A 66,999-nucleotide genomic window follows, 5' to 3' on the forward strand; every position below is an offset into this window, starting at 1 on the left:
AGAAGAGAGGCCCAGGAAGGTGACTACTGCATGAATTGCAAAGTTCTCTGTTAGGAAGATCATTTCTATTAATGAAATATGTCCTTTGCTTACCCTGAAGCCTACAGTTTTAAATAATTTCCTAGGAAAGCAGATTGATATAGCCAACTAGAGTCTGCAAGATATTTAAAACTAGGTTTCCAAGATTAAGATTTTAAGTTTATATTGCCTGGTCCCAGGGCATATATTTATTTAACATTTCAGATTATATAAAAAATCCCATACAGATTATAAATTAAGGAAATGCAGAGTAATTTCTGTATGTATACAAAGACTGAAATCTGAAATAGCTTTGTGTTCAATGAGAGTCCTGAAGGTCATTTAGTTTTTCAGAATCTGTAAAGCTTTTCCCAAACCATGCCATTAGCTCTCCTGTGGTACTACACATTAGAGCTAATAACGCAGTTACAACTTATGTAGTTAAACAGTGACATTGCTTACTTCCTCCAGAAGTTCTTCTTTTTAGACATACAGTCATCTTCATTGTACAGTTGTATGGATTCACATTGCTGCAGCCAAAGTAAAATTATCAATATAAATTCTCTGTCTTAGTAAATGCCAGATTTTCTATCAATTAACCAAATACTGAATTTCATTAAAGCTCTAACCTATTTTAAAAGAGTATGTAGTGTTTCCAGGCAAAGACTCAGGTTCTTTTTTTCTTTTTTTAAGTGACTTAAAGAACAAAGGTTTTTTGTTTTTGTTTTTTTGTGGTGCGCGGGCCTCTCACTGTTGTGGCCTCTCCCATTGCGGAGCACAGGCTCCGGACGCGCAGGCTCAGCGGCCATGGTTCACGGGCCCAGCCGCTCCGCGGCATGTGGGATCTTCCCGGACCGGGGCACGAACCCGTGTCCCCTGCATCGGCAGGCGGACTCTCAAGAACTGCGCCACCAGGGAAGCCCGGTTTCTTTTTGGTTGTTGTTTCCTTTTGTTCTCTTCTTGTTTGTTTTGCCATCTTTTGCCTTGTGAAATGTGTATAAATTCTCTTTCTCTAAAAACTAAAACAGTTATATTTTAATATTCTAGCTACAAATAATAAATCTTATGGGATTCCTGGTAGATGAAGTAAACCTTTATACTACAGAGGAGGAGAAGGAGAAGGAAGGGGAAGAAGAGGAGGAGGACGAAGAGGAAGAAGAAGAAGGAGGAAAAGGAGAATATGTGGCCACCATATTCATGGGTGGCCTTGAAAGATATTTTGGATGAAAATCTTCTCAAGGGGAAGATCAACAAGGAGTGTACCTGCTCATCTAGTTTGTGTGAGAAGTGGCCAAAAGTGAGACTATGTAGAGGTTCCTAGGCAGTAACCAAACAGATGAACTTCTGGTCAGGACATTGGAAAGGACCAAAAGTTCAGAAATAAGAAGGTATGGGGTAGAGGTATATGTCTGGACATATGGAATGGACAGAAAGTATAAATACTTTGTAGCAATTTTAATGCCCATCAAAAAACATGCACCACAGAAAAGGTCCTGGATAACTAAGTACACAAAATTACTTGACCAACAGATATTAGCTAATCTCATTATCAGCAACTTCAGACTTAGCATAAAGGGTATATTAAAGGAATGGTCACAGTGGCATAGATGGAGGTTATGGATGTCTCAAGCGCATGGACTCACTTACCAAGCCCTATGTAGCTACTTCTGCTTCTGAACATGTAACTTGTTCAGTAACAGAGACCAACTCTGTGCATCTGATTGTTGAAAACAAGTCTCCATGTGTTTCTCATACGTTTGAAGGCTTTACCAGCAGAGGCACTGGCCACTTTTGTTCAGGACTATCTTTTCAAGGATGTTTATAGTGAATAGACTTTGAAGACAGAGGTCGTGTCTTCCCCTGGAGTTAAGGGGCAGGTTTGTTTACTATCCACTGTTATAGTGATAGCACCTCCTTCTGGGGAAAAGATACAAACCTACTTCCCATTATAAAATATCTGGGTTCCCTAAGGTTGGGGTTCCTGTCCTGTCCAACTCACTGCATGTGTATTCCTCTTCACAAACCCCTTTTGGGAAATGGGGCTGGAGCAAAGATGATGATACTCTCACTACTGCTGTTGCTGTACATAATAAAGGGCCTGTTTTCTCTGATTCAGGAGTCTCATGTCTTCTGGCAAAATCTATGAAACTATGGCAGGCTAATGTAGTTTGTAAATAGAGTAAAATCTCAACTCTTTCACAGTTCTTGACAACAATATGTCACTATTACTTGAGGAGACCAATAGACCAGTTGGAACATGTTGACTACGTTGGCCCCTTCCATTCTAGAAAGGCCAACAGTCCTTGCCTCTTAGAGGAATAGATGCCTACTCTGGGTATGGATTTGCCATTGTTACCTGCTTAGTTTCAGTGAGCACCAATATTTCAGGGTTTATGGATTTCATATGGCATAGCATCAGATCAGGTAACCTACTTTGTGGTGAAAGAGGTATGAGAGTGGGCCCATGACTGTAGAATCCAATAATTATATCACATACCAAACCATCCAGAAGCAGCCAACCTCACAGAATGCTGGGACAGCTTTAAAGGCTCAGTTTCAGCACCAGTTCAGAGGCAATTCTCTGAAAGTATGGCATGCCACACTTTGGTATGTATTAAATTAGAGGCCTCAGTATGGCGTTTTGTCCCCAATAGAAAAATACAAAGATTTGAGGACCAGAAGGTAGAAGTAAGAGTGACCATATATAGCATCTCTCCCAAATACCCAATGGGTATTTTGTGCTTCCCATCCTACAGCTCTGGGCTGTGCAGAAATGGAGCTCTTGAAAGCCAAAAGGATTATACTGTTATCAAGGTCATCAACAAAAATTCCATTATATTATAAGCTACAGCTGCCACCAAGACGCCTTGTCCACCAGGACTCCTCGTGTCCAGAGACCAGCCAGCAGACAAAAATAGAAATTTCCATGCTAACAAGGGTAACTGACTCTGAGTGGCAGGAACTGGTGAGGCTGCTTTTACACAATGGGGGCAAGAAGGAACACATGTGGAACCCAACTTATCCACTTGGGTACCTCCTAGTACTCCCTTGCTCCACTGAACAGATATATGCAGCAACTCAGGCCTGATAAGGGCATGATCATCAAGCATTCAGACCCTCAGGACACCACCAAGTAAGTAATCAAGATATGCTGAGGGGATAGCTGAGGGCTTTAGAATGGATCATATAGGTGGAAAAAGATGAGAACCAATGAGATCAACCACCATGACCAAGGCTCTAGTTCACCCTATAAATTTCTCTTTTAAGTTTCCCCTCAGGAAGACAGATCCATGGGAACCATGGAGGAGCTCCTCCCCAAATAAGTGTGGAGAAGTAAATCTGTGTAGAGCAAGTGCTAAACTGTGGCAGCCATGAAAATGGACCATTCAAATATCTTGCTGAATGAAATGTAATTGATTGGTGGCCCAATCTGTTACATTAGGAATCCACCAACATGACTGTGCTGAGACCACACTTCCCACATGCTGCTTCTAGCCAAAGACTGAACACACAAGGAACTCCTCTGATGGAAAACTTTGGCTCAAAACCTCCCATTGCCTTAGCTGAAATTTTCTTCAAACTGCAGTGCAAGACCCTCCTTCCTTCCTTCTCTCCTTCACAGAATTCAGAACTACGTTAGAGTCAGAAGGCTTTCCCCACCTTCTCCAGCCCCTTTTCATTTGTCCCTCACAGATGTTTTCTTCAGTATAGTTCTTGCACATCTAACCCCATCTTGCCTTCTGTCCTTAGAGGACCCAAACGAACACAGACGCATCATTAATAAGTACATCCAGAATAAAAGACTTTATATTAAGTAAGCCACTATGAATAGTGTCAACAGTGACCTCCATTAGCTCTGCTAGATGTAATCATCAGGAATGCTGTGAATATGCGTCAGAAATAGAAGCTGAGTACTCTACCTTACAGCAATTCTATAACTCAAAAGTGACACTGTATTGCAATTTTCTTGAGGTCAGAGCCAAGATTAAACTTTCTGTGATCAAGAAGAACTGTCCTCAAACACTCTTTTTGAATGTTGAATGAATTTGGAGATTACCATTTGTGGTAGACTTGATAACATTTCTTAATTAATTTGACCTAAAATTACAAGGCAAAACTATAAGTACTGATATCAGTACTTATACGCAAAATTTACACTGCAGGAGTGTCATTTGGATGACAACTAATATTGTTTGAACCATAAGTAAGGTCAAGCTGCTTTATACACCACCTAGGTTGTCAAAAGTTAAGATAAAAAGAAATACCTCCACTACCACACAATTTTGAAAGAGATATACTTTTCAAGCTCAACCTAAGTTCTAATAGTTCCAGGTTCAAAGGAAATTTCCATGTTTCAAAATTCATTTAGCTACGTAAGTGAGGAGCTTCCACCTAACCTGCAACTGAAAAGGAATAATCTGAAATGTAATGACATACTAAAAGGCAAATGTCTAGAGAAGAATCTAACGGAATTCTATAAGTGCCTTTCATGTGCTCAAGGATTAATATCAGTATTTGGCAGAATTTAGCTCTGTGAAAAGATATTTTCAAAGATAAAATAATAAAATCTCATTACTGATCAGCATTGTGATGAATACTTGCAATTGATTTTGATGATGGGAAACACTGACTTGGAACACAATTAGTGAATATTATTCCTAAAGGAGAATTCCACTTTTCTGATTAATATGCTTATATTACCAAAAATTGTCTTCAATTATTATGTTTTGAATGTCATCAATGGAATCCTGATTTCTCACTTGTTATTTAATGTCCTCTATAATAGTCTCAATTTTGCCTCTTGGCCCACAAAGCCTAAAGTATTTATTAGCTGATCCTTTCCAGTGTAGGTTATGAGTATGAAAGGTTCAAAAACAGAAACCGTATGCAAAGCCTTGATTGTTTTTCCTTGCATTTGATATTAATTAAATATACTCTATTTTCCAGAGTGTTATTTGAGAACAATTCTCTGATGCCTTCAAATACAAACATGTTTGCAGCAAAGCAGATATGTGAGGGGAAAATGTCGATGAGGAATTTTGAATGATGCCATTTAGATTTTCACAACCCAGTTTCCTTAATCTTATACTGCCTGAAGTCATCATTTGTGGCTTGACATAAGACAAAATTATTTGAAATTGTTCAACATGCTCCATTATAGTAGTATTCTTAATGATATCAGATGCACTATTAATCTAATTTGTAAATTGTACTGGTACCTAAAATGTTTTACCTGTATTTAAGTTTCAAAATACAAGAATATACCAATAACTGTGATCTAGGGTAAAATATATGACTATGCAGAAATTATATGTTTGGGCAGTGCAGGAAGCTATTTACAGATTCTACCTGCCTTACTCTGTGGTCATCCCCTGTGGCATACCCAGATATTTTCATAAGCTGGCAAGAAAAACACTGGGAGTGAGATAAATATGCAGTTTATACTCAACAGAAAATGTAATGAAAATATTAAATGTACTTGTGCTCACATTAATAATCTTTAAGATTCAATGTTAAAACTATAGTGCCACTAATAATGAAGTTTTTTAAAAATATGCACACCCAAAATAAAGCTTTAAATGAAAAATAATGAATATTAGTTATATTACTCTTCAGAATGGAATTTCAAGAGTGTTATTAAAATTATAAAACAAATTAGACCCAGTTTGTTAATGCTTTTTTTAAAAAACTATTTTAGAAGATAAATGCTTTGTTAGAATTCATTCATCTCAAACTTATTCCTTCCGCATGCTAATTAATAGAACAGGATCATGGTTTTGTTAATTAAAATACGATACCTCAGGGAATTGAAATTAATTTTGAAGTCCTAATAGATACTCTCATATCAATAAATCTCCCAGATGTTTTGTTAGCATTATATGAAAGTGGATAAAGGCACTCTTAGCTTGACTTTGGAGAAAGTGAGAGGGAATTATCCATTTTAGCTAATCACAATGCATGAGGTAGATTAATGTAGTTTTTCATTAAGATTAATCTCCATGGATATGTTAGAAATTTCAGAATAAGCTTTCAAACACTATATATCTAAGTCTTTTGTTCAAATGAGATTCAGTTTAATAGTTACTGAAAGCTGTAACCATCTGGCAGATGTTTTCTGGCCTATGTGAAATGAGTTGAGGGGCTCATTTCTGTTTCCAATGAACACATGTCCAGGTCACCAGAAATACCACCACAATTTGCACCCTAATTAGCAATCTCAAGCGTGTTGTGGGCTGCATGGTAATGGAACATGGGCTACTCTCCAAATTTGGAAATGAATCTATTCAGATACAAATAGAAATGCCCTTGTAGGGTCAGCATCAAGAGAGCTTGCGTTTCTGTGTAGTGTAAATTTCAAAAACAAAAGATTGGGGTTTTTTTCTGGCTTTAGGTATTCATTTGACATTTTATCTGAAAAATTCTTCTTTTTCACTAGCAATTTTTTGATATAATATAGAGTAAAGCATATGTCATTATGGTTCTTAACATTTTGAGGAAAACAGACCCTTCTGAGAATCTGATAAAAGCTACAAGAGCTTACCCCATAAAATTAATTGATGGATATATACCAACATTTATATACAACGTCAAAGACTTTACAGAATAATGTTATCCTAAGATAAGGGAAAGATCTTAGAAACTATGACCAAGATTTTCACAGTGATGTGTAGACTAAATTCAATAAAGAAGTTTCTTCATTACAATAATAGGCCCAATAAAAATACATGGTAAGAATTTTTAAATAAAAAGATTCGATACAATTGTCACTTCTTTCATATGCTAGTTGGAATGGTACCCCCCAAATTCCAACATCTTCTTAGGTTGGTAGTTCTCTAACGTCTGAGGCTATATTTCTATAAATATATTTGTTTGGTCCTATAGGCTATACATTAACTACAAGTCACTGCCTTTTACATGAGGCCTTCCATTTTGTTTATAACTATCAAATACCTGCTCTAAAAGATTAAATGCAATGTCCTTGACCTGTGAGAAGAATAATTACACAAGTATGAAAATGAAATTCAGGAGAGAAAACAAGAATTTTCTTTGTACATCAAATTTATATAATATTAAGGCGGGTATACGCCACTTGAAAAAATCTGTTCGTTTAAGTCAACTAATCTGTATTGAGTTAGAAAGAGACATAAACAGGATAGAAGGGGTTGCTGTCCTTTTAACACAATGAGTGAGAGATGAACATGTGGAAACAAGCAGCTCTAGTACAGCATGGGATAAGCCATGGGGGGGAGCAACAAGATGGGACAGTAGTTCTTAAGAGGTAAACCTGGGTGATGCTCAGGGTCGCTGGACCTAGAGCTCCTGGAGGGCCACATGTGTGTTTTGTTTGATTCTAATTCTTATGTCCAGCGTGATGACTGGCCAGCAGAAAGTCACGTAATAGAGATTTTGTGTTGAAAATTCAATTTGTCATGGAGTTGATGATGGTGGTGGTGGTGTGTACGTACAACTTATAAAACATCAGAGCTTTTTGAACAATCAATATGTATAGTTATTTATACATGTTTTACAAAATGTGTTATACAAATCGAAAGATTAGGACAAATATTATGAATTTGAGAGTTGATAGAAATTAGAGTGCACATGTAGATCAGATTGTTCAGGGAGAGAGTATAGAATGAAACACAAAAAAAAAGGACCAAGGATGCAGCATAGGTAACACCAAAATTAGAAGTTAGGTAAATGCAAGAAGGCCCTCAGGGTCATAAAAGCAAAACCAGGAAGAAATAATATCAAATAAGTCAAAGAAGGAAAGTGTTTTGAAACAAGCAAAAACCAGATTGCGCTTGTCTAGGTAGAGAATGGCGGGTAGTGGGTGGGGAGAAGAAGCTGAGAAGGCAAATAATGATGTTTATTTCAGGAAGCTTTTATTCAAACAAAGGAGACAAAGACTCTGGCATTGCAACTGACACAGACACCAATGAGAGAAATATGCTCCAGATTTTCCTTCATGTGACACATGGATTCCTGCCCAAAGGATTTCACACAGATTTAAGAACTCTCTGCCAGGAAGGGGAGGTCAAATAAACATTACAGTGAATTATGAGAAATGGTTTCTGGAATCACCTTTCCTCTAGGTTTATCTGCCCTAATTACTTGTAAAATGTGCCTGAGGCTAAGGAAATGAAGCACCTGAGACCTGGAGACTTTTTGCAACTCTGTAGCACTGTCATTCTTTTTTTTTTTTTTTTTAACTTTAATTAGCCTTCTGAGGAGCAACTTAGAAAGGCCAATGTACCATTTCTCAGATAATTCCTGGTTATAAAGAATATAAAATATGAGGGGAAAAATTAAACACAGATGACATAGAAGCCCTTAACTCGATTTCCTTATTTACAAATACTTGCAGCCAAATACAACTACAATGTTCACTTTCCTTCCTTGCCATTGTTTTGTTTATTTCTACTTCACTTAAATAATTGGTTTTGTTCTGTGACTTCTCTTGTGCAGTAATGCATGCGAATATAAATGAATTAAATCAGCCAAAGAATAAAATTAGATGATAACGTGTGATTCCTTCCCTCTGCGTTTTTTGCTAAATAGAACAATTTTTAAAACTGAAAACTCTCAAATTTAGCTTTTCCCCTTTGTTTACTTTAAACTAATAGAGGGTCTAATCCTCTCCTTTCTTCTGGCACACTAACCAAAGGGACAAGGTGGGCCTCTGTGAGATCCCCTATGGCCTCCTACTTTGTAATCTCATTTTAGTTACAAACTCAAGAAAACGCTGTTTTGGAAATCCTGCCATTTGGGAAAACATGAATGGAACTTGAGAGCAGAGCATTATGCTAAGTGAAATAAGCCAGACAGAGAAAGGGAAATTCTGTATGATATCACTTAGATGTGGAACTTGAAAAACCTGAATTCATAAAAACAGAAAGTATCATGGTGGTTACCAAGGGATGGGGGTAGGGTGAGGGGGAGAACTGGGGAGATGCTGTTTAAGTGTACAAACTTGGAAATAGTAGATAAATAAGTCCTGGAGAGCTAATGTACCGTATAATGATTATAGTTAACAATACTGTATTATAATATTCAAAGTTGCTAAGAAACTAGATCTTAGTTGTCCCCACTGCAAAAATAGAAATGATATTTGTGTGACATGAAAGAGGTATTAGCTAAGGCTTTGCTGGTAATCAGACTGCAATATATACACATATCAAATCATCATTTTATATACCTTAAACTTGCACAAAGCTTTATGTCAATTATATTACAATTTAAAAACATTTAATAAAGATGATTATTTGAGGAAATAAAACGGTTTGGAACTCTTTTTCCCTCACTCTTTCTTTAAGCTCTTGGTGACAGAGTGACTTAAGGCTTTCTGTGTAACTGGATAGGCAGAGTTCACACTTCCACCTACCCGGGCAAAATTACAGATCCCTTCTAGACCCAGCAGAGGCATAAAAAGGCAAATATTCATACAATAACTGGACAGGTTACGGTTGCTTATTAATTCAGTAAATAGCTCAGTAAATACCGTTCTCTTGGTAAATGTAACAGGGTGATCACAGAGACCCAAAAGAATCGACAAATGCCAGCTCTTAAGGAGGATGAAACGAATCTTTAGTCTGGGAGGTGGGTCACGTTCTACTCTTTCTCACTTTCACTTTCCTAAAGAACTGTTTGTATCTGATCGCATGTTTGTTTAATGAAGTGTCTGGCTTTAAATGAGTTAATGAACCTTTGTTTGCAGAGCAAACTAGGCAATGCTGGTTCTTACGTGAATAGCAAGCTGACCATTGCTTCATTTCTCCTTAATTGTAATATCGTTTGAAAGCTTTATGCCACTAATATATTAGAAGTGATTTTGAGAGAATATTAAGATAATTAATATTAAGAAAATTTTGAAAGCAGATTAAATCAAAGCTCCTCTGTTTGGGGCTTCCCTGGTGGCTCAGTGGTTGAGAGTCCGCCTGCCTATGTAGGGGACACGGGTTCGTGCCCCGGTCCGGGAAGATCCCACATGCCGCGGAGCGGCTGGGCCCGTGAGCCATGGCCGCTGAGCCTGCGCCGGAGCCTGTGCTCCGCAGCGGGAGAGGCCACAGCAGTGAGAGGCCCAAGTACAGCAAAAAAAAAAAAAAAAAAGCTGCTCTGTTTGAAAGGCGAGAAGAGGAGTCCAAAGTCTCTCTGCCCAGCCTCACATACACCCCTGGCTGCACTCTGCATCCCACACCCTGCCCCTCACACTCAGAAGCCCCTGAGGCCTGCTCTTGGAATGTGAGGATTTCCCGAGACATAGTCAGAAATTCATTGATCTAGACTATTACCTTCTCACATTCCTTTCCTCTCCTAACTTTGGTTATTTTATGACTCATAATCACCTTCAACTGTAGAGCAATCAAAGAACAACTGGAACCGAATTTTGTGAAAAACATACACAGCACTTGTAAAACAGAGAGAAAATTACTCGCCTTATCAATTTACTGTGATTAACTAAATTAAATTAAATATATTTAATTTCTCTCATAGCATCTGATACAAAGATAATAAGGGTATAAAAATTAATAAATAAAAACCTCAGTTAAATAGAGGGGCAGCTCTCATGCTCTTCCATGATAGCAGAGCCCAGCAGGAAGAAGAAAGACTCCCTCTTCTTGCCCGGCAAGAAGCTTAGTCAGTGAGAGACAGTCACAAATCAGAGTATGAAAAGCCATGGACTGTTTGTTTACTGTAGCCCTCCCAACTTCCTTTTCCCTCTATAATAGAGCTGTCCTCTCCATTCATGCTAGGGACTTACTTCCACATGGCTCACCATAGTTGCAGACCCCAAACTGCAATTCTTTGCTGATCCTGAATAAACTCTTTTTCTGCTGGAAAAATAACTGGTAGTCTATTTGTTTTAGGTGAACAAGACCATGTGAATTTCCTTCCTTCCCCTTACCTCCTTCAAGTATTCCCTTTTTCAAATGAACCAAGGACTCTAGTGATGCCCTAGATTTTTTAAAAGAAGAAATTTTATTTAAAGTCATGATTTCTGCAGTGAAAATCATTTTCTCTGTGTGTTTCTCCAAACAGGGGAATAAGTATTCTAAATAAGGGCTATAGAAAATGGAATTCAAAGGAATTCTCTGATGGTGGACCTGAAGCATCTTGATGGGGACAGCTCCCACCTGTTGAATTCCATCAGTGTGTCCTTAGTGATGCAATGAAATTTAAACTCATAGTAGCTCCCTTTTAGGGGTTAGTGTTGCATTATTAACAAAAGATACCAATACTGGCGTCTTTTTACTCAAACAGAAGGCAGCAACCCATGGCTTAGCAGGTGGTACAGTGCACAGTGTTGCCATATCTAATGAAGGCCATACATATTATAGATATGGCAGATTTGTATATTGATTACAACAATTTTTCTAACAGATGAGAGTAAAATCCCAGTTCTAACAAAATCACAAAAGGGTCTCAAGGTAGGGGTTTCATGGCAGGTATTTCCCTTTTGTCCCTAAAAATCCATTCTCTATCCATCTCCACTTATCCCTACCTTGCTCTCTACTCAGAAAAACTGATTTGTTTGTTCTACAAAACAGAAGCCCCTGTCTTCTTGTTGGAGTTTAGCCAGAGACGAGCCGGGAGATGGGAAGGTCAAGGGAGGGAGAAATCAGAGTAGCTATATTCCTTTTACATACCTCTCATGTCAGCCAACCCCACCCACCTCTGTCTTTCTGGGTTCTTGTTGTAAGTCACACACTTGTCCCTTTGGGGCTGACTAGTAGACTGAGGGGTATTCGTCCTAGGTCACCACACCTACAAATTTAGAAATAATGGCTTTGTAAATAAATAAATAAATAAATATTTCTGATCTTGTTCTATTTTGAAAGTGCTTCTGTTTCCTCTTGGTACCCTGACCGCTGGGGGTCCCTTCCTCATTCATATACAAGCAGTGCATGTATTGGCCCTTCTTTGTGCTCATGCTCCAAATTCAGGGCCTTGGGTCCACTGATATGTGCCTCTGTACTTTCTCCCTAAGAGAGAAAAGGAAATAAAGGGAAAATCTCAGAAGAAGAGAAATGTTTATGGGGAAAAGGACCCTCCTAGAGAATCTAGGGCATACGCTTATGTTCAAATTCAATTTGGAGAGATAAAAAAATTCGTACACATTCCTTTTTACTGTGAAAAACACCATTCCAAAATTCAGAACAACAAAAATCTCGATTTGCTATTTATTTAAAATGCTTAGTGCTTAAAACATAAATGTCAAACCATATAAAAGTTTTAAACTATGAGTCTTATAAACTAACTTCCAACTCCTGGTTCCACTTTCTTTTAAACAATTTACATTTTTTTCAAGATGGATATCAGAAGATATGCTTAAAATATTCTAAAAACATTCAAATATCTAAATATTAATAAGAAACTATCTATAAAATTATTCTAAAATATGCTTATGCTTTAGCTTCCTGATTTATACGTTTAAATAGTACCTCTTGAGTCAACAATATTAGGTTAGCTATTTAATAAAATCACACTTGGTTTCACCAAACATTATACGGATAAATGTATACAATTGCTTTTATGTTCAAGGTTTCTAAAATTTACCTTCTGTTATTTATCTATAACCATATTCTCTGTGTTTTATCCATAGGTTGATTATACAAACTGACCAATAATAGCATTTATCATATGGCATACAATACTGCAGAATCAAGTTATATGGGGGAAAAATGGATACAAGTAACCTTTAGCTGCTAAATATGTGCCAAAGGGAAAATATTCTCAGCATCAAGGTCAAATTAATTTTCTTTTCAGATACTCAATGAATTGCTCAAAACATTGTCACGTGACTGTGCTTGTTCCTCCATCTTGAACCATAAATCCAGTTATATATAATTTTAAATGAGAATTAAAAATAATCATACTCAAATCCATAAATTATGTACAAATACAGTATTATTTATGTTCAACTTTCAATAGATTTATTAATCCTAAGAAAAATTGTTAATGAAAGTGAGATCATAGCTTCAGGAAGGTTACCTTGGTAACAGTTTGGCTTGGTTTCCATGGTTACAAAGAGTACAGCTGAGAGGCTCAAAGAATCACAATTTCCTTTGATTGGTAGAGTCTCAAAAATGATGATTTGGAAAGTGACAGGGGATTAAAAAAAAAAAAGAAAAAGGTTTCCCTCATGAGGAAAGAGACATTAGTGTCATAATAGCACACTGATGCTCAGACACAAGACAGGCCTTTGAAATTTAATGAAATCTCCCTTCGCCTCTTCATAAAAAAATTGGACAGACTATCTCAATTTATAACAGCATGAATCTGCAAACCCAAATTCCTGCTCCTGATTAACTGGTCAAAATATGTTAGATGGTTTATGAAGAACTTTTGAAATATTAGTTTAAAAATTTACTAATTGACTTAAAAATGTAAATGATTCAAAAGACTAAAATAAATATTTTTGATTTCTCTTATTGTTTTCTGGGTTTGAGTAGGAAAAAATAATATGGTGTAATAGAAGTATAGTGAGTGATAAGGGCATTAAGAAATCAGAGTCAGGGATATCTCTGTAGCTAGTTGCATGTACTTAAGCATATCATTTTATTTGCATTTATCAGTACTTACTATCAAAATTAACACAGAAACTGAAAACTATCTAAGCTACTCGTTGGAAAAATACTATAATACATGATTTTAAGATCTCTTTCTGTGCCTTGAGTCCTTTGATTTTAAAATATTTCCTCCCAGTTGAAAAGCACACTGAAGAGATGTGTGGGCAGGCTAGGAAAAATGTGGACAAAAGCTCTAGACACTTAGCCCCTCCCTACTGTGTCAGAGCCTCATAAGAAGAAGAAAAAATGTCTAAGACTCTTCATTTAGATTTTCCCAGCAGGAAGGATGTTTAAAGGAAAGACAGAATGAACAATCTTTCCCAGAGTTAATTGTCTCCAGCCGGAAGGCAAAGCAGTCAAAGACAAAGAACTTAAAAAGCAAGGCAGATCCACTGAGAGAGGAACGAAGCCCATAGAAATGGATGCACTAAAGGCCATGGGTCTAGACACCTTGACTGCGGTCTCCTAGTCCCCTTTACCAGGCAATTCCCCAACCCCTCAAACTCTAACCCCCCAGTTTGTAGACTAGTCATTCTGGAAATTCTGTGGGCAAAAGCAACAGTTTCCAATTGTGTTTCTGTTCCCCTGCTTGGTGAGAATGTGGAAATGGCAGCTGGAAGAAGTGACAAAAGAACTACCCAGCCAAACCTTGCCAGAAGCAGAGGAGGGCTCCAGGATCCCACTTGACTTTGGATACAAGGGTATCCACCAAACAGAAGCAGGATACACAGCCAACTTAGGACATTGAAATGGATATAAAATCTTTCACAACAAATGGAAAAAGGAGTACAGAGATCAAATCTTGCAAATAAGATAACACAGAGTCCAGGTTGAATTCTACTCTTGATTTTCATGGTCTTGGGCTACATAATAGTAATAGATTGTTAAAAAACAAGATGTTAAACTGGAGCTCTGTGAATTATATATCAGTCCAGAAAAGAAAATCATGGAGGATTTATCCACACTACCTCAAATAGATTAGAAGATCCTGGCAGAGCTGGATGAAAGATAAAACATTTTAATACTGCAGAGATGCTATTAGAAGGAAAAAGGAAGGGAAGAATGAGAGAAGAGAGAATGAAAGAAAGGGAAGAAGGAAAAAAAGAATTTGGCTGAAAGGGAAGTTGGATGAAATGATGGCATACAAAAGTGAAGTAAAAAATTAACTCCCGAAGGAAAAATTATCTAAGAAAATAAATAAAAATTTCTTACTGTTCCTTGACAAAAAATAATATAAAGAAAACACAAACCCAAAATACTAAGTTTACAGTGTTAAAGTAGCTGCATAAAATGCAAATGCAGAACTAAGGACCAAGTTGAAGGGGCAAAAATAGCATTACAGAACTAAGAAATAATCTGAAAATAACAGGTACTTCCAGTAACTAGATTATACTAGATAATATAGGTAAAATGCATAACATAAAAGATAATATAGGAAACTCTTGAGATAATAATGTGAATGCAGATGAACAAAGTTATGAAAGCACTTAGAAAAAAAAATAGTAGATACAGAGCAGGTAATAACAATGAAACCTAGGATAACCCTTGAAGTAGAGAGCACAACTAAAGGAACAGAGAAAAATACTTTTAAGAGAAAAATTCTTTTAAAAGAAAATTTTTCTTATATAAGAATAAATGGATGCATGGATCAAAAGATTATGTGTTTCTTTTTCTTTCTTTCTTTCTCTCTCTTTTTTTTTTTTGGCCACACCACGTGGCTTGCGGGATCTTAGTTCCCCCACCCAGGCCTTCAGCGGTGAAAGCGTGGAGTCCTAACCACTGGACTGCCAGGGAATTCCCAAGATTATGTGTTTCTAAAAGAAACGGTGGCGCAGTGGTTAAGAGTCCACCTGCTAATGCAGGGGACACGGGTTCAATCCCTGGTCCAGGAAGATCCCACATGCCGCGGAGCCACTAAGCCCGCACACAACAACTATTGAAGCCCGCGTGCCTAGAGCCCATGCTCCGCAACAAGAGAAGCCACCGAAATGAGAGAAGCCTGCGCACTGCCACGAAGAGTAGCCCCCACTTGCCTCAACTAGAAAAAAAAAAAAGTACTAAAAAAAAAGGGTTACAATACAATTAGCTTCTAACATGGTAGTCAACTTCTTGAACTTCAAGGCTAAAGAAAGTATTCTTCATTCATCTAGGTAAGGAAAGTAAGTCACTTATAAAGTGGGAAATGTCGTTGTCCTCAGACCACCACATAAATATTGAAAAAGCCATAGGAGCAGAGTCTACAAAGTTCAAAGAGGAAATCAAGTATAATCCAGGAATGTTATACACAGCCAATCTGTCAAGCAAGTGTAAAGACAACAGAAAGAAATTTTCAGATATGCATGGTTTCAGGAAACACGAGCCCACAAGCCCTTTTTGAAAACACAACATCATGACAAACGTAGCCCTAAATAATATACTGATCTTGTGGTAAAGAGCTAATGTTAAACATTGAAAACTTTATGTATAGAACTAAGAGCAAACATTAAGATATGGTATAGAAGATAACTTTAGACTTTATTACATACATGTGATCAATATATAAGTTTAGGCTTTATTGAATAGAAAAAGAATCTATAAATTTCAAGCCAAGAAGCTGAAGAAAGGGGGGTTGTATAGGAATATTAAACGGGGTGATTAAGATAGACTGCATATAAAAGGTGAAATTTAGGCAAAAATGTAAATGATATGAGGGAGATTATTTGCAAATATCTTGCAAAAGAACATTCCAGATAGATGTTACTCAGCAAGGGCTTGCTGCCTTATTTGCAGGTTGATGAGCAAAGAGACAAGAGGCAAGCCTCTCAAATCTGTTTGCTGATCCAAGGTTAGGGGTAAAATTTAAGGGGCTGGGGCAATCTCAAACTTGGAAGCTGATTGGCTAATATTGAATTCGTACATATAAGTTACTCATCTGCTGGAAGCTAGATTTTCCTTAAGGAAGGACTTCTTGCTTTGTAAAGGGCTCCAGTGACAACACTTCTATTCTTTGAGTTCCATAGACTGAAGATTCTTGGCTCTGGGGTCATGCTGGAGACAGGGGTTCCTGTCCTGCACCTCCACAGTGCTGTCTCTGTAAAACAACTCAAGGTTTGATTTTTCAACAACCTATTTGAGGAGGCGAAGTCAGTTTAAGCTGATGCTATTTCATAGAGGGAATAGTTAGAGCAAGTCGTAAAGTGGAAGAATCCCAGGCATGTTCTAGGAATAGTAAGAAGGCCAGTGTGACCAAAATAGACTAAGGGGAAGAGTAGCAGAAGATGGGATAATAGAGACCAGATACTATAGGATCCATTGAGCTCATTCCAAAGTTTCAGGAGCAGGATGATATGATCTAACTTACATTTTCAAAGAGTCGTTCTTGCTGTTGCATTTGAGAATTAACTGTAGGGGGCAAGGGTAGGAACAGGGAGTCTATTCCCGAGACTACTGCAATAATCCAGGCATGGAATTATCATGGCTGGGCTAAGATGGAAACAGTGAAAGTAATAAGAACTGGTGGGATTATTGATGTAGTTTGAAGAAAGAGCCAAAGAACTTCCTGTGTGAAATATAAGGTGTGAGATAAAGAGAGGAATCAAGAATGACCCACAAGATTTGACCTCACTGGGAAGACAGGGTTACCAATGACTAGACGGGTAAAGCAGATTAGGAGTTCAGTTTGAACCTGCTGAGTTTGAGATGTTATTACGTAAGCAGAGAGTTCAGAACAGCAGCCTGAGCTAGAGATATATTTTGGGGTAATCAACATTTTTAAAACCATGAGACTAGACAGTATCACCAAGGAAGTGAATGTATAGGAAAAAAGGACTAAGGATTGAGCATTGGAGTATTCCAAAATAAACATTTGAAAGAAGAAATGTCTCCAGCAAAACAGACTAAGAATGATCAGTAAAAACAAACAAACAAAAAAGGGATATGCTAAAGCCTATTAAGAAAAGTGTGTCAGCAAATGAACTTATCTACAAAACAGACTCACAGACATAGAGAAGAGACATGTGGTTTCTAAGGGGGAGGCAGGTGGGGGAGGGATGGATTGGGAGTTTGGGATAAGCAGATGCAAACTATTTTATATAGGATGGATAAACAACGAGGTCCTACTGTATAGCAAAGGGAACTATATTCAGATCCTGGGATAAACCATAATGGAAAAGAATATAAAACAGAATGAATATATATGTATAACTGAGTCACTTTGCTGTACAGCAGAAATTAACACAACACTGTACATCAACCATACTTGAATAAAATTTTTTTAAAAAAGAAAAATGTGTCAGGAGGAGCACATGATCAACAGTGTCAAGTGTTGTCAGTAGATCAAGCGAAAGGAAACAAAATTGACCACTGGATTTAAGAACATGGAAATTATCATTAACCTTAACAAAAGTATAGTTTTTTTGTGGAATGGTTAAGGCAAAGGTCCATGTGGGGCAAGTGAAGAGAACACAGAAGGAGAGAAGTCAGAGGCTGCAAATACAGAAATCTCTTTTGAGGAGTCTTGTTACTAAAAGGAGCAAAAAATTGGTCTGTAGCTGACAGGAGAGGGGGTCAAAAAAAGTTCAGATGGAAGTTATAACAGCAGTTTGTACACTGATGGACGTGATCCTGCAGAGAGTGAAACTTGATGTAGGAGAGAAAGGAGAGAATTGCTGGTACAATGTCCTTAAGTGTGCCTGAGAGGAGGAGATGCAGTGCACACAAGAAGTGACCAGCATGGACAAACCATGTATGGATACACTGGGGAAAGCAGGCTATGTGCTTGTATAGTTGCTGACAGGTGGATGATATGGTGGTAGGAGTTTCTGAAAGTCATGTTCAGATTGTTGTACTTTCTCAGTGAAGTAGGATGCAAAGTCATAAGCTGAGAAGAAGGATAGGATAGGAGGTGCTTGTTTAGAGAGAAGGCATGAAATTGTTGTTTAGGTTAGTGGATGAAATGGTAATCTGGCAGCATTGAGGAACCACTTGATTTTGAGGTCATGAATATAAAATTGGGACTGATATGCATTGTTTTGTGTCCTTTGTTCATGGTAAGGTACAGACCTGCAGTAAAAGTGTTACAATTAACCAGGATTTTTTTTTTTTTTTTTTTTTGCTGGTTGGTTGGTTTTTGCTAAATAAGTACTACAAAATAGGAAATATGTATATTCAGGGGTGTGATTATAAGAACTCTCCGTAGACCTTAGGCTGAATAAACAAGCAAATGAAGACATCAAGCGGGGGCAAATGGTAGGCAGGATGGGAGGCCTCGGTGCATCAAAAGATTGTTTCATTGAAAGTATCAGAGAGAGCAGGCCAGAAATAGAGGAAGGAAATAGAGGATAAGATACATGAATTTAATATGATGGAAGGACTGCATTCACTAGTCACCAAAAATATCTAAGATACACCTATAAAGAGGATATCTTTTTAAAATGTAGGCTGCGGTTGAATAGGAAACAAAACCATCAGAGGAAAGTAAAAGGGCAGGCACTGTTGGGATCATTTATGTATATATTGTATTTTCCAAGTGTCAAGATAAAAGTAGTATTGAAACAGGTGACAGAGAGTCAGGGTCTAAAATCACTGAGAAGCGGAAAGCAATGTCAGCAGATACCAACAAGAGAGTAAACTTGTTCTGTTCCTCCTTTTTTAATAAACATTTTTACCACTGTCTCTTCAGGTTAATCTGTGTACATCTAGTTCATTATTCCTAATAGCTGGTTGCTATTCCACAGTGAGTATCCACCACACTTTGTTTATTCATTGTCCCAGTTACGGACAATCTAAGCTGCTTACAAATCTTCACCACCACTAGCTATCATGAGTTTCCCTTATGGTCCCAACAGAAGAATTTCACTGAGATATCTGCCCTCGGTATATACCCAAATACTACCAGATTACTCTCTAGAGTGGAAACACCTATCCACACATCACACCAGTTAAAAATTAGAATGTTGCCATGACTTAAGGATCTACTTGTAGGTCTCTCCCTTTCACATATCTTCCTTATCTCTCTAAAGGTAACTAACAATCTGATATTCACTTTATTTTTCTAAAAATGTATACTTTTAGTTTTTATGTATGCATTTGGTTTATAGCCCATTTCAAACTTTACAGAAATGGAATCACTCTATACAAGCACTTTTTTTTTTTTTTTTTTTTTTGCGGTACGCGGGCCTCTCACTGTTGTGGCCTCTCCCATTGCAGAGCACAGGCTCCGGACGCACAGGCTCAGCGGCCATGGCTCATGGGCCCAGCCACTCCACGGCATGTGGGATCCTCCCAGACCAGGGCACGAACCCGTGTCCCCTGCATCAGCAGGCGAACTCTCAACCACTGCGCCACCAGGGAAGCCCTATACAAGCACTTTTTGATGACTCACTTCTTTTGTTCAATATCATGATTGTAAGAAATAACCATATTGCATGCGTGTAGCTGTAGTTTATTCATCTTCATTTATGTGGAGTATTCATTATATAAGTTAGCAACTATTTGTCACATTTTTTGTGAATGGAAATTTTGGTTGTGTTGGAGAAGGTAATCAAGTAACTGAGAGGATGTGACCACCAATTGACCCTCAAGCTGGACCCAGGCAATCAGAGGCTCCTCAGTCCCTCCCCTGTCCTTGGAATGTGTGTTCTTCTTGCCTTCCCTAAGCTAGAAGTTGCCCCATGGACACAGCCTTGAGATACAAGGTGTTGTTGAGAACATCTGGACAGTATACATGACTGAATCCAGTTCAAAGCCTTATATAAGTTTTAAGACTCTAGTGAGCAGTTGTGGAGATCTATTCATTTTGCAGACACCCAAGCAAGCTGCCTAAGTTCCCTTGCTTATTAAAACTACCACCTACCAATCTGGAGTGGTCTGCCTCTTTCTTTGGTCTCTCTTTGTCCTCCATGTACAAGGGCCAGTTTGCAAACCAACAGGTTGCTTCCCATTGGGGGTTATAATGATCAATGCTTCTAACGAGTAGTCTTCCATATTTCTCATGTGGGAGATGTGCAAGGGTTTCTTTGTATATACCTTCAAATATACAGTTGACCCTTGACCAACACAGGTTTGAACTGCCTGGGGCCACTTATACATGGATTTTTTTTTTCCAATAATATACAGTCATCCCTCTGCATTTAAGAATTTCACATCCACTGATTCAACCAATGACAGATTAAAATTTCCATCTGCTGTTCATTGAATCCATGAATTCAAAACCCATGGATATGGAGGGCTAACTGTATTCACTATACTACACCATGTTAAAAAAAGGGGCTTGAGCAACTGTGGATTTTGGTTTACCTGGGGCCTCCTGGAACCAATCCCCTCTGATACCAAAGGATGACTGGACTAAATAATGCCAAACTGTTTTCTACATCCTTGTGGCCATACACACACTCACCAGCAGTGCATAAGAGCTAACATGCTCCATGTCCTGTCAACACTTAGTATTGTCAGTACTTTTAACTTCTGCCATTTTAGTAAGTGTGTCATGGTATCTTATTTAATTTTTCTCTGTTTACTACAGAAGCTGAGCACAGTACAGGTCTGTTTGTATAAGATTTCATATGTTTAGAAATTCTTTATATTCCCATATTTTAAGTAGAAGAATTTTTTTAACCTAAAAATATACACATAAAAGTTAACAGTAATGATTTGGGGAGGAAAGGAACTGGTATCAGGGGAGAAGATAATCTTTTACTTTTCATTTATCATTTTCAGTATCATTTCAATTTGTTTGCCCTATCAATGTGTTACTTTTATTTAAAAACTATAAATTACAAATTGAAGTTCAAAATTATCTTAAAGCACATATGTATTTAAACAAACACATAAGCTTAACACACAACTTTTAATCTGTCACCAGCCAAGCCGTTTTCTGGATAATTATGCTAGAATTTCCATGTCCAGTACAGTAGCCACTATCCACATGTGGTTACTGAGAACTTGAAAACTGACTAATGCCACATGTTGAAATTATATGTTTGAAATAGTTGGTAAAATAAATCATTTAATTTCACCTGTTTCTTGTAAGTTTTTTTAATTATTTTTTTAAAAGTATTTATTTATTTATTTTTTGGCTGCGCTGGGTCTTCATTGCTGTGTGCAGGCTTTCTCCAGTTGTGGTGAGTGGGGCTATCTTTGTTGTGGTGCATGGGCTTCTCATTGCGGTGGCTTCTCCTGTTGCAGAGCACAGGCTCTAGGCATGCAGGCTTCGTAGTTGTGGCATGCGGGCTCAGTAGCTGTAGCTTGTGGGCTCTAGAGCGCAGGCTCAGCAGTTGTGGTGCATGGGCTTAGTTGCTCCGTGGCATATGGGATCTTCCCAGACTGGGGATTGAACCCGTGTCCCCTGCACTGTCAGGTGGATTCTTAACCACTGCACCACCAGGCAAGTCCCTCTTTTAAGTTTTTAATGTGGCTCCTAGAAAACTTTAAGTTACATATGTGGCTCAAAATATATCTCTATTGACAACATTGCACTCGAATCTATTTAGTAACTAGAGAAAAACATGACTAAGGATATTGCCAAAGAAAAAATACAACTATGCAAAACATAAATATGTTTCACTTTAAGCCAGCCCAAAATTATTTCTAGTTATGCCAAAAACACAAAGCATACTTGGATACATCTTATTCAAATCACAACTGACTACAATTTGAGGTCAGGTGCAAGATTATAATTCTCATCAATTTTTACAGTTCATACATTTGCTTGTAGACAAAACATGGAAAGAAGTCCCAAACCACAAACAATACTTTTGGTAACATCTACTCCCTCATTCTTGGAGTTAACATTTCATGAATGCCTATAATGGGTCAGGACCCGCATTAGACAACAAGAAAAAGGATGTTCACTAATAAACACAGGCCTTCCTTTTCCAACCCCATTCAGTGAAGCCACATTCTCCGTGGCTTATAGGACACGTCCCACACTTTTAGCCACCACTTCGCAAAGCATGCATTTAAATGCAGTAACATTTTCAGGATGATCTAGCCTATAAATAGCACCAGAAGAAAACACTAGATATGCACCGTTAAGCATAAATTAACTCTAATGTATGTTGTCTATGCACTTAATGTATATTTGTTATAATAATTATCTCAATTTCTTGGGAACTTTGCTCTTGGGGGGATCCAAGCTTGGGGAAGCTTATTTTCGAGGCTGGAAATGTGAAGGGAATGTATTGCAGAAAACAATTGGTGTCCTCTGGCTGGCACTGAGCTGCAGCTGCACCGGCTGTGTGTGATATGGCTGCTGTCAATGAAGGCAATTGCATGCAGAGCACTGCTGGGCTGTCGACTGCAGCCACGGAAGGGTTTGTTGCAGTATTTTGGTGATGTCTGAAGATGCAGGCAAATGTTGGGAGGACAAAGCAACCACACTGAGCAAGGCACAAGAACCCAGGCACAAGGTAAGTATATTTAAAATAATGATAGAAATAAAGAGATTTTCAAAACGGTAAAGCAGGTCTTGATGGGGGGCACTGGGGTTTCTGATGATTTTAAATGTCTTCTTAATTCTCCCCATCAGTCTACTTGGTAGCTCCAATTCCCTTCTGTTCTCTTTCTCTCTCTCCTTCTCCTTCTCCTCCTGTCTCTCTCAGAGACACAAACATACACCCTGAAGGACATCTAAATAAATAATTATTGATATGTCATATGTCTGTACAGTTTTCTGCTTGCAATGCTCTTCTTCTAGTACTATAGCTTGCAATGAGCCAGAACCTCTCAGAAGATTCCCACTACTTTTAGACTCTTTAAAGGAAAAATGCCGTTATGAACTGTTAAAAGTTTACATTATGCATAAAAGGTCAGAAAAATGCCAGAAGACAAAGTACAGTAAAGACAGACTACTTCAAAGAACTCCATTCAGCTTAACTTCATCTTACCTGAAGAAAACGTACAAGGCAGAAAATTTTAAAAAGAACTTCTATGGACAATCTAAACTTTTGCTTCTGCCTTGGGCTTTACAATCTACTGATTATGCAATACCCTTTGTCCCAGGGAGTTTGTGCACAGGACTCTAAATTAAGAGTCTTTTTTTATGTCATCTTGGTGAGTGGGGACCCCTCTAGATATATTTGTTCCAGAACCAGCTTCTCTTAGTTTCAGACAGATTCTTCTCTGTATCTAGGATTCTTTTCCATTTTTTTTCTAGTCCTTTAAATCAATCTCTTTTTAAGTAGGCAGAAAGAGAGAATGCAAGAAATCTATCCCTCATTAGCAACCAAGAAGCATGATCCAGTATACTATTCTTTCATTATTTAAGAAATAATATCTTAATAGTTACTATTTTTCTGTTTTAAAGTAACAGAGGAAAGGAAAATTAGACATGTACATGTGAAACAAAGAATTGCTCATTTGAATGATACATTACTGATTCTGATTAGCTTGGTTTTCAGAGAGAGTATGAGTTGTGTCATTTTATTTTCAGGAGGTGGTAACTGACTCTTACTTTTTTAAAAAAACAAAAGGAGTATTGCATCTCTATGCTGTGATCCTCCACTAGAGTGGAGGTCATATCATTACAGTCTGTAGGCTCCATATGATATGCCCACGGTAAAAAGTTAATAAATAATTATTGAAAGAATGAATGAAGCATTGTTTCAAAAGGGCAGGTCTGAATAAGACAGCAAAGAAAAGCACTTTGATAGGAGGTTTGCAACATGTGGACAGATGGCTGCTGAAATAGGAGTTGTACTTTCCCAGGGAAGACACATCCAGGTTCGCATTAAAAGATTGGATATCTTGTACTTCCCTGGTGGCGCAGTGGTTGAGAGTCCGCCTGCCGATGCAGGGGACACGGGTTCGTGCCCCGGTCCAGGAAGATCCCATATGCTGCGGAGCGGCTAGGTCCGTGAGCCATGGCCGCTGAGCCTGCACGTCCCGAGCCTGTGCTCCGCAACGGGAGAGGCCACAACAGTGAGAGGCCCGCGTACCGCAAAAAAAAAAAAAAGATTGGATATCTTACATCCACAGTGTAGTTGCAAATCAAATAACTCTGGAAAAAACATTTATACTAATGATATTTCTTCCCATGATTGTGTTAACTAATTAATTAGTACCCACCCTGAATTGTTTCACAATGAATTTTAGTATGGGAAATTATATATCCAGAGATAAGATTTATGCATAGGAATGCATGCCTTAAGTGCTGCAAGTTTGCTAAAAGTGGATTCACGTTTTAGCAGATCCAACCATGAGCCTCACTGAATGAAAGGAGTTATGTTATCACTAAATTGCAGTCCATTACCATACCATTCCTCACCTGTAGCAGTTACTTGTATGATAAGCTGTTCGTAAAATTTGCTATTAATTATTCTTGCATGATATAGTATGATAGGAACAACTGAAAATATAAATACATGCAATCATGTTTACATATATCAGATTATAATGTAATTAAGACTTCTAGATGGTGCCTTCTCATAAATTAATACTTAGGAGTCCACTAGATATTCCCCACTATGGTGACCAAGCCAGTGTTGAAAGGGATATGTGGAAATGGAAATTCTTATCCCTTACTGTTGGGAATGTAAATTGGTACAAGACCATTGAAGATCAATTCAGTGATACCTAGTAAAGATGAAGATCTTCATATCCCATAAGCCAACATTTTTATTTCTGGATATATATCTTCCAAAGGACTGCTATACATGTGCATAAGAACCATTGCCTTACATAATGGAAACAACTAAACATCCATTAAAATGGCAATGAGCAAAAATTGTATTCATTATACTCATAAAATGTAATAACATGCAGTGGCTGAAAACAATGTAATGCTATGCATTACCATAAATTTTAAAAAACATAATTTTAAGTGACTAAAATGTGTTTGAGTTATACCTAAAATAATATTTATATAAATCAAGAAAAACAAGTAATTCTCTCACTTCATGTATATGTATATTTAGTTATATATTTACATATATATGTTTATGTATGTATGTATGTATATAATTTCCAGGAACACATACTTTTATAGTAAAACCAGAGGCAGAATAACTATTAAGCTGATGAAACAGCCTAAAAGTCAGTTCCTACTAGTCCTGGTCCTTGGTCCTGCCCCAGACCTGTAGGCTTACATCTTAACGCACTCCATACTCTTTCCGCAAAAGATGTCATCGGGAGCATATTGCTGATTTTGTTTCGTTTCGTTGTATAACAGGTAGCACTTATTTGTCACTATATAGGCTTAAATAAATAGGCAATCTCTCCCTTTGTACTGAGAGAAACTATTTTGGTGAGACTTTTCAATCATGAAAATTTAAGTCAAACATCTCACAACTAAATAATTAAATAATGGGGAAGTTCTGAACAGTGATGTAACATTGAATGGATGGACCTTCTGAAATAGCTTTGACAGGTCCTGGGAAAAGGCCATGGGCAGGCATGATTGTGTCAAGATTATGATGGAATTTTTTTTCATTTCCTTTTGGCTGAAACTGAAGATGGAGGATATAGAGTCTTTTCTTTCAGCGGGGGGACAAGGACAGGCAAGGCAGGACATCCTGAGTAGATGAGCACGCCCAAACAACAGAGCAGCAGAGCTGAGGCTCATGACAGAGAGACCGGTAGGGAGTTTCCTGGGAAGGGGCAGGCCCACTGACACTAGATTTCCTAATATTCATTTTCGCGTCTCCTTTTGTGTACTTCAATCCCACTATGTTATCATCAAGCCCTGGGTTATGTCTGTTGGACATGCCCAACTTGTACTGTCTATATTTTATGGAATCAAGGGAGCAGACTGAAATACTGTAGCCTGCTGGCGAATAAAACTGAAGCTGCTTGAAAAAGCCCAGGGCTTCATAGCACAGGGGTAGGAGGATTGTGTGACCATTTGGAGTATTGAGAGTGGTCCCGGTTCTTCCATAGAGGCGGCAGGTGTTAGGGGAGTTGGAATGAGAGCACTGTGAAGGTGAATGGCAGCAGGAAAGCAGCAGGATGGGGGTTGAGGGCAACTTGTGGAGCAACATCTCCTGTCTGTGGGAACACTCAGTGACAGGACACTTGAACCTCTGGGAGGTCCCTTAAGGAGGGTTTGCAAGTCTCTCCTTGAGAAAGGCTGGGAAACCGAAAGGAATGGAGGGAAGGGGAGACCTCAGGTTGGTATCTGCTGGGCCTTTTTTATGTTTGTTTTTTTTTTTTTTTTTTTTTTTTTGCGGTACGCGGGCCTCTCACTGTTGTGGCCTCTCCCGTTGCGACGCGCAGGCTCAGCGGCCATGGCTCACGGGCCCAGCCGCTCCGCGGCATGTGGGATCTTCCCGGGTCGGGGCACAAACCCGTATCCCCCGCACTGGCAGGCGGACTCTCAACCACTGCGCCACCAGGGAAACCCTGCTGGGTCTTTTTTAAAAAGAAGAAAGGACGTTGGTGCTGTCTTTGGCAGGACAGAGGAAGAAAGTATAAAGGAAGAAATAGGCAGTACCTATACATCATCAAGTTAGATGGAAAGTCTTTGTTGTAGGTCAAATATTGAAAGATTCAGTGAGTCAAATGGCCATGTCCAAATGCATAGATGGTTGGCCTTATATAGGCCAAAACATATGTTTAATTCACTTAGGTTTCTATATTTTGTTTCAAAATTGGTGCTCTGTTGAAAGTCAAAATTAACTGGTCTGTTATGACAATAATTTAAAATACCATGTTTTTTAAATTAATTTTTATTGGAGTATGGTTGCTTTACCATGTTGTGTTAGCCTCCACTGCACAACAAAATGAATTAGCCATACACATATCCCCTCCCTTTCGGACTTCCCTCCCATTTAGGTTACCACAGTGCATTAGGTAGAGTTCCCTGTGCTCTACAGTATAAAATACCATGTTTGATAGTGCTAATAACAACTTAGTTTCTTTGGATCAAAGTTTTTCCAAATGCCTGTGGCAAACATTGAGAAATTTAGGAAACATATAATTTAATTTAAAAATACTAATCATATTTATACACATTTTCTGCAAAATGATAACTCAAATAATGGCAGCTCATTTTAACCTCGAACATTTCAAAACAACAACAAAAAGAAACATCTCTTTGCCACATAAGAAGAACCCAAACTTTTGGCTGTCTACAGCCTGTGAGCTGACTTCATAATTTTTCATCACTATCCATGCCTTCTCAGGACACTTAACTATTTTTAGAAGCAGACAGTGTTGCTGATAATGTAGTATATCCTACAAGTTCAACCTTTGCAAATCACGCCATCCAGGGCAACTGACTTGGTGAGCAAAATCTCCATGGTCATTTAGAAATATGAACTGTCTAGTCAAGTTTACAGTGCTTTTTTGTTTCCCCTCAGTGTGCAATGCAGTTAAATATTACCTGTATGTTTCATTTAACTCTATGAGATTATTGAAGGTTTCTATTTTCAAATTCCTGATTAATCAAATTCAACTAAAAATAAATATTCATTTATGTATGTAAAAAGTAGGAAATAATCCTTGTTACGGGGAGAGGAAAGTGGGGAGAAATCCAGAGTCAACATAAAAATATTGCCGTTCAAACATTTTCAAAATTTAATAAAAATTATTTATAACTGTCAGAAACTTACATGTGATAAGAATGTTTTATCACAGACTCTGGTACAGGAGATTTCTAGAAATTAGAAAAGTAGAATATTTCTATTATAGTAGTGAGGGCAAAAATATATATTCCAAGAAGTAATTTTTAAACACTAAGTGGAAATAAGGCCCATAAAAATGAATGTTGTATGTTGTATATTTTCCTTCCTGGTTTTTATTATTTTGAAATTGGTCCTTCAGCCACCAAGTGGGATGATGGTTTCTGAATAGTGTTTACTTTTGATGATAGCTTTGTCTCCCCCTGTTGTTCAAAATGATAAAATACAGCACTCTGGAAACAGCAAGGCTCTCCGTTCCTCCGGTATTTGTAAGCTGACAAGAAGTATACAGATACCCTCTGAAGTTTTATGCCTGCTGTGTTTCTCTCTTTGCTGCAAGAGGAGCCTTTTCTTTTAACCTGCATGCCTTTGAAGAACTGACTCAGCATATTCATGGCCTCTAAAGGTAAGAGTAAATATAGGCAGCTAATAAATTTTTCCTTATATTATGACTGAAAATACACAGTTCTAAGGGTGTTACAATCGGTGAGATTGATACTTTAAAACCTGTCATTTAGTGCTTTTCAACGTTGGAATTTTTAACTTTGAACTCCAAGGAGCATGTTGCATTACATTTTTAAAAAAACCCTCTATCTGATAGAATGTAAAAGTTAAGATGCAAACAGTGTTTTTGTTATCATAAATATAAACCTAGTGACTTGATGTGAAAAGCTGCAGAATAAAATTTAGAATGGGAATATTTAATGCCAAACACAAAGACAAGTTGATATTCCCAGTTTCAAGGGATTTGTAGAAAACTTTTCACACATAAGTTAAAAAGTGTTAAAGTACAGTTCAATATTTAAAAAATTCCCATTTGTTGTTTAAAATATGTGATACAGCCATTTCTTATAGAGAATTAAACATGTGTTTTCAGGAAATCCTAGTAAATTTAATGGACTAGAAGTAAAGATTTCTGAACTATGAAGCAAAAATCTTTCAAAATTTCTTTGATGGTAAATTATATCTAAAAAGCAAACAGAAACTAAGCAAGCAGATTAAAGACTTTGGGAGGGGGAACTGGTAAGTTTTCCTCAAATCCCTAAAACTGCAAATATCATTAGTGTTGTCTCACTTAAAGAACTTCTCAGAAGACAAGGGATGTGCTTGTTTTAGGTAATGGGTTGCAATCTCACAAAAAATATTTGTGAAATGATATAAAAATGAAATTATAATGTGTTTTCATTCCATTATCAGAAGAAACCATTAAACTCTAGGCTATAATGAAAGTGAAGAATTATGATTAGTATAATTAGTGGAAACCTTTTAACCTAATTACAAATAGGATAATAGAGTTCACAATTTAAAATATCCTAAATTAAATTAATGATCCATTCAGAGAAACATGTATGCTTATTTGCTTCCTTTATCAAAATAGACTTTGGATGATATTTAATTTGGAACAAAGGAAGTAATCTTTTCACTTTTTGTCAACATGTAGCATACACCAGTCCCTGAGTATCACTGGGAAAGCTCAAACAAATTGTAAAATATAGACGTGAAACATCAAAATTATGAATTTTAATACATGTGTACTTCATTTTTATATTTGAAGACAGCCAAAAAAAATCTTGGCAAGTTCTTTCTTTCATTTAAGACTGACACTAAGACTTAGTCCAAAACACTTCATCACTTTATCAAGTAAGAGTTACAGCAACAACTGCAGCCTGTAAGGTAAAGAGTTGCAGAGTATGTGAAATATTTATAAGCTAGTTATACATTTTTAAAAGAGTAGATAGAAATTCAAAGCCAGATAGAAATTCAAAGGAGTTCCTTCTTCATTTGGTGGTCTGAGTCTCTGAAGAAACTTGTGACTAGAAAGCAATATTATGATCAAAATATGATTAATCTACCAAAAAAGCAGTGATGTTCAGTAATGATAGGGGCTCAAGACTAAACTTAGAGGCAAAACTTACGGTAGAAAACTAACACTCTCGCTCCATCTCACTCAAAATATTTAACAGATGAAGTGGGTAAAACATCTGTGAGAGACCCTATACTACTTAAAAGAAGTGAAAAATGAAGTTTCCTTTTGAATTAGAAATCTGGTTTTAGGGGGCAAGTTGGTTTATCATCATTATTTACCTAAAATATTTTTGTGGAGTTTTATTCAAATATATTTAAAGACATTATTTATAATGTCATGATGTTTTCTGGCCCATGAAACTGTATTGGCAATTAGCATTTTTCCAGGGAATACAGGCTAATTAGACATTTCACACATTTTGTAGGAAGGTCAATCAGCACCACTAAATCAAAGGACAGTCTGGATACTGGATGCCATTAGAACTGAGGAAATATTTGTGTGGTCTGGAGTCCCCTGGTTTAGTATAAATAAACACAATTTAAGAACAGGTTGGTCTCAGACTTTAAGTTTGAGAAAAACAGGAGTTTCCAGGATGATCTAAACTGAACAGAAGCTTCAGTTTAGGTCTTCAGAGGCTGTGCTGCTCCAATGTGAGCTGAAATCCCAGAAGAGAAAGCAAGTGATCTCAGAATGGTGATCCCAGCAGTCTCTAACTGAGCCTCTACTCCCCAGTAAAGACTTTGGACATGATCTGCTCTGGGCCCCAGTGCATTAACATCTCTTAATGCCATGACATCTAAGGACCTAAAGACCTGGGTCAGAAATGTAGAGCCACTTGCCAGACACTCAAGAATCTACCACGTTTTGTCACAGCAAAATAGTTTACAAGATAAAATTGGAGTAATTTGCTAATCTTTTCAACAATAAAATTGGCAATGAGAGAGAATCTAATAGTCTTCTATCAGCTATTATTAGAAATTAATCCCTACACATTTTTTTTAATTGAAGGATAACGTGTACAGTTAAGTGCATAAAGGCACCAAACTTAAGCTTCATGATTTTAAAAATCAGGATGCACTTGTGTAACCACCACCAAGATCAAGATACAGAACATTTCTGGCACCTCATAAAGTTCCCTTTCTGGTCAATAGCCATGAACCTCCACTCCCAAGTTGAACCACTATTCTGAATGTTATCATTATGAACTAGTTTTCCCCAGATCACAATTTTGTCTCTGCTTCTCTGAAAGTCAATGACAACAGTGTTTTTGGCACTAATGCCAAAGAAAGGATGTGTGTTGCCTTTTATTATTTTCTAGCTGTTATTGCGGTAGGGGCCATTTGCTCCTCTCCCAGATTTGACATGGTGTTACCTAGTCTTCCTCTCAGTTTACTCAGTTAGTAGCTCTCGAGAAGGGCTAAGAGCAAGAGGAATTCTAAAGTCTATATCCTTTGTGTCTGCCCCAAATCTGAGAGGAGTTCAGGATGGGGGCCTTTGGGGAAGCAAATTGTTATAATATTATCAGTGTGGAGCTCTCTTTTCATGGGGCCAGATGACAAGATTGCTTCCATTCATTCCTACCCCTAAAGCGTGTCCAAATTCTTAATGTCACAGACCAGTATAATCTTAGAAATCCATATTTGTCTCTTCCCACAACCTTATTGTTAAATGAATAAATGAATCATTTGGCAATTAATGTCCCTCATTAACACCAAATGTACACATGACTTTAATGAGCCAATTGTTACTAGAAACAGTTTATGTCAGTGTCCAAAGGACCACTCCTTAGGTGCCTGTGTTCCTTCACCAGGTTTGCTTGGGCTTTTTTAATCCCTATCAGATGCTCACCCAGGCTGTGCTTGAGAAGAAATGAATGAAGAGGAATTTATAATCTCCAAAGGAAAATCAGTCCTTTCTTCAGATTTATTTTGTAGAGGTTTAAAAGATTCAGAAGAATACCTCCTCCCCCTTCACACACACATTACATGGACCTGGGTATCAGTGCTGAAGAGAGACCATTCTCATCTACTGTGAATTATATAGCTGTCACTCCAATCTTAGTATATGTACAATGAGTGCTTATCCAAATCTTTGTGCATCTGTTATAAATTTCTTCCTCATATTAATCCAGAGCCAGTTTCCTTGTCCTTCCCATTCATCATTTTTGTTTGTTTGTTTTTTTACGGTACGCGGGCCTCTCACTGCTGTGGCCTCTCCCGCTGCGGAGCACAGGCTCCGGACACACAGGCTCAGCGGCCATGGCTCACGGGCCCAGCCGCTCCGCGGCATGTGGGATCTTCCCGGACCAGGGCACAAACCCATGTCCCCTGCATCGGCAGGCAGACTCTCAACCACTGCGCCACCAGGGAAGCCCCATAGGTTTTTAAAATAGTCTAAATTACTTTTCTTCATAATGGCTTCTCTGATATTTGAAAACACCTGTCATGAACCTTGCTTGCTCCATACCTACACTCAAGCTAAAACAGCAAAGTGTAAAGGAAATGAATGCGCATGTGAGAACTCTGACAATTTGGCTTAATAAAGATGAGAAGTAAAAACACTGATAGTCTTTGAAAGAAATAACGGTATGTAATGAGGGAGACAGCCAAATGGCAGTCATGTGAGAAGAAAAGGGAAAAATAATAGTAGAAAGGAAATAAAGTATATTTTTAACAAAGAAGAAGAATTTTGCACGCACCATGTACATGTCTTATGCATAATATTGGGCTCCAGACTAAGGCAGTATAAATAGCAAATCTCCGAATTTCAATCGAAGAGATCATTGAAATAGTAACAATTTTACCTGGCAATAATATAATATAATATAAACAGGTGATTAAAAAATCAAAGCCAAACATTTTAGAACTCTGTAATTCTTTTATCATTTGTAATTTTGGGTGAGCTACAAAGGGATTCATACTGTCAAAATTTTTTCGGATGCTTTTATACCAAACACAGAAATCAAAGCTAAATTAAATATTACACTGCCCTTAAGAAGTTCATAAATTAGTTACAAATATTCCCATTTGTTCTCAAAGTATATATCGTCAGACCAGCAGCATTACTTTACCTGGGAACTAGTTAGAAATGCAAAATTCTCAAGCTCCACACCCACTCCAACCACAGAATTAGAAAGTCTGGAGTGTGGCCCAGCAATGGGTGTTTTAATAAGCCCCCCAGCTGGTTCTGGTGCAGGCTAAAGTATAAGGGCCCTGAATTACATCTAGCCATAGCAGTATGATTGATAAAAAGAGACAAAATATCCTTGGAAATTATGAGGCACCTTCATAATGTTTGAGGAAGGGAGAATATGCTTGAAAGTCATAGTTATGATTTAAAACCTATGTCTAAGGTTATCCTTTTATGAGTAGAGAACATCTAGTTTCTTTTGCCATTGATTTTCTTTTTGCAGTGTATAATCTTTTAGCTCTTTGAATAGAAGTTTCACTTGCCTTCAAAAAATATACTTTCTAAAATCATTTATTTTGCCCAAATTATCCAACTTTTCTCACAACTACCTCTGGTAGTCTTCCACAGTCCTTTATCTCTGGCTTCAGGGTCAAGTGGTGCTGACAGTGAGTAGGAAAAATGAAGGAAAGGGCACTGTAGTGAGAGGCTACTGTGGGAGATACTCCACCCTCTGAATTAAGAGGAAGCAAATATTATAAGACAAACTAAATAAAATGGCCTACATTTAAATACGGACTGGGATGGTCATTCTCTTGCAGATGCACAGAACCAAAGAAGCAGAAGTCTGCCTGGTTTTCTTCCGGGAGCTTCAGACCCAGACCACGACCTTCACATCTCACCTTCCAATCCAGGGAACCAAGTGTGGCAGCGGGGTCCCCCTCCACCAGGGAGTCTCCCTCCTGGTCTAGAATATTTAAGCCAGGTGCTTTTATCTATTTCTACTAAGTGTTTGCCCTTAAAATGAATATAAACTTGATTTCTTGCCTTTCAATCAAGGCTGAAGAACTTCAACAAATAACTTACTGAAGTGAGAAAAGCATTATAAATCATGAAATTATAAAATCTGTCTTTTATTTATTTCTGTTATTTGGGAAGAAACATTTTTCTTTTATGGTCACTTCTAATTTCCTTATTTAATTGTCAGAGGAAGAACACTAAACATTTTCGATTGAGCTGTTTAGCACATTTATCATTTTACTGCTCATTGCTCAAGGTGTCAGCACATTTGGCCTGGAGAAACTGTCTAATATGTCTAGACACCTACAGCTATTTAATTAAGGACATTGAGTACCTGTCTTAATCAAGGCACATTAATGGTATAAAACCTAGTCCCTCTCACCCAAACGTTCTGCAACCTCGTTGGCAAAGACAAAAAATGATGACAAAAAGTGCAAGGCTGGGTACTAGAGCCAGATAAGCACACAATTTTAATTTGCGCAGGTGTACAGAGAAGAGAAACGTTGTTAAAGATCAAAGTACTCAGGAGAGACTTCTGCAATGAGCTGAGAGCTCAACATCTTCAACTGAATCTCAAAAAGGTGGATGGAAATCCAAGAGAAAATCAGCCTATCAAGTTAGTGTTGTCTTCTGATGCTCTTGCATCTCCAGGCCAATTTGCTTGAAAGATCATATTATCATTAGGTATAGCCACTGTTCTAGTCATTGGAGGGTAAGCAATGATTCAAGCCTTATAATAAATCAATCAAGAAATATTATCACCTGAATTCTATGGCACATAAATAGCAATTGATATTTATGTATATTATTGTTGCTTTTGTATTTATCCTACAAAAGATTAGAAATACACTTACACTAATATTGAGATGTCAGCACATCTGCTGCAATTTTCAGCTTGTTTGGCACTCTTTCAAACTATAAAGTCTATCTCCTTTATCAAAATCAAATCTCTGTGTTAATTCCCTTAAGGTGCAAGAGATTTCTGTTATGCCTGATAGGGTTTAAGCTGCACGCAGCATATGTTCCCGGGAAAATGTTTATAATTGCAGATGCCTTCTCCAGAAACCCACTGGCAGACAAATGTACTTTAGAGACTGGAGAGCTCAGGGAGATATGTAAAAGAGCTGGAAAGGCTAACCTACCATCTTCCATCTGCAGGAAGGATCAGCTGTAATAGCTGACTAGAGTTGATTAACTGCTGCAAGCTGTTTGGGAATGTTGTCAGACAAGGTTTCGCCGAGTATAAAAGTGATATACCAGTGCCAGAGGGCTGAGGTTTGATGATCACATATGGTCATCACATAGTCTTCTTCCATCCATGAATGATGACACACCCGGAGCCAGATGCTTGACATGAATACACTTTTTTCATATTTGATAGAGATATGAACCCGTTGGCTGCAGTTCTAAAATGAAGTCAATTTTCCAAACGTACACCTTTGGTAATCTTTTTCAGAAACCAAAAACATGCCACAAATTGGTGGCTATTTTACTTCAAAGGGAAAGAAAATGTATAATCTTTATACTAAAAGAACACTAATTTGCTTTAAAGTGGTGCGTATAGAAAAGGATGAATGCACATTTTGAAAGTTTAATACTACTAGTTTGTTAAGAAACATATATATAAAGAATTTTATGAGTTAACTTTTATCTAAAACCATAAGGTTAAATAAAACTATGAACATTTGAAAATAGTACATGCTTCAATAAACAAACAGGAAAATATTTAATAAAAATCCTTCTAAGTTAAAAAACTCAAAGTAAAATTTTAAAAAAATCATCTATTCTCCTTTAATCAAGACTATCCAATGACTACTACTGAAAATCATGTTTCCATTAATAATTTGAAAATAAACTCCCAAGCGGTGTGTGTGTGTGTGTGTGTGTGTGTATACATACATATGTACATGCACATACTTATATGTCTAGACATGTATATATATATGTTGTTCATGTAGGTTAAACTTAAGAATAAAACCAATACATTCTCTTTCCAGATGGATTAACATGTTCATAATAGTCAATAACATTATATCCTATAAGCGTCAAAGGATAACTATTTATAATTTAGTCACCTATAGCTAAGAGTAGTGAATCAAAGTCTACAAGGACACATGTAAAGATCACATTTATTTTGCTACATGTATTAAATGGAATCAATGATACCTGTAAACCTGATAAATTATACATAAGAATTGATTCTTAGTTACATATCCAAGGCTGTAATTAGGTTTCCATTCTATACCTTTCATACTTCAGGAGTCCTTTACTTGCCCTGACACCCGAATACATGACACAATCTCTTTAGACTTTCCAACAATTCCTAGTTCATCAATTAATAGCAAAAGATGAAAAGGGCTCTTTTGGACCATGGTTTATAAGTGGCCTGGGGCGATTTAAAGGAAACTACAAGAACAACCAAAACCAAGACCCTCAAATCCAGGACGTTTGCCCACAGAGGTAGATTAAGTCAAATGTTATTACAGAGGATGGGTGAGTATAAGAGTAAATAGGGAGGAAAGGTACTCAGAAGTCCCATAGCATCACTTAAGAATTGTTTCTCCCAGTTCCTAAGATTAGTTTAGTGATGTGGTACAGCAGAGTAAAGAGCACGTCAAAATCAGCGGCATTACTGCCTGGGTTCAAATCCCAGTCTAACCACTTATTGATACATGCTCTGTGACGTTGAGCAAACTACTTCCTCTCTCTGGGATTGTTTCCTCACATGTAAAATGGAATGATATCTAGCTCTCTGATGTGTGTGAGGATTAAATCAGACACTATGTCAAAAAATCTGGCACAGTGACTACCTCACGGTAGTCATTAAATAAACAACTGCTATTATTAGGTATTAGAGAGGTACAACTTCCCTTTTCAACCAATAGTCTTTAAATTTCAAGGCTGAAAACTTGATCCATGACACAAATAGTCAAAGCTCCTAAACTCAAACTTAACTTCTGTCCCCATACTCCTTCTCTATCTCTAAGTTACTCCTACATAGATCCACTGCTTAATAATCGTGCATGTCCTTTTGAAGCTTACCCCTTCTCTTTCCTCAACTCTCCATTTTCCTCAAAAGAGGAGAACAGAACTAACAATACTACACAACAAAGACCGATTCAAATTTTTTTTAAAAACTTTGTCATAGTTGTTAAAATATGTTTTAGAATATCTTAAATCATAAATTTTGGAAAAAATATTTTTGTGAATCTTAAAATGGAAGTCACATGTACTTTTATCAATAATAAGACTTAAATAGAAGAAATGATATTAGTTTTTACCTCCACCTCAGGATATACAAGGAGAGTGAAGGAAATAAGGTAATGTTATATTTTCTGCGTTTGTGATGCCCAATCAATTCCAACTGTTAGTATCGATTACTTTCATTTAAAAGTTATCAGTGAGTATATTAATGTGAAGGGAGAATAAAGTGAAGAAAATTTTAAGGCAAGATAGAAAATGAAGCATTTAAAAAAGTAATAATCAGCATTGCACTCAGTGATTTTGCCTTAGTGAATCTTCAAGTATTGAATATCAAAATGAAAACATACACAAATAAAATTCACTCTAAGAACATATTTTAAATATTTCCTTTAAAAAGCAGTTTGTACTGTATTCTGTTTAATAAGTCACTCCTCAACTGTGGCTACTTTATCTCTGTAAATTAACTTCACTTCTAATTACATAGGCAAGTTTTAATGTGTCATGCATTTAGTGGCTTAACTCTTTTCTGCTTAAATTGGTACTTTGCTGGCATCAGCAGGATTTCTGGGTTTTCTTCCCCTAGTCCAAAGGAAGATGTGAATGAGAAAATTTTAAAGAATAGCTTTTTTCAGCTTTAACAAAGACGTTTCATCGCTGTGAGGAATGAGTTACTGCATGACAGAGTGAAAGTAGAGTTACAGGGCTGAGTGGAGAGGCCATGCATGCAGGTCATTACTGTTTGGTTTCATTTTGGTTCATTTCTTTTAAAAAGAGAGAGAGAGAGAGGTTTAAAACCTTATAGGCATTCTTATTCAGATTGTTTAAAAATATTCTCAAAGATATTGTTTCCAAGAGCTACACTTTTATCTGATTACCACAGAAAAACACACAGAGCTAATCACAGTTGCTAATGTTATTCTGGGCAATTCTGCCTTGAAATTTTCAGGGTTCTTGTAATTTTTAAATTTTACTTGAATAAAAACCATGTTAACTTCTTTTTCATTATAAAATGTGAGCTGTTTTCAACCATTTCCCTCACAGAGAACATGAAAATCATCTAATTTCAGGTAGTCTAGTAAACAGGTTAATAGTAATAGCTGCAAAGGTTTTCAAAGACCTGTGATGTAATACTTTTTATTTCCTTTATGTCGTCTTTTAACAGTTAGACCTGATAATTATACACCAGCAGGTGGAGCTTCTTGGAAGTAAGTATATTATATTCTGTAATTATTAAAACTGTTGAAATGTTTTAAGTTTCAGAAGTTTCTTTACATCTAAATATTTTATAAATGATAAAGTTAAATGTTTAAGATAGATTAAAAAGAGCACTAGGCTTATTTTATAAAATAAATATTGAAAGTAAAATTATTAGTCTGATATAGATAAACATAAAAGCATAAAACTCCCCAAGTCTTTGATGATATTGTCATTAGGAATCTAATATTATTTTTAATCTTAAAGTAATAAAAACTATTTGGTCATTTCCATGGCTGCTAATAGTTTAAATTTTCTTAATGCTGTAATTTCAGACATGGAAATCAAGGTTGAGACTAAATAACAAAAAATCATCAAAACAAAATATGTTTTATCATAGTGTCAGAGATTCGTCAAATAGGCAAATCATGTAACAATACACAAATTTACAATGATGACTAACTGAATTCAAATTAATCAAGTATTTTTGTCCTTAACTAAGATATGTCAAAATTGTAATAGATAGCATGCAGCTGTAGATATAATAGCAGATAGAGATTTTAGACAAAATCATTACTATCAGTGTGAGTTGTCCCAGTAAATTCCATAACAGTGATAGAATTATTATCTGAGTATTTGATTCTTCTTTACAACGTTGCTTCCCTAGTTGAAAAGTGGTACTATATGTGTCCAAGTAGGTCATATATCTGTAATCAAAATTTAGTAATTGCACAACTTTGTTCTCAGAGTTTACTTCTATTTCTATGCCTAAATCCTCAAAATTTCGAGCACGGAAGTAGATTTGTCTGAATAAGATACCATATACTTAATAACTGATCACACACTCTGTTTTCTTTTAATAACACAACAATTTTTACTCACATAAAGTTTTGATAGTAAGCAATAAGCATGATTTTGATAATTATTTTTTTTGCTCCATTAGTGATACTTGGCACTGAGACCTCCAACAAATATGAGATTAAAAACAGCTTGGGACAAAGAATTTACTTCGCAGTGGAGGAAAGCATCTGCTTCAATCGTACTTTCTGTTCCACACTGAGATCTTGCACTCTGAAGATCACCGATAACTCCGGTCGAGAGGTGATTACAGTCAACAGGCCCTTGAGGTGTAACAGCTGCTGGTGCCCTTGCTACCTACAAGAGGTTAGTCTTTGGCTCTGGGTGTGCTTGTATTTTTCCATGTTTGGAAAGATCAGCAATTATTTCTTAAATAAATGGCATTCATCTGGAGATATGGGGCAATTAACCTTTCAATTGGTTGAATTAGAATGTTGCTCCTTTAGGATCAGAACAGCTTGAGGATTTGGTGATTCACTAAATTTTTTTTCCTTTCCAACCAAAAACTATAGTGGCTTCTGTGATGTTAATCGGTAACGACAGCTCATGCATCATGTAAATGAGACACATCCTCCTGAATCTCTGTATTAGCCACGTAATTGTAATAGCTATAAGTTCCACCATTAAGCAAATCTACCCTTTTTCTTCTCTTATTGGTGCAAAGTTCAGGGAGTGCTGAGTGATACTAAACTCTTCTAAAGTATTCTCTTGGGTAGGTATTATTTTTAGTACAGAATCTCAGGTTCCATTCACCCATTTATGACAAACTTCAAGGTTTAGCAAAGACTATGTTCTTGTTCTAGAGGGAATCATCTGATTCTTATATTTTTAATATATAATAGAGTTTCATCACGAATAGGTCTATAGTAATAACTTTCATTGACATGATGCAGCTAAGTTGATATGGAAAATATACTTACTTTGATGTTTTTGATATCATAACACCTCTATAAGTTAGAAGGAATAGATTTTACTCTCTACATTTTGCAATTGAGGAAACTGGGACTTAGAGAGTGGAGGTGCCTTACCTATGATCACACATCTAGAAGATACAATAGATGGAACTTGAACCAGGTGCCTTTATTCAAGCCCAAGCTTCTCTATTGAGGACCTATGTATAAATAGTCTACGTAGCACAAAGGGAAATAAATAGTAATGTGGAACTCTCCTTAATTAGAGAAGTTTCTCACAATATATATTGAAGCTAATTCTCCATTTATAGGCAATTACCTGGCTAAGTGATAGGATTGCTAAGGTACTTATATACGGAGCCCAAGAATTTTTATACTTTTACTGGGGATATTCAAGATCTAATATGCCCCAAGATGCTAAACTTAGTATAATCCAGAATATATGCCCATTTGAAAATTTCTGATAATTGATGTTTTATTTCAAAGTAGCTCCATGTCATATAACTTAACCATAAGACGCATCCTAATGCTGATTAATATGTTTTTTAATTTGGTTAAAATCACATCAGTTACTTTAAAAGTTATCCTAGAACAAATCTATATAATTCTAAGAAGACTTGTTGAAACCACATTTGTCCATCTGAAAACACTACAGACATACACATAAGACTATGAACTTAACAAATAAGGAAAGACAAAAGGAGATCAGATGATGAGCGCTGGTTTGATCTAAAAGCAAACAATGTTCATCATTTTCACCCACTTCCAGCTTATTTTACAAAGTATTTGATTTGGTTACATAAATATGTTGAAATAGAATATTATGGACAATAAAGAAATCAGGGGAATAAAGGATGATGGAGTAAAATACTAAAGTCAGCCCTGAAAATGCAAGTGCTAGTCTTTAACACTTTGGACAAAATGAAACAAATCAAATTGGTGTGTAACTCTGCAAGAAGCATTTGTTTTTAACTGAGCAAGAAGCATTTGTTTTTAACTGAGCACAGAGAAGCTAGAAGTTGGCAATTCAAAGAGAAAAAAGTCCATAATAATCAGTAAGTGACACTTAAAAATAGATGTGTGTTGTGGCCACAACTGAGAGGGGATGGAAACATCTTCAATACTTGATCAATTACTGTACTTGGAACAAAATGGCAAAGAAGCCAGTGTCCCAGGGTCAGAAAACAGCTTTGGGATAGGTTCTCCTTAGGGAAGGAAGATCAAAGACATGGACATTTAGCGCATAATGCAGAACACATATCTATATAGTGAATTTCTTTGTTTCTATAAATTATAAAAAAAAAACCCAGTATAAGATAAAAGCAGATATTTAGAAGCTTTTATATACTGTTTAGAAGTAAGCTGACATTATAGTAAAATTAAAATACAACAACTTTAGGAAATCTTATTTTATTATCTCTTCTTACAGTTAGAAATCCAAGCCCCTCCTGGTACTATAGTTGGTTATGTTGCACAGAAGTGGGACCCCTTTCTGCCTAAATTCGCAATCCAAAACGCAGACAAAGAAGATATTTTGAAAATTGTTGGTCCTTGTGCAACATGTGGCTGTTTTGGCGATGTGGATTTTGAGGTATGATTGACAAAATGAAGGACCGTTTTCACTTAGGTCCTGATTTTTTGCAACATAATTCAATTTTTAAAATGTTCAAATCATGAAACATCTCTGAAATAAATTTAGAAAATTATGTATTTGTGAAATAATGTAACAAGTAATATTGTACATGCCAATAATAACTCATAATTCCAGAGATAGTAAGTTCAAGAATTTTTTTAAAACATACTACAAAAATTTGATTTATGTATATAGTGCCTATGGTATAAAGCAAATATATTTAGTTCAGAATCACCAAAATTACATCTTCTTTCCTACATCCCTGGTGGTAACATATCCAGTCCTGATCTCAAGAGCACACTCCATTAAAATACCATTAATTCAAAAGCTATGCTCATAAGACTTGCTAACTTCATTTTGTAAAACAATCTATTCTCATGTAAACATATTTGTGTAAATTGAATGTTAAAAAACACTAATTACTTGCAAATTCAATGTGTAAGAATGTGAACTATCTTAACAGATTTTCCTAGAGGATATAGTCTAATTTAAAGTATGTATTTCTTTTTCATTTCATTTCATTTCAGTCCATTCATTCATGTATATCCCACATAAGACATTAAAGTTGCAGGATTTCAGGGAACATTATTCACCTAGAATACAATGTACATTTTGCAAAATGAGCTGTCATAACTCCAGCCCACGCCAAAAAGACTTGGTATAACTTTCCTAAGAGTAAAGGATAAAAATATGCCCTATGATTGAGGAGAGCTTAAGAGTTTCATTATTCATGGTATAGACATGGCCTAAGTAACTTTCTCTATTTTCTATCCTCTACTCCCATACAGAAAGTGAAAGTTTATACTGAATCACTTTCAGCCTTTGAATGAGAAACAGGGCAAGCAAATGAATAGTGGATAAAGTTTAACTGTAGATTCCTTCTAGCTAAAAAGAACTATAGACTTTTGATGTCAAATTAGTCTGAATTTCCTGTGTGGTACATTAGCCCAGAGAATTTTTCGAATGAAAAATAGGACTTAGGGTTAGTTATAAAGGAATGACCCAGTAAATATCTGAGTATAATATAAAAATGAAATTGAGCAATGACTGATAATATTTAAACATATTAGTAATTATAAAATCTTAGCAATAAAAATTAAAAGGTTATAAATTGTACTTAGAAATTATTTTTTTCTAAAAAATTTCTTCTAAAATATTTCACATATTTTTCTTTTTTGATGAAGAATTCAGATTTAAAATCTGGACTTCAGGTAAAGGAATCATGGTTAGACCATATAATTGAGACTATGTACCTGCTGCCATCTTGTGGTAGCCTGTCCTCAATTACTTGAGGCTATTAAATTCTCAATCTGCATACAAAAACAAAAAGAAAAAAAATAAATAAATGAATTACAATGGATTAAAAAATGTCAGAAAAGCAAAATTCCTGAAGAGTAAACTGGAAAGTTAAATCTACAAACCTATGCTTATATAAAGGAATGAGTACCATCGAATTGTCATTTAAAGATGATGAATAAAATAATTCCTATCTCTCATGAAGTAAATATATGAAGAAATGTAAAACCATCTGTATCACCTTCAAATTTACAACTTCTTATTTTCTTCTCAAAGGTGAAGACCATTAACGAAAAGCTTACAATTGGGAAGATTTCAAAGTACTGGTCAGGATTCGTAAACGATGTCTTCACCAATGCTGACAACTTTGGAATTCACGTTCCTGCAGATCTAGATGTGACAGTCAAAGCAGCCATGATTGGTGCTTGTTTTCTCTTTGTAAGTGCAGTCTTAAAGAGTAAAGGTGATTTATTTCTTTCCTTTTCCCTTGTTGATTATTATAGAGCCAATCCCGTTTTACACAGCATTTACTCCAAAGAGTAAGTTTAATCATAGAAGGTTAGTTTGGGGCCAACATTCTTCAGAAGTCAGAATGTACAAGCCTGCATTTCTATTAGGCAGGTGTCCTCCAGTGGCCCTCATACCCCCTCTTCCTCGAGGATTGATACCCCGTCAACATCCTACTCATCATTTCTCGAAACATGAGTTATCCTTCTCTTTCAACTTTAATTTAGACTTTTGGCTTATTTTCACTTTCACTGAAAAATATTTAAACTTAAATATCATATTATTTATCCTGTGTAAAGTTCAGAACTGCTTAAGAGCTTACGAAGGAGTTAGGTGATATTCAGAATGTGAAAAGTACTGTTTATTTGCCCTTCCGATATGTACATAGATAAATGAGTAGGCAGAGATGAGTTAAGATGTATCAGTTTCTATTAGTACAAAGATAAGATGTCTTTGTCCTTTCTCGTCAACTTCCAATTTCATTAAAAAACATTTTCTTCTAGATTGGTGATAGGAGAACAGAAGTCAAGTAATACCAGTGCCAAAGGTATTGGCCTTTGGGCTGGTTTTCCTGACTTTCCTTCTGATATCTCCCTCATTGCTTACCATCTTCAGTGCATTCACAAAAGCTCATGGAATTATAAAATAAACGTACATTCCTCCTCTCATATTTTGTTATTCTTCAGGGTTTTAGGATCCTAATCTTATGGTGATATTAACGTGTGCTGCTGTGGGGGAAAAAAAAATGGTCCTATTTACTTAGTCTCTTCTAGAGACACTTGGGAATTATATTAACTAAAAATAATTCCCCGGTGACATCACTGATGGATACTTAGAGTTTAATTAAAAATATATATTAGGGGACTTCCCTAGTGGCACAGTGGTTAAGAATGCACCTGCCAATGCAGGGGACACAGGTTTGATCCCTGGTCCGGGAAGATCCCACATGCCGCGAAGCGAGTAAGCTGGTGCACCACAGCTTCTGAGCCTGCACTCTACCGCCCGCGAGCCACAACTACTGAGCCCCCGCATGAGCCACAAACGTTGAAGTCCGGGCACCTAGAGCCCGTGCTCCACAACGAAGAGTAGACCCCGCTTGCTGCAACTAGAAAAAAGCCCGTGCACAGCAATGAAGACCCAGTGCAGCCAAAAAAACAAACAAACAAAAAACCATATATATATATTAGGATTTTTTTCTCCAGCAGCTTAGAGAAACTATTTTAACTTATTCATTCCCTATCATTGGTAGACATAGAATTAATACGTAGAGAGCTAGGTTTCTATACTTACTAAGTCATCACTTACCCTCAATTCCCGTTTTCATCTACAGATCTAACCAAGTCCAGTCAATTTTGCCTGTCACCTAATACTTTTTCAATTTCCCACTCTCCTTACGTGTTTGGTAAGGCTTTTAATTTGCCACTTCCTGCTCACTCCTTCTATTTTTTGATGATTTCTGCATTTCGACACCAAACACGCCAGCGATCATGTGCGTGCATGCACGTAAAGGTGCGCACGTGTGCACACACACACACATGCCCTTTTCCCAAAACCTTAATTTGGCCTGTTTAAGCCCCTTTCTTAATATTTATATTAAAAATAGATTATCTTTAATCTGCCCTACTGACCTATTTTATGTAACAAGCTGATGGCAAAAATGCACTGTCAACAATTCCCTATGCCTATAAACTGAAGAAGTACTGATCTAGATAATATCCAAATAATCTGAAAGGATAACTTTTTAACTCCAGTGTCTGAGGGAGAAACACACTCACTGAGACTATCAGACAGCTCCTATCCATTGCTTTTCCTTTCCTTTTTACCATAATATCATAAAATATTTGCACTTTTTTGGACAATATAGCTTTTAAGATAATTTGTCACCAAGAATTGTCTTTATTGCTGTCTCCATTTTATTACCTTGTGGTGAGAGATCTTTAGAAAGCTGTTGGTGTGAGGATATTCCCCGATCCAAACAGCAAAATTCACAAGTGTAATCTTATTATTGGTCTCTTCTTGTTTGAGGCTACCACTACACAACACACAACTCTGACCCCTCCCCGCCAAAGTGCCCTCTGGTATACTTCCTCAGATGACTGCCGAGTTACTGACCACAAAGTCCATAATGATATGTCTACCTCTTGTTTAAAGGTCAGAGTCTATTACAACTTCCCACGCTGACCCAGACTGCCCTACAATCTAATTCTAAAAAGTCTTGATCACCTCAAATTTGACTGGTGATACCATGTTGATTCAGATAAGGTTTCCAAGTTACTTGTACTCTGTAAATTAGACATCTAAGTGTCATGAAGCGAAAAACTTTGATTTCTCTCCTACTGATAAATCACCTGTTCCTGGAGCACCACTGGGAAACATAATTGCTTTATGTAATCAAAGCTTACATGTGAGACTCTTGTTGCCTTTTTGTAAATTCACTCATATTCCATTTATTTATTTGTAGGATTTTATGTTCTTTGAACATTCGCTAGCTGGATTATAACAAGCAAGATGACAAAAACAATAAAATATGCAGAACAGATTTCAGTAAGTAAAAGACAAGTTTAAATGATCTCTTTCCCTTTGAAGAGGTCTATATTTGATGCTAATTCTTTTTCATTTTCTTCTAGAAATCCCCTGGGCTCTGGATTTCATTTCTGAATGGCTTGAGTATTGGCTTTTTTTTGGTAACAAAATGTTAATTATTATATTTATTAAAGCATAATATAATGAAGCAATTATCTGGTTGTGAATGCATGATAGCTAAAGACAAGATGACTGGCCTTAGCAGAGTGTCGCTTGGAGAGATTACCATTCTTTCTTTTTATCCTTTTGAAGTTATTGCATGGTAAGCATGAAAGATGAGAGCTAAGGCTTGCAGCATCACTGATGAAAATTCAATGTTTAGAGAGCACTTTGAAGTTTTTCTGGTACTAGGGCTGGTTACTAATCAAAAGGACTGGATTTCTAAAGTATTTTTTCATAAATAGTCTTTTTTACTTTGTTTATTAATCTTCTTATTGTAGTGAGACATTTTTACATTATGTTGGAAAAGCTAAAATTTGGGTAAATAACACGTTTAAAGGTGAGATGGAAGATAGATGAAATCAATTTGTTCTAGTGGCAAAAGGCACAGTTACATTCCATAAAAAAGATAATATTTACAAATCAAAGCATGTTTTAAATACATACCCATGCTAGGGATTTAAATAAGCATATTAATAGACTTCTAAGTTAGTATCAATAAAGCAGTGGTATAGAGCAGGAATTTTATCTATTTGCAGTAGAAGTTCAGTCAAAAAAGGGATCTGAGGCTCTGAAAAATAGACAACTCCAGGCCTTAAAAACAAGCAAACAAAAAGAAACAAAGCCTTAATACATGAGGCAAATACAGATGTCAGGAAACACAGCCAATTCAACCAATTAACGCCTTCCATGTTAATGTTTTCATAGTCCTCCAGATTACTATGTCTAGTTGTCCACACGCTTCCAAAGTCCATTCAAAAGAAAAATCTTTTTTTTATGAATGACAATAGTCCTCTCCCTTTTCAAAATGAGGAAACAAATTTGTTTTAAGCAAAGCAGCATATAGACTCTACTTTAGAGTTACACAAACATGCCAGACACTATGTTTGCTGTGACTTTCTGGTGGGGTAACAAAACGAAGTAAAACAAAGAAAAATCAAGCAGTATGTGGAAGGCTGCCTGGCAACCTCTCTTTCCCCATGCTACCCTGCCCTCCATGTCCCAAATGTTCTCCCTAAAGATGATCCTGCTTTCAGGGCTTTTTCTTGTCCTTCACTTTGATTTCCAAAATGAAAGATTTTTGTAACTCATGTTACAACAGCAGCACAGCAGTGGTTGAGACTTTCACAGTGAGGCAAGAATTGGAGAAAGAAAACACCATTTGTAAATACTGCCTTTTAATATGACAATGTTTTGGATTTTTAAAATATTTAAATGAACCCTAAAACTAGTGAAAAGAGCTACTTAATACCTACATCTAATGGAGACTCCCCAAGAATCAAAATCCTTCTTAGAATATAACACTCATTTTAAAGTTGGCCGTATTAAATGAAAACCTGCTACAGTATTTGCTCACTCCAACAGATTAGGACCCATCCTTTCTCTCCTTCTTTGTTAAAGATGAAATTGATCTTTGAATGTCTTCTATGCACCACTTTTGTCTTTACCACCAAACATGAGCCCACAAAAGACTAGGCAGACTCTTGCTTTTCAGTGAAAATTTTAATGAAAAGAAAGCAGCTCTAGAATGACATTTTTCCTCACTGTCTTTCCTTGGCCCACTACGCTCTCAGAACACAGGTTCCAACCCTGTTTACTCTGAAATATGCTGGGAAAGTCTTGACCAGATTCAAATTCTTCCCTTTCATTCATTTTTTCATTAATGTAATAAATACTTCTGACTCCCTCCTATATGCCCAAAATAGAGTGCCCCCGCCCCATGAAGCTTACAGTTTAGTTAAAGAGATGGCTATTAATCCAATAATGACACAAACAGAACTTAGATTTTCAACATGAGAAGTGTTTACAGGAGATAGACAAGGTTCTCAGTAAGGTAGGGGTATGTGACTTGGTCAGGGAGTGAGGGAATGATGGTGGATTTAATATGTGTAGAATAAGTCAGAGCAGGAGGAAGAATGTTTTAGGCTGAGGTACTAACATTTGCAAAGCTTTCTGATGGAGGAAAAGGAGGACATGATAATCTCAAGTGACTTAAAGAAAGCCAGTGACACAAGTTTAGACAATGAAGAGGAATGTGGTACAAGATGAGAATGAATGGAGTCTGGAGGCCATGTTGAAGATTTTAAACTCTGTTCTATTAGCAAACCATCTGATAAAAGTTTATAAGGAGAGAGTTGACTGATGAAAGATTAGATTGGTGAGAGGCCTCGAGAAGGTGCTCATGGACCAATTAGTGTTACTAAAGTAGTTTAGACGACAGCTAATGGTAGCTCTGATTAACGTGATGCTCATGTAAAGGGAGAGAAGTCAGCAGATTCAAGATATATTTGGGAGGTAAAATCACCCTTACTTGATGCTGGGTTGAAAATGGACGTTCAAGGGAGAAAGGGGATTTCTGGCCTATAACATTTAGTGACAGAGAGAACATTAGAAGAGGATCTGGTTTGGTGGTAAAGAAAGAGTGTGGGTTCAGTTTTAAACACATTAAACCAATAATGCCTCTAAGTCTTCCAAAAGGAAATGTCAAATAGCCAGGTGGGCATCTTTTCATCTAGTGTATCTCTGGAGAGAGAGATGAGTTTATGAGAACTATATGGACCCACAGAGATCTGAGTAATCTCTGGTTTACTTTAAGATATCCCTAACAAATATTTTGAAACTTGCATGGACAATGAATTCATTCATTCATCTAAATAATACTTTATGGAATTACTTCTGTGTAATAGGCACTGTATTAGCAGTGGGGATATTATGCTAAGTGGCCATTATTCCTACTCTAAAGATGCATTCGACAAATACTTGTAAATTTCATATTATGTGCTAGGCACCTATGTCGTCAATAAGTTGCAGCAGTGAACAAAGCAACAAAGTACCTGCCCTCTTAGAGCTTGCATCCTAATGCAGATAGATAATAAACCAACAGGGAACAAAAATATCATGTAATTATAGGTGATCATAAATACTAATAAAGAGTCTATCACTCAATATCTAAAATAATAAACTGAATGTATTTCTTGCTAAGGCAAGGGAGGGCTGAGCCTATAAGACACAGTTTATAAGCAGAGAACTTACAAAGGGTTTTGGAAAAGTGTGGAGTTTAGAATCTGGAGTATTGGCTTTAGCTATGGAAGCAGGTTTACCAGAATAAGACTGTTGCTCACTGGCTGACTCTCAGACATCTGTTCACTGGATGGAAGCTGTTGCTGATTATCTGATTTTCAGTCTGATTTTCAGGAGTTGATTGCAGGGGATGTTGCCGATTTCCCTTCAGAAGTGTGTGCACTTTTGTAATCAGTCAGACCGATTAAACAAGCTTAATACAGGCACACCTCATTTTATTTCACTTCACTTTATTGTATATTTTACAAATTGAAGGTTTGTGGCAACTCTATGTTGAGCAAGTCTATGGGTGTCATTTTTCCAACAGCATTTGCTCAATTTATGCCCCTGTGTCATAATTTGGTAATTCTCATAATAGTCCCAACTTTTTCATTATTATTTATTTATTGTAGTGATCTGGGACTAGTGATCTTTGATGTTACTATTGTTAATTGTTTTGGGGCACCATGAACAGAGTCCATATGAGATGACAAATTTAATCGATAAATGTTGTTTGTGTTCTGACTGATCCAACCGACAGGCTGTTCTCCCATCTCTCTCCCTCTCCTCAGGCTTCCCTTTTCCCTGAGACATAATAATATTGAAATTAAGCCAATTAATAACCCTATAATGGCCTCTAAGTGTTCAAGTGAAAGGAAGAGTTGCAGATCTCTTGCTTCAAATCAAAAGCTAGAAATGGTTAAGATTAGCAAGGAAGGCATGTGGAAAGTCGAGGTAGGTTGAAAGGTAGGCACTTACACTAGTTAGTAAAGTTGTGAATGCAAAGGAAAAGTTCTTCAAGGAAACTAAAAGTGCTACTCCAGTGAACACATGAATGAGAAGAAAGCAAAACAGCCTTACCGCTGATATGGAGAGAGTTTTAGTGGTCTGGACAGAGGATCAAACCACCCAAAACATTCCCTTAGACCAAAGCCTAATCCAGAACAAGGCCTTAACTCTTTTTTGTTTTATGAAGGCTGAGAGAGGTGAGGGAGATGCAGAAGAAAAGTCTGAAGTTAGCAGAGGTTGGTTCATGAAGTTTAAAGGAAGAAACTGTCTCCAGAACATAGAAGTACAAGGTGAAGCAGCAAGTGCTGATGTAGAAGCTCCAGCAAGTTATCCAGAAGACCTAGCTAAGATCGTTAATGAAGGTGGCTACACTAAACAGATTTTCAACATAGGCAAAACAGCCTTATACTGGAAGGAGATGTCATCTAGAACTTTCACAGCTAGAGAGGAGGAGTCGATGCCTGGCTCAAAACTCCAAAAGACGGGCTGACTCTCTTGTTAGGGGCTAAGGCAGCTGGTGACTTTAAGTTGAAGCCAGTGCTCAGTTACCATTCTGAAAATTCTATGGCCTTTAAGACTTATGCTAAATCGACTCACCCTGAGCTCTATGAATGGAACAACAAAGCCTGGATGACAGTGCATCTCTTTACAACATGGTTTACTGAATATTTTAAGCCCAGTGTTGAGACCTACTGCTCAGAAAAAAAGATTACTGCTCATTGACAATGCACCTGGTCACCCAAGAGCTCTGATGGAAATGAACAATGGGATAGATGTTGTTTTCAGGTCTGCTAACACAACATCCATTCTGCAGCCCATGGATCAGAAGGCATTTCAATTTTCAAGTCTTATTCTTTAAGAAATACATTTCATAAGTCTGTAGCTACCACAGATAGTGTATTCCTCTGATGAATCTGGGCAAAGTAAATTGAAAATCTTTCAGAAAGGATTCACCACTCTAAAAGTCATTAAGAACATTCATGATTCATGGGAAGAGGTCAAAATATCAACGTTAACAGGAATTTAGAAGAAGTTGATTCCTAGCCTCATGGATGACTTTGAGGGGTTCAAGACTTCAGTGGAGTAATTAACTGCAGATGTGGTGGAAACATCAAGAGAACTAGAAATAGAAGTGGAGCCTGAAGATGTGATTGCACTGCTCCAATCTCATAATCAAACTTTAAGGGATAAGGAGCATAAGGAAGTTTCTTATGGATGAGCGAAGAAAGTGGTTTCTTGAGATGAAATCTACTCCTGGTGAAGATGCTGTGAAGATTGTTGAAATAACAACAAGGGATTTAGAATATTACATCAATTTAGTTGATAAAGGAGCAGCAGAGTTTGAAAAGATTGACTACAATTTTGAAAGCAGTTCTACTGTGGGTAAAATGCTATCAGCTAGCATGGCATGCTACAGAGAAATCATTTGTAAAAGGAAAAGCCAATTGATGTGGCAAACTTCATTGTCTTATTTTTAAGAAATTGTCATAGCCATCCCAGCCTTCAGGAACCACCACCCTGAACAGTCGGCAACCCTAGACACTGAGGCAACACCCTCTACCAGCAAAAAGATTACAACTCGCTGAAGGCTCAGATGATGGTTAGCAATTTTTAGCAATGATGCATTTTAAAATCAAGGTATATACATTGTTTTATTGGACATAATACTATTGCACACTTATTAGACTACAATATAGTACAAACATATGTTTTATATACACTGGGAGACCAAAAAATTTGTGTGACTCACTTTACCGCAACATTTGCTATATTGCAGTGGTTGGGAACTGAACCCACCATATCTCCAAGGTATTCCTGCCCAGGTTTTGATTATTATTCTTTGCTATAATGAACAAGCAGTTATTTCCCAGCAGGGTGAAAACTTTATATTCCCAAAAACCATGAAGAATATAATTCAAGATAAAAAAAAATAGAGAGAAATGAAGCTGCTGTTACTTTTGAACAGCAAAAGGAAATAAGGCAGCAATTCATAAGAATATTTGGGAAAAGAGAATTCCAGGCAGATGGAAAAGCAAGTGCAAAGGCTCTGAGTCAACAGGCTGCTGGACAAGTTTGAGAAATGCTGGAAGCCAGGGCAGTTGGAGTATATTAAAACAAAGGAAGAGAGGTTTGAGCTGCAGTAGGAAAAGTGGCCAGGGGCTGGATCGTACGGAGTCTTGCTAAGCAAGGTATGGAAGGGTAATTGATAAACCCTGGAATTTGATTGCATGTGGGATGTAAGGAATATTCAGAACTCATGGAAAAAGCCCCAGTTTCTATTGTGGCCGTGCCACTCACCAAAACAGGTGCAATTTAGTTTTACAGGTGCCATGATAAAAGAATATACATGAAGGAACAAAAAGAGAAAGAATTAAATATATTTACGGTGGGAAGTCAGAACCCCTAGAGAGTAGATAACAGTACCTGAGATGAGTGTGTGTCCTCCAGGCCAGGTGGGGTCAAAGCCAGGAAGTGTATGTCTGGGAGAACATTCCAAGCCAAGAGCACAGCACTAAGGCACAGAAGTGAGGAACGTCATTCTCAGCACCAAGAATGAAAAGCACCCAGGAGTTCAGGATGTACCTAGTAAGTTCATAGTTTTCTTGGACAACGAGGCCATACTTTCCCACTCAGCTCTCCTCCAAATTGTAGCACTAGATCATGATTCAAAGAATAGCTTCTTCTCCTGGATGTATGTTCTATGTCTATACTTGACCAAAGCATCCTCTAAGGGCTGTGAAAAATGATCTAGACACTAGACTGAACTCAGAAGCTGAGTCTGAGTGAACCAACAGGTACAGAGAAAAACAAAACAAATCAACAAAAACCTTGAATATTCGTCCCTATGCAGAATATTCTGGAGGAGAAAACCTAAAACTCACCAGATAAATCACCTATATTTTGCTACAAGAGAGGTTTTGATAGATGATCTGAAGAATCAAAGTATAGCCGAGACAGCATACATAGCAGTTCACTGAAATTCTGATTTCTTGGAACCTTAATTAGAGGTTTATATACATTTGTTTTAGATTTGTTGTTTTTTTTAATCAGAATAAGAATAAACCTAGGAAATAACATAAAATTTTACCATTTACTCATATTTTTCAGTTCTGTCATATTCTTTAATTGTTAAAATTGGAGGGAAGAAATTCTTGTTTATAATAATTTGAGTTCTCAAGTTCAGCAATTTCCCTTACTATAAACTGTGATTTTGTCCTTTATCCTAACATTTTGTTTTAGAATCTGCAGATTATCTTAAAAAGAAAAAGCCTTTTTTAATAAAAATTCTCTAAATGCAAATGGATTTTGCCTATTTCTTATACTATGACATTTTTTGCCATAAAAACAAGTGAGCATGGTCCTTAGTGACATGTATGATAGTTCATCCAACTGCCCAGGTATTAAATTTAGACATCACAGATTTAAATAATTTAAATTAAATAATTTAAGGAATCTATGATTTATTTTTAAGAGAAAAAACACAGTAATTAAAATCTTGTTAAAGAAAAGGAGAGCTCAAGAGGGAGGAGATATGGGGATATTTGTATATGTATAGCTGATTCACTTTGTTATACAGCAGAAACTAACACACCATTTTAAAGCAATTATACTCCAATAAAGATGTTAAAAAAAAAAAGAAAAGGAGAAAAAACACATTAGATCTTGCTGACTGAACCAGTATTTTATGACTATCTGCTGAATATTATCAAAATAATTGAAAATGCATTTTCTGGGCATTTTCTATTTAATTATAAATATCTGGTTTTTAAAGATCTGTTACAATAGAAATAGAAGAGATTTCACATATGAAAATATGGCATTTTGTCTGAAACCAAACATGATGAAACAATTTGTTTTATGAATATATAAAAGCTAATATCAATGGGTCTGTTTCAGACATTGTGCTACACTTTCCACACTCAATTCTCATCCAGTTTCAATGCAACACGACAAGGTGATCATTATGAGCCCAAAAGCACAGATGAAGAAAACAATGCTCAGGAAAGTCAAGTAACTTGCCAAATTCTACAGAACTGGTAGCTTTTTGTCTACCTTCTATGATGAGAATATCAGTGGCCAAGAAATGGCAAGAGGAGAAGAACTTTTAAAATACATGGAATGAGAATTCGGAAACCTAGGACAGAAGTATTCTCATCCCTTAAAGACCTGAATAAGTAATATTCTCACCAACCCCATGAGCTATCTCTATTTGGAAAACAACATATAAACGACTTAAAATCTTTCATCCATTGACAATATACCTCTGGTGTCATTTTTGTGGCTGTCTCTGTGGTTACTATTCTATATAACAGATTAAGTAGGTAATGGGTAAACCTGAAAAAAATCTCTTTGAGAAAAAGTTTAAATTTTATTGGAGTAATTTGTTTTTAAAACTTTGTCAAACATAATCGATTTAGAAAATATTTCCTGGTATCAATAAATCGTAAAGGCTATTTTAGTCTATCATTTAATTGTTTTTTAAATTAATTTTAGTATAATCAAATAATCAATAAAAATAATCTCAGGATTCATTTTGGTACCTATACTATATTCATAAGTACTTTGTGATGTAAAATTTAAAATATATTACATTTTTAAGTAATATTGAAAGCTAGCAGTTGAAAATACATCGAAAGACTAAGAGAGAAATCAAAGTTCTTAAGTAAGCAAGTTGTTCAAAACCTATTTACATACGTACAGATAACATACACTTTTAATGTTTTTCATGCTGCAGATGGCAGCAACACTTCACATTATCAGCTCTGCTTAGCTACACCAGCAAACTCAAGGAAATACAAATGTCTATTGAATATTCACTTTGTTCTTTCTGTAATTTGGAAAAGAAAATGTGCTGATTTTGTATGCAGGAGGGTGAAATTTGATGTTATTTTTCCTATCAAACAAGAAACAAACCATTATGGTTGCATTATGCCCAACATAAAAGTTCAGTAATTACTATTTTTGATGACAAAATATAACTTCACAATTTCAATCAATTTAGTGAATGTACGTATTCCTATTTTTCCAAGGAAACTGAGTAACACTGTGTTATCAAATAGTTAATTATAGGCAACCGTAAAGATTAAGCATATAATTAAAAATAGATTCCCACCTCTGATTTGCTATTTCTCACTTAAGAGATCTAAAATTATTCAGAATCATGCAGGAAATCTCTTCACTTTGGTCATTTGTATGTTGCATCTTGATCATCGCAGGTAATGTACAGGCAAAGCTGAGGCACATACATGGGGTCAAACCTCTTCCAGAATTGGTGATTCAAGGTCATCAAGCAAAAGTGAGTAGGTCTGATTGTGGATGGGAACATCCCACTATTTCAAAATAGGCTTTTAAGATGATAAAGTCATAGGAACTCAAAAACTGTAATTAATGTTTTATCCAGAATGGTGAGAGGAGGAAGAGCAATAGTAGGAGAAATGCAGTGTAAAATATAGACAAATCAGCTTTATCCTGTATGGGTCATTTTCAATCCAGCCTGAATGTTCAATGTGGACAGATTTTTAAAAATATCAATTCTCAGGCCTCATTCCAGATCAATTAAATCAAAATCCCCTTGGAGTGTCCTTGGGTCACTGCATTCTTTGTTAAAAATATTCCCAGTAATACAAATGCTCAACTAGTGTTGCAAACAATTTCCTATTCAGTGCTGACAAAATAGTATACGATTTATTTTTAAGTCCAGTTCCCAAATTCGGCATTCAAAAACTTCAGTAATTTGGCTCTCATTTACTTACATAAACTTCCCAGTAGCCTATAAGCCCTTTATAGTACACTCATGTCCCCCTGGGATTCTTGTGCAGATCCCTAGCCTATTGCCCATGTTTCCAAAATACTGAGTGACTGCAAAATCACAACAACAGTGGTGTCATCTATATCCTGGTAGAATTCTTTACAGTAGTTTAAAGCACTTCCACACGTATGAATGACCTGAGCAGAACCTCACAAGAAAACAGAGAGTTTCAATTGTGCACAGTTTGTAGATGACCAGGTACAACCTCCATACATTGAAGTTATAGAAAATGAGACATAGAAAAATGACATTTTTCTACTTCATGTCTACAGGTCAATTTTATAATAGCAGAGTTTACATAAAAGACTATTAATAAATATGTAAAATGCTCAATGATGGTGAAGAGATGAATAAATTATGGTTCACACATCACATGGTATTCTCTTTTCTTAAAATTAGATTGTAATTTAGACAATAGAGAGGATACATAGATATATGGACAGACAGACTAGAAAACATCTATATTATAGTAGGTAAAGGAAAAGCAAGTTACTTTGCAGAAGCATGCAGAATTATGATCACCTTTTGTAAAATCAAAACTAATTACATGTGGGTTGTGGGTATAAAGAGAAGTACAAAAGGTTAAATTGTCTATTTGCTCTAGCAGAAGAAGCATACAATTATAAAATCCATATAAAATGTTTTTAGATATATGTTTAAAAGCATGACAGGCAGAATATAGGTCTATTCTATAGACTTACATCTGTTCTAAAACTAATTTGTTTTCTCAACTTCTTTGTACCTAGGGGTCCCCATGTAACTCAGATTTGTCAGTGAAGCATAACTAGAAGTCTCTTAGGGCTTCCAGTAAATAATCTGCTGTTCTGTTAACAAGGGCAAATATGGCTTGTTATTTTTCTGCCCACTTCTTCCTTTCTGGAACATTATATGATGCCTAGAAATATAGCAGCGATCTTAATGAGTCAGCAAGCCAATAGTCTAAGGATGGCAACTCTAATAGAAAGAATATAGGTCTTTAATGATATGATGTAGCTCGTGTACTATCTATCTCCAAAATTCTTAAGTGAGATTATCATTGTGCTTAGGAGATCATTTATTGCTAGTATTTAGGTAGACTGTAACATGAAATTGAGAATATTGCTATATGATATATCCATTTAGAAAAAATAAAATATGACTTAAAGTCACACACAAACAGAACTTTAGATATAAAAATAAAACCATGAAATTTTAGAAGACTAAGATTTTCTGTTTTGCAAAACACAACCTAAATTAAGACAAAGGAAAAAGAAGTTGCGACACAAAAGAAGACACAGATGGTGCTTATTTATAATGAGGAAAGAGCTTCTACCAATGTATGGAGACAAATATTTTAAAAGAAAACAGGTCTAACAATGAATATAAAATTCATTAAAAAGGAAATATTAGTGGCCAGTAAAAATACAGTCATGTTCAAATAGTCTATTAAAGAAAGGAATCAGATTAGAAAAGATTCAAAAGTTAAATTATCCATTGTTATCAAATGCTCAAAAAAGCAGCACTTTTTATACACTCTTGGTGAAAGAGTAAATTGATATTAAGGAGGAAAATTTGGTATCAAGTGTAAAAAATTTTAAATGTAGATATCAGTTGAGCAAGCAATTTTGTTTTCTTGGAATTTATTCTATAGATATGCTAAATAACTGCAAAAGCTTTCAAAGATATATGTACCATGGTGCTAGTTACAAAACTGTTTTAATATTCACAATAAAATGAGTGGAGATATTCTAAAGGTTCGCCAGTGGTAGATTGGTTAATAAATAATTGTTCACAAAGGGAAGGGAATTTTTCTTTCTTAAAATTACAAAAATTGATCGCCTTTTAGATGGGGGACAGGAGACGGGGGCAGGAGATAGGGAAGGAGGATGGAAAATATCTACACTATAGAAAGTAAAGGAAAAGTTACTTTGCAGAAGTATGCAGAACTATAACTCATTTTTTTGGTAAAAAATATATTCTAAATACATATACATTATATAGGATATTCTTTTTTTAACTAAGACTTTTATTTATACAAGAAATATTTTTTTGATTATCTGAGACAATTAAAAACAACCAAAATAACTCACACAGTACACCGACGTTCGATTATGCAATGATCAAAAATTCTGTAGGGCTGCGCTGTCTGCTGTGGTAGCCACTAGCTACATGGGCCTATTGAAATATTTTAATTAATGAAAATTAAATAAAATTAAAAATGCAGATCCTCAGTTGCACTATTCACGTTTCAAGTGTTCAATAGCCACATGTAGCTAGTGCCGCTGTATTAGTGCAGATAGAGAACATTTCTACCATGGCAGAGAAAATATATTACAAATCTGTTCCACAGTCATCCAGTCTCTGAAACTGCTGAAAGCCTTATCCAGGTGTGACTGATGAAAACAGTTCTGTCCAGTCCTGTCCATATGTTCCTCATCATTAATTCTGAAGCTTTCTTACCTGTGACCCTCATCCTATGCTGTCTGACCCACAAGGAGTAACTCTTGATATCTTTGCTGATCTGCTCATTACAAAGAATTCTGTCTTTCCATCTGCGATTGCTTGGAGTTTACCTTTTAAGTGCAGAATCCTCTTCAACTAGCTCTACACCGAAGGCTTTAGAGAGTGAATCTTAGGAGCTTGCATGAAAACCTCTCCTTTCTGGAACTTGGCTGAGTTGTCCTGGGAACATGTGTCCTGCATTTACACAAGTCTGAGGCAGTAAGGTGCCAGACACAGAGCCTAGGGCAAGAACCAAGGTCTTCAGAGTCTGCTTGTCCTTTGGTTCAAACGCCCTTGGGCTGCTGTAATCATTAACTCTTGCAGGAGGCTCAGAGCATCTGCTTCTGATCAACTAGAGGCAGCTTCTACTGAAGTCCTCACTCCACTCAGGCTGTGACACCTTTTGCAAGCCAGCTGTTCCCCATGTGGCATCTTCCTTACTCCAACCTCACAGGATGGGTCACTCTTTGCCTTAGTTCAGGCTGCTATAACAAAGTGCCTTAGACTAAGTGGCCTATGAACAACAGACATGTATTTCTCACAGTTCCGGAGACTGGACATCTGAGATCAGGGTATCAGCAGGGTTGGTTCTGGTGAGGATCCTCTTCCAGTTTGCAGACTGCTGACTTTTTGCTGTGTCCTCACATGTGGAAAGAGAGTGAGGGACCTCTCTGGGGTCCCTTTTATTTACAAGGGCACTAATCCCATTAATGAAGGCTTCACCCTCATGACCTAATCACCTCCCAAAGGCCCCACCTCCTAATACCATCACATTGGGCGTTGGAATTTCAACATGTCAATTTCGGGGGACACGTTCAGTCCACTGCACTCTTCTACCCAGATGTCCCCTTACTCTGCTGAGGCTCCAACACCACTGCTTTTCTCCCCTCCCTCCATGCATGCCTGTTTTGCTTGGTGTCAACAAATGTCTTTGGGACTGAATTGACTAGAAGGGAAAGGGAAAAGAAAGAGGAAGAGAAAGAGGAAAGGGGATTGTGTCTTTATTTTTAACATCTAATATGTCTCGGCACATACTGAACACTCTTTGTCTATTTCCCCTGGTGCACAGTGTGTCAAGTTGCCTTTTATTTCAGGAACATTCTTGCATGATTTGTCCAGAATAGGATATTCTTAAATTTAAAAATCTGGAAGAATACATTCCAAAATTTTAATAGTGATTACTTCAGAGTTGGGACAGGCATAAGGAGGGAGTAAATTACTATTTTATATATTTCTGAAATGTTTGAACAATAAACCCATTCCATACCTACATACACACACACACACACACACACACACACATCAACCCCACATACAATGGTTAAAGTGCAAATATCTTTAAAAACAATTATCCAGATTTGCCTCGTAAGGGAACATTTGTGACATTTTTTGAATTCATAGAAAAGGAATTATTAAGGATAAACTTAAGAAAAATAATGTCTTTTTTCTTTATGACTACTTCCAATATTTTCACTTGTGTTCTAAATGAGTCCATCTTTTATGCTTATCTATTCCTATTTTTTCAATTGATTTGTTTGTCATAATGTCCAGCCTATAAACATGTACCAGGTTTCCTGGGCTCTATGACACTACCCAACATTTTAAAATTCCAGTCTGTTAATATTCCCCTTTGCATAATTTAGTAGAAGTCAGATTTGACATAGCATCAATGGACATGAGTACTCAACATGGGAAGAATAAATATCCTTCTGTCAAAATACTAAATAGGACAAAATTTACACTCTGAAATCACTTGGTATCTAATTTATCATTAATACACATTATAACCTTTTTTCATTACTAGTTTATTTTCCACTCACATAAGAAATGCGGTCAGAAGATAAATTGGGAAGGGAAGTTCATCTCTTACTGGACTGGCTTTGAGGTGTTTATGACACATCAAAGTGAAGAAATTTGGCAGGTACGATCAGGAGAGAGCTTTAGCTCAAAGGTTTAAACTTAGGAATTGAAGCCATGAGTACATGACTTAACCCACTAAAAATATATGGCATGAAAAGAGAAAAGTGTCAAAAGTGGAGGGAAGCCTTCAGACACTATACTTTAAAACTGTGAAGAGGAAGAATTGTCCACAAAGGACAGAGTAGAACTGCCTAGACACTAGCGGACAGACAACAAAGTATGATGATACAGAAATTAAGAGAGAAGACATTTCTATGAGGTGTGTAGTAATTCACCACATTCAATGCTACAGTGAGTTAAAATGCTACAGCGAGTTTAGTTATTTCCTTTGGATTTAGGCTTTCAAATATTATTAGGCCTTAGAGAAATACTATTAAATGAATTTTGTTAAGGGTCCTAATTTAGTGCATTTGGGCATGATGAAAAGAAAGATTAGAGAAAGTGAGTGAAGAATTTTTTTTTATGTAACAAAACTAACTAGCAATTAATATTAAGAACAAATATCAGCAATCACAAGGATCTGGAAGAGGATGGCCATGTCAGGTCTTAACTGGGCAGGGAGGATTTTATTATGCTGCAAATCACTGTAGGAAATTACATAAGAGAAGCTGAGAGAATAATACGCCCAAAACAGGTGGATAAATCTGTTATTCTGCTAAGAGTGAGGTAGTTCTTCCAGAATCAAGAACATAAACATTTGATGAGTCTGAGTTAAAAGGCTGAGCCTCAAACATCATTTTATGGAGTGACAGTAAAAGACGAGGAACAATGAAGAATTATGGCTTCCAATGTTTCAGTGAATTGCTCCATACTGTTTACATATAAATCCAGACATCACGGCTCCATGACAGATTTCAGAAAATATATCAGTTAAAGTTAGTAGATCAAATTTTAATACTTAGAACCTAATTATACAGTTAGAAAGCAGTTCTGAAGAGACATGCGTCCTGGAGTTTTATATATTGTTTTTATATTAAAATTATGTTAATTGACCATGCAAAAGGAAAAAAATTATTTCCTCCTGTGTATTCACAACTGCCAATGACAAACTAATTAGTCACCAAATGTTATAAAGTCTATCTTCTTTTTACCTTTCTTCTCTCTCTTCATCTCCCTTTCTACTGTCACTATCTTATTTCTGAACCTGCTTACTTACATCCCTGGCACAAACCTCTCCTTCCTATAATCCATTCTCCATATAACTGATAGATTGACTTCTTAAAGCAAGAGTCTCAAAACATCTCTTCCAGTTCAAACAACTAAAAGTGAGAACTGACCTCCCCTTTCACCTAAATCTCTAATAAAATTATAGTAAATGAAGATATTAATGAATAAGACAGAACCAGCAAAAGGCAGGCCAGTACACATGAATGGTCTACAAAGGAGAAAAGCCTTTATCCCAGGGAGGCACCTGGCTCACAGACCACAGTGTCATGCAAGGTGGGACTAGGAAGAAGGTTTAAAAACAGAGTTAATTGAAAGTCTGTCTACTGAAATGCTACACTAGTCAAGTGCCCCACACTGACCTCACCCTAACCTCTCCCTTTTCTCCACACACACTGAGCAAAATAGCCCAACATTATACTCCCAGGCATCCAAAATAGTACTCTTAAATAATTTAATTAACTGCATGAGCATAACGTTTCTAATGGTGCTGGAACGGTCTCCAGTGCCACAGAGTAAAGATCTCAAGATCTCCCCATTTTAGCATCCAAAGAGTGGTTTCCCCATCTACTCGCCCTAAAGATAACAAGCACTGTTCACACCTGAGCTTCCAATCCTAGTCCTATAGCTGGGAGAAAGCTAGCAGAGAAACAGGCATACAAGAGCAGAGGGAAATAAGTCACCAGCCTTCTATTCTCAAATATGAATGAACTAAGGACCACCAAATATATGGAGAAACAAAAAACCAAATTAATAAAGAATTACTTACCAAAAAGAAACAAATATAAGCCAAGGAACAGAAGAGAACTCTTATAAACAAAACTCCAGTGTATGTTGAGGAATTTGAAAAATCAATACATCCACTGAAGAAGAACAGCAGGCTGTAAAAACAAATAAAAGAACTCTTGGAAAATAATATATTACTACATTCCTGGGACCCCTGTGACTTAGTATCATGTTCTGAAAAAAATTTTGAATTTTTTATTTAAGAGTTTTTGCTCTCTTTCCAGGAAATATTTATTAGAACTACTAATAAGTAGCATAATTAGCAAATTTTAAATAGTAAACCTTTTCAGTCTCATATGAAGGAAAATAACAGCAATAAAGATATCATTAACCAAAAAGAGAAAAGGTATGCAAAGACACATAGATTATACATAAACCAAGTATATAATCACTTGCTGAAAATTTTGTTTACATTTCCTTAATGAATGTATCATTCATGTGCACTTTGGCACAAAAATTAGGAGCCATATTGCAAAAAGAAAAAGGTTTAATTTTTAATGTTTTATTTCATAGAACATAAAAGAAAATTACAAATGCATAATCCATATAAATAATCCACATAAATAACTGCTAGTTCTTCTCTTAGATTTTAATGTTACTGAAACAAATGCCAAATTCTAACAAATAAGTATCTTATAAAAAATTTTCAGCCTACAGGAAATTAATACGTTCTCTCCTTACCCTACAGTTTTTAATAACCATTATAATGAACTATGCAACTATTACATGAGTCAAATTGTATAAAAGCATTATTGTACTTCTTTATATTATAGTTAACATACATTTTCAAAAATTAATACCAAGAATAAAGTATAATAGATAAAAAGTCATGTATTAAATAATTATAAGAAGAGATATGGTGATTAACTCAAATAAATACTATACTACAATGTCTTATGACTATTGTAGGAAGTAAAACAATTTTATCCTTGATATGTACATTGCAGTAGATTAGAGATGCATGTTAGAGTACCTGTTTATGCCAATAAAATTGGGTTCACTATGTACATTTATGAATGCAAAATTTTTTACACGGGTTTATCACTCAATGCTTTATGCCAGTTGTAGCTTCCAGAGAATGCCAAAATGTAACTCTTTTGGCAGGATGGAATGCTTCAATGATTCAAACAGCAAATGGGACATTGTGAACATTACAAAAACACAAAACCAAAACCAAACAAGCCTGCACATCTATTAGCCTCACAAGGGCTGGAAGCAGTGAAATCTCACTGTTAAAAAGTTAAAATATCATAATGAAGCTTTTCAAGATGAATTTTGAAGCAAAAAGCATGAAAATATCTAGATTTTACATAATCTTAGGTGATATGCTACATTCAAATTCAGCTATGCTCCAAGCACTTCTATTTCCCTACATTTATTTATACTTGTCCCCCCCAAGCATATTTTCATATTTTTCTGCCTATCCAAACAGGCCTGTCATCTTTTTAATGCCAAAATTGCTTCTGCCTCAAAATTCTTTTCTGATTTTTGTTCAGTTTATATTACTTTCTTCATTCTCTTTGTGTCAAAATATAACATTATTATGGAAGTTAGCATGTTCTATTGTACATTAGAGGTATTTATCTTCTGTTTATGAGTCATCTTTTTTATTTTTAATTTTTTTCATTTTTTAATTTCTCTTTTTTTATTGAAGTACAGTTGACATACAAGATTACATTAGTTCCAGGAGTGCTACATAGTGATTTGACATTTATATACATTACCAATTTATCACCATGATAAGCCTAGTAACCATCTGTCACCATGCAAAGTTATTGCAGTATTATTGACTATATTCCCTATCCTCTGTATTATATCCCTGTGACATATTTATAACTGTAAGTTTGTACCTATTAATCCCCTTAACCTGTTTTTCCCAACCCCCAACCCGCTCCTCTCTGGCAACTACCCGTTTATGCTCTGTATCTATGTGTTTGTTTCTGTTTTTGTTTGTGAGTTTGTTTTTAGATTCTACATATAAGTGAAACCATAGGGTATGTATATTTATAGTCTTAGCATAATAGCTTCTAGGTTCATCAGTGTTGTCGCAAATGGCAAGATTTCTTTTTTTTTTATGTCTAATATTCCATTGTATAAATATGCCCTATCTTCTTTATCAATTCATCCATCAATGGACATTTAAGTTGCTTCCATGTCTTGGCTATTGAAAATAGTGCTACAATGAACATAGAGTGCATATATTTTTTGAATTAGTGTTTTCATTTTATTCAGATAAACATCCAGAAGTAGAATTGTTAGATTGTACAGAAGTTCTATCATTGTTTGAAGAATCTCCATACGCTTTCCATAGGGGCTACACCAATTTACAATCCCACCAACAGTGCATGAGGGATTCCTTTTCTCCACGTCCTCACCAACATGTTTTTTCCTGTACTCTTCATAATAACCATTCTAACAGGTGTGAGGTGATATCTCATTGTGGTTTTAACTCGCCTTTCCCCAATGATTAGTGACATTGAGCATCTTTTCATGTATCTGTTGGTCATCTGTATGTATTCCTTGGAAATTCAAGTCCTCTGCTTGTTTTTTAATCAAGATTGTTTGGGGGATTTTTTGATATTGAAATGTGTGAGTTCTTTATATATTTTGGATATTACCCCCGATCAGATATATCATTTGCAAGTATCTTTTCCCATTTAGTAGGTTGCCTTTTCATTTTGTTGGTTTCCTCCTCTCTGCAAAGGCTTTCTAGTTTGATTTAGTCCCACTTAATTTTGCTCTTGTTGCCCTTGTCTGAGGAGACAGATCAAAAAAATATTACTAAGACTGATGTCAGAGAACATACTGCCGATTTTTTCTTCTAGGAGTTTTATGGTTCCATAAAACTCTTTAGTATTTGACTCTTTAATATACATTTTGAGTTAATTTTTGTATATGGTACAAAAAAGTAGTCAACTTTCATTCTTTTGCATGTAGCTATACGGTTTTCCCAAAATTATTTATTGAAGAGACTGTCTTTTCCCCACTGTACATTCTTCAATCCTTTGTTGTAAATTAATTGACCATACAAATATGGGTTTATTTCTGGGCTCTCTATTCTGTTCCATTGATCCACGTGTCTGTTTATTGTGCCAGTACCAAACAGTTTTTGATTAGTATAGCTTTGTAGTATATTTTGAAATCAGGGGCCGTGATAACTCTAGCTTTGTTCTTTCTTAACAGTGCTTTGGCTGTTTGGGGTCTTTCGTGGTTTCATACAAATTTTGGTATTATTTGATCCAGTTCCTTGAAAAATTCCATTGGTATTTTGATAGAGATCATGTTGAATTTGTAGAATGCTTTGGGTAGTATGGACATTTTAACAATATCAATTCTTCCAATCCATAAGCATGGTATATCATTGCATTTTTTGTATCATCTTCAGTTTTGTTCATCAGTTTCTTACAGTTTTCAGAGTATAGGTCTCTCATTTCCTTGGTTAAATTTATTTCCAGTATTTTATTCTTTTGGATGAAATCGTGAATGGGACTGTTTTCTTAATTTCTCTTTCTCATAGTTTGTTATTAGTGTATAGAAACACAGCAGATTTCTGTATAATGATTTTGTATCCTGAAACTTCACTAATTCATTTATTAGTTCTAACAGATTTTTGGTAGCATCTTTAGGATTTTCTATATATAGTATCATGTCATTTGCAAACAGTGACAGTTTTACCTCTTTTCAATTTGTATTCCTTTTATCTCTTTTTCTTGTCTGATCTCTGGCTAGGACTTCCAGTACTATGTTGAATAAAAGTGGCAAGAGTAAACATCCTTGTTTTGTTCCTGATTTTAGGGAAACTGCTTTCAGCTCTTCACCACTGAGTATGATATTGGCTGTGTGTTTGTTATATATATGGCCTTTATTTGTTGAGATATGTTCCCTTTATACCCACTTTATTGAGAGTTTTTATCATAAATGATGTTGAATTTTGTCAAATACTTTTTCTGCATCTATTGAAATAATCATATGATTTTTAGTCTTCATTTTGTTAATGTGGTATATCACACTGACTGGTTTGCAGATGTTGAACCATCTTTGCATCCCTGTAATAAATCCCACTTGATCATAGTGTATTATCCTTTTAATGTATTGTTGAATTCTGTTTGCTAATATTTTCTTGAGGATTTTTGCATCTATGTTCATCAGGGATATTGGCCTGTAAATTTCTTTTATTGTAGTGTCTTTATCTGGTTTGGGCATCAAGGTAAAGCTTGCCTCACATAGTAAGTTTGGAAGTGTTCCTACCTCTTTCTTATTTTGGAATAGTTTGAGAAGATAGTTGTTAACTCTTCTATAAATGTTTGGTAGAATTTTCCTGTGAAGCCATCTGGTCTTGGATTTTTGTTTGTGGGAAGTTTTTTTTTTATTACTGATTCTATTTCATTGCTAGTGATCAGTCTGTTTAGATTTTCTATTTCTTCTTGATTTGGTCTTGGAAGATTATATGTTTCTAAGAGTTTATTCATTTCTTCTAGATTGTCCAATCTGTTGGAATATAATTGTTCATAGTAATCGCTTATGATTCTTTGAATTTCTGTGGTGTTGTTTGTAACTCCTCCTGTTTTATTTCTGATTTTATTTATTTGGCCCTCTTTCCTTTTTTTTCTTGATGAGCGTGGCTAAAGGCTTATCAATTTTGTTTATCTATTCAGGGAACCAGCTCTTGGTCTCATTGATCTATTCTGTTGTTATTTTAGTCTCTAGTTCATTTACTTCCTCTCCAAT

At 36.2% G+C, this 66,999-nt stretch overlaps 1 protein-coding gene across 1 annotated transcript; it reads left to right on the top strand.

Moving 5' to 3' along the window:
- Positions 1-28,450: 28,450 nt before the first annotated feature.
- Positions 28,451-46,064, top strand: PLSCR5 (phospholipid scramblase family member 5). Its single transcript, XM_067737204.1, has 7 exons — positions 28,451-28,589; positions 33,719-33,882; positions 38,284-38,326; positions 39,259-39,479; positions 41,514-41,675; positions 43,290-43,451; positions 45,982-46,064. The coding sequence occupies exons 1-7, from the start codon at positions 28,577-28,579 to the stop codon at positions 46,018-46,020; spliced, it is 804 nt and encodes a 267-aa protein (XP_067593305.1). The 5' UTR covers positions 28,451-28,576; the 3' UTR covers positions 46,021-46,064.
- The last annotated feature ends 20,935 nt before the right edge of the window (positions 46,065-66,999 follow it).

Source organism: Pseudorca crassidens, chromosome 5 (genome assembly GCF_039906515.1).
Source record: "Pseudorca crassidens isolate mPseCra1 chromosome 5, mPseCra1.hap1, whole genome shotgun sequence".
NCBI classification, from domain to species: domain Eukaryota; kingdom Metazoa; phylum Chordata; class Mammalia; order Artiodactyla; family Delphinidae; genus Pseudorca; species Pseudorca crassidens.

Excerpts from the sequence above, each read along its gene's own strand:
- PLSCR5 (XM_067737204.1), top strand. Across the intron at positions 41,676-43,289 it reads TTGGCGATGTGGATTTTGAG|GTGAAGACCATTAACGAAAA; the intron begins GTATGATTGACA and ends TTCTTCTCAAAG. Across the intron at positions 43,452-45,981 it reads TTGGTGCTTGTTTTCTCTTT|GATTTTATGTTCTTTGAACA; the intron begins GTAAGTGCAGTC and ends ATTTATTTGTAG.